Raw genomic sequence first — 70,966 nt, 5'->3', positions numbered from 1 at the left:
GTAAGTCACCGGCTTTTCAATATGGAGATCATTCAATAAAGCACCAATGTATAAAGGTCGTTTTGGATTGTATCTTTCTTGGCCATGACCATTTGATCAATGGATCAAAATGAATAGAATGGAGGTGCCCCCCAGCCTGGATAGACAAAGGGACTATAAATGTACCATGAATTCATCGTCGTGCCATTCCACATTTGAGTAGGACAATATACCGATGATGAATAAACGGATGGAAAGTACCCTGGTCTCATAGGATGAACAGGCGATGCTTATCGTGTCGCCTTTTGGGCCATTTTGTTCGGCCGTTTCGTTTTAGCATGTGACCGGGGTTTCTTCGTTGACCGATCACATGGAACAGTCTTTTTGCTAGCATTTTTGGAGAGCAACTGATCAAAAGTAGAGTCGGCTTTGATCAGCCGACTATATGTGCTTTGCCCTTGCGTCTCTTTCCTTGCTTCGTGTAGAGGATGACGCCTTCGGTCATAGGTGGACTGTCCGGCTGAGTTAGTCGGACCGTTTGTCTGAGCACCGGACCGTTCGCACGTAAGTGCCGGACCATCTGCGATGCTCGGGCCAAGCTGATGTGTTTGGTTCATTAATTGTGCCTGCCCCCCGGCGCCTTCGAACTTTTTAGCCCTCTCGTCCAAAGCCTTTCGAGCAATCTCCTTTTGTGATATAATTGACATGTGAGGGTCGCCAATGACGATCCCCTTGCCTTTGCCTTTATCGGCAATTTCGGGCCGAACCAAGACCCTTTTGCATGTGAGTTCTATTGTATTAACAGGAAAGCCAATCGGCCCTCATTTATGGTTGATTGTATCTGTCGACGAAAAACATTACAATCATTGGTGGCATGAGAAAAAGAATTATGCCACTTACAATAAGCACGCCTTTTTAATTCATCAGGAGGAGGAATAATATGAGTTAATTTAATGTTGTCGTTTTTTAATAACTCGTCAAATATTTTATCGCATTTGGCAACATTAAAAGTAAATTTAACTTCTTCTGGTCGATTCTTTCGAATCGACTGTAAAGCAGAACATGCTGAAGGTTTAGCCTGTCCTGGCCAAACCAGTTCGGCGGTGTATACATCCGTGGATTCATCGTTCGAATTATCGTATCCCACCAGATGCATCTTATGGCTAGCCGATTTTGATGTTTCCTTACTTCGGCTTTCACAAGTCATAGCCCGTTGGTGCAAGTGCACTAGCGAAAATAATTGGGTGCCATCTAATTTTTCTTTTAAGTAAGGTCGCAACCCGTTGAAAACCAGCCCTGTTAGTTGTTTTTCTGCGACATGGATCTGAAAGCATCGGTTTCTAGTGTCCCGGAACCTCCGGATGTAGTCATTAACTGATTCATCAGGCCCCTGTCGGACTGAAGCTAAATCGACCAATTCTAATTCATGTTCTCCTGAGAAGAAGTGTTCATGAAATTTCCGCTCTAATTCTTCACAAGAGTTAATAGAGTTTGGTGGCAAAGCTGCGTACCACGTGAATGCAGTATCTGTAAGGGACAACGAGAATAAATGAACGCGGTAGGCTTCCCCATCAGCCAATTCTCCCAAGTGTGCTATGAATTGGCTTATATGTTCGTGTGTGCTTTTCCCACCTTCACCAGAAAATTTAGAGAAGTCTGGTATTCTAGTTCCCTATGGATATGGCACGGTGTCGAATCGGTGGCTATAAGGCTTCCGATACGATTGCCATGTACCTAACACACTAACATCGAGTTTGTCCCTAAATATCCTGGCTACCTCGTCTCTGATCCTCTCCGCCATGTCTGGAGACCATCCACTGAGTTTGTGGGTGGAAATCTCAGGTTGCCTGACATCACTCTGTCGGTTTTCCTCCCAAGAGTGTTTGAGGTGTGTGTTAGGTGTCCTATTAATGTCACCAGGTTCTGCCCTATACCTCTTAGGCTCTCTTGTGGCCGAACAGTATTCAGCCCTATGTCCATGAGGTGGTATGGCATGATTATAATGTATTGCTGGTGGGGCACCATAATGTTGTTGCGATGAATGTGGGAAATGTGTGTATCGCGCAGCTCTCGGCTCTGCGTACGCATACCCGGACGGTCCGGCGTAAGAGGTCGGATGGTCCGCGACCGGGCCAAATGGTCCGAAGGTATATCCTGATTGTCCAGCCGTATAAGGTGCTGCCTGGGTAGTCTCGTACCCAGACCATCTGTCGTAAAGAACTGGATGGTCCGCGATCGGGCCGAATGGTCCAGGGCTGTACCCGGACGGTTCGGTCATATATGGCGCGACTTGGGCGGTCTGTGCGTGGACTCGTGTAGAGTCGGACGGTCCGGCGTAATACGTCGGCCGGTTCATGCCATATCCGGACGGTCCGACGTTAGATAGCGGACGGTCCGCAACATATCCGGACGGTCCGGCATGAGGTACCGGACGGTCCGCGACATATCCAGACGGTCCGTCGTAATGTACAGGACGGTCCGTGATGGGACCGAATTGTTTAGGGTTGTGCCCTGATGGTCCGGCCATGCACGGTGCAACCTGAGTGTTTTGTGTGCGAGTCTGTGCTGGGTCGGACGGTCCGGCGAAATACGTCGGACGGTCCGTGATATAACCGGACTGTCTGAGATGATGCTCGGACGGTTCGGCCGCATCCAGTACCTGCCGTGTGCCTAGTGTTTGCGGTTGCGATGGTGACACGAAAGCGTGCATCGGCATACCATATGATGGATGGGTCAAGGGTGACCCGTTTATAGCCGATGTGCTTGGCGCGGGTGGCTCTGTATTAGACTCTCGCGATGGAAAGCTAGGAGCAGCTGATTTATCGTATGAACGTAGATGCATTTTAATAGATTCATCTACATATTGCTTGAACTGATCTCCTCGTTGATCCATGAAAGTCGTAAGAGATAGATCTGGAGCACTTATAGCGGGACCCTAAAGTGGAGGTAGGAGAGATTCCATATCGATCTCCCCCTGACGGATGATCTTCTGGTGGTGATCCACCATGAAGTGTGACAAGTACTTTTCCGCCGCCTCCTTGCGGCGTTCGAAGAGTTTATGCAGCAGTTCCGCCTCCTCTTTGTCGCGTTGTTCGTTCCATTGCCGCATCACCTCCTTCTCATCACGCATCACGAGGTCCTCAAAGGGACTTTGGTCATCAGCCGGGAGCGCTTCCATGGCTGGCTTGATGATGTTGGTGGTGGAGATCTTGGTGTGATCTTTAGAACCGGCCATCTATGGGCCAATTTTTAGCAGATCTAGACACCTAGTCCCCAGTGGAGTCGCCAAAAGTATGTTGACGCCTTTTCCGGGCGCCAAACACTCAACAAGAACTGTGGCGGTGCTCTCTGCATAGGGGCGGACGGTCCACAGCTAGGGACCGAACGGTCCGCGACCTGGTGCAGGGGTAGGGTTCCCTTCCTGACGGTCGGACGGTCTGCGCGTGCGCAGGGGCGGCGAAGGTCGCCGACAGTGCCTGGATCTCGCTCCCGGGAGGGACCCCGTCAGGGAGGAGAGATCCTATGAGACATCTAGGCTCGGGCAGACCGACCTAGACTCCTCTAATCGACGTAGAGTCGAAGAGAAGCGAAGAATTTGGGGATTGAGAGGCTAAACTAGAACTAGACTAGAACTACTCCTAATGCATAAGGTAAAAACGAGAAATAGACTTGATTTGATCGATTGTTGGGGGGTTCAATCGGCCGTAGCCCTGCATATATATAAAGGGGGAGGTCTGGATCCGCTTCAAACTGTTTCCTGAGTTAATCCCGCGGTTTTAGGTAACAAATCTCACGAGAAACTAGGAACCCTAACTGTCTCTGCGCACGCGCGGACCGTCCGCACCACCACCACGGACTGTTCGGACCGCGAACCGTCCGGCCTCAGGGTCGGACCGTCCGCTAGGCATTTTTGGTGTCCAACACCTCTCTAGTACTTTTTTGTCTAAAACCGATATTAAAGATCAACCTTTAGTACCGATTTTTGGTTAGAACCGGTACTAAAGAGAGACTTTTAGTACCGGTTCTAGCAGTGCCGGAAACAACTTCTTTGTCGAGTGTTTGAAGCACTCGGTAAAACCTAGAAAACACTAGGCGAAGGCTTTGCCAAGTGTGACACTCGGCAAAAAAAGGCACGGTGAAATGTATATCGACAATGCCTTCTTTATTGAATACTTTTTATCGGACATCCGACAAAGACTTTGTCGAGTGTCACTCGGTATTTTGCAAAAAAAAGTCACTGTCACGACACCAGGTGACGGCGACGGAGCCTGTGCCGAGTGCCCACCGCGTGACACTCGGCAAAGGCTCCCTCTTTGCCAAGTGTCCGTTGTACTGACGCTCGGCAGAGATAACGACCGTCAGCTATAAACAGCTGATGAAGGTCCTTTGTCGTGCGTCGTCGTTCGCCGAGTGTTTGGCTCTTGGCAAAGAGGTCTTTGCTGAGCCTGTGCTGAGCGTCCAGCTCTCGGTAAATGTGGTCGTTACCGAGAGTAGGACTTTGCCGAGTGCGGCGTTCGACAAAGCGTCGAGCACTCGGCAAAGAGCCGGATTCTAGTAGTGTAGCCAAGAACCGGTACTAAAGTGGATTTTTATTTTTCCGCTTTGATATTGATGAATAGTAAATTAAATAATGTGTGCATATACAAATGTATAAGTTTTTTCCAATATGTCATGTATCCAAATGTACATGCTGTTTCTTTTTCCTCTTTAAAAGTTGACACACTTTATTAAATCCAAAGAGATTATTACAAATTTTCTGTACAAATAGACAAGATAAATTTTTTGTCTTATTTCTTTCTTCAAACCTATTTTTATCATCATAGTTCCTTCTTATTTCATCTTTGTCCCTCTTCCACCTGAAAGGGAAATATTCTTTAAACATTTTCCTAAATAATTTTGGTGGTTGAATTGCCCAACACAAACAATTGTACTAACTAGTTTGCTCTAGATTATAAGTTCTACAGGTGCCAAAGGTTCAACACAAACCAATAAAAAGTCCAAGAAAGGGTTCAAATTAAAAGAGCAAAAGACAACTGAAGGCATCCCTAGTCTGGCGCACCGGACTGTCCGGTGTGCCACCGGACAGTGTCTGGTGCACCAGGGTGATCGACTCCGAACTTGCCACCTTCGGGAATTTGGGGTGCCACTCCGCTATAATTCACCGGACTATCCGGTGTAGCACCGGACTGTCCGGTGTGCCAGTGGAGTAACGGCTAACTGCGCCAACGGTCGTCTGCAGAAAGTGAACAGTGAAGCTACAGTGCGCGGCCAGCGCGCGCAGAGTCAGAGCAGGCGCCAGAAGACGCACCGGACAGTGAACAGTAGCTGTCCGGTGCACCACCGGACTGTCCGATGGCCCCACAAGTCAGAGCTCCAACGGTCGAACCCTAACGGTTGGGTGACGTGGCTGGCGCACCGGACAGTGTCCGGTGGCGCACCGGACTGTCCGGTGCGCCCGTCGACAGCAGAGTTCCCCAACGGCCGTTTTGGTGGTTAAGGCTATAAATACACCCCAACCACCACACTTCAAGGCACCCAAGCATTCACTACTCCTCATTCAATACAAGATCAATACACAACACTCCAAGACACAAATCAAAACCTCCGATCAAATCAAAGTCCACAATTCAACTCTAGTTTTTAGGACTTTTGAGAAGATCGACTTGTGTTCTTTTGTTGTTCTTGTTGCTTGGTTGGCTTTCTTCTTTCTCTCATTCTTACTCTCAAAGCCTTGTAAGCAAAGCAAGAGACACCAATTGTGTGGTGGTCCTTGCGGGGTCTAAGTGACCCGGGAAATCAAGGAAGGAAGCTCACTCGGTCTAAGTGACCGTTTGAGAGAGGGAAAGGGTTGCAAGAGACCCGGTCTTTGTGACCACCTCAACGGGGAGTAGGTTTGCAAGAACCGAACCTCGTTAAAACAAATCACCGTGTCATCCGCCCTACTTCTTTGGTTGATTTGTTTTCGCCCTCTCTTTCGAACTTGACTTTATTTCTAACGCTAACCCCGGCTCGTAGTTGTGCTTAAAATTTATAAATTTCAGATTTGCCTATTCACCCCCCCCCCCCCCTCTAGGCGACTTTCAATTGGTATCAGAGCCTGGTGCTTCATTAGAGCCTAACCGCTCGAAGTGATGTCGGGGACAAGCCTATAAGCCCCACGAAGGCTACAAGCCACGGGAAGGCTCCATCAAGGGAGTCCGGCAACAAAAAGAAGGAAGGATCCCCTTCACGCAACAAGACACACAAGAGTGGCGAGAAGAAGAAAAGAATGAAGAAAGTGGTCTACTACGAGACCGACTCTTCATCGCCCTCTACATCCGGATCCGACGCCGCGTCCGTCACTTCTAAGCACCATGAGCGCAAGAAGTTTAGTAAGATTCCCCTACGCTACCCTCGCATTTCTAAACGTACTCCATTACTTTCTATCCCATTAGGCAAACCACCGGTTTTTTATGATGAAGATTATTCTATGTGGAGTGATAAAATGAGACACCATCTAACCTCACTCCACTCTAGTATTTGGGATATTGTTGAGTTTGGAGCACAGGTACCATACGTAGGAGATGAAGACTATGACTCGGACGAGGTTGCCCAAATCCGGCACTTCGATTCCCAAGCAACTACTATACTCCTCGCCTCTCTAAGTCGAGAGGAGTATAATAAGGTGCAAGGGTTGAAGAGTGCCAAAGAGATTTGGGACGTGCTCAAGACCGCGCACGAAGGAGACGAGGTGACCAAGATCACCAAGCGGGAGACGATCGAGGGGGGGCTCGGTCGGTTCATGCTTAACCAAGGAGAAGACCTACAAGCCATGTACAACCGACTAAAGACCTTGGTGAACCAAGTGCGCAACCTCGGGAGCACAAAATGGGATGACCATGAGATGGTCAAGGTTATTCTAAGATCACTTGTTTTTCTTAACCCTACGCAAGTTCAATTAATTTGTGGTGATCCTAGATATAAACTAATGTCTCCCGAGGAAGTTATAGGAAAATTTGTGAGCTTTGAATTGATGATCAAAGGCTCCAAGAAAATCATCGAGCAAGGCGCCACCTCAACATCTGAGGTGCAACCCGTCGCCTTCAAAGCGACGGAGGAGAAGAAGCAAGAGTCTACGTCGAGTAGGCTTCCCATCGACGCCTCCAAGTTCGACAATGAGGAAATGGCGCTCATCATCAAGAGCTTTCGCCAAATCCTCAAGCAAAGGAAGGGGAAAGATTACAAGCCCCGTTCCAGGAAGGTGTGCTACAAATGTGGTAAGCCCGGTCATTTATCGCTAAATGTCCTTTGTCTAGTGATAGTGACAGGGATAACGACAAGAAGGGAAAGAGGAGAGAAAAGAAGAGGTACTATAAGAAGAAGGGTGACGATGCCCATGTTTACCAGGAGTGGGACTCCGATGAGAGCTCCACCGACTCCTCCTCCGACGAGGACGCCGCCAACATCGTCGTCACCAAAGGCCTCCTCTTCCCCAACGTCGGCCACAAGTGCCTCATGGCAAAGGACGGCAACAAGAAGAAGGTAAAATCTAGATCCTCCACTAAGTATGCAACATCTAGTGATGAGGCTAGCTCTAGTGATGATGAGGATGATCTATTTGCACTTTTTGCCAACCTAAACATGCAACAAAAATAAAAATTAAATGAATTGATTAGTGCTATTCATGAGAAGGATGAACTTTTGGATAGCCAAGAGGACTTCCTTATTAAGGAAAATAAGAAGCATGTTAAGGTTAAAAATGCTTATGCTCAGGAAGTAGAAAATGTGAAAAATTAACTAGTGAGCTAAGCACTTGCCATGATACAATTGCCAACCTTAGAGCCGAGAATGCTAGTTTTATTGCTAAGGTTGATAAGCTAAATGTTTGTGATGATTCAATTGTTAGTCTTAGAAATGACAATGCTAGTTTGATTGCTAAGATTGACAAATTGAATGAATCTCTTGCTAGCCTTAGGAATGAGAATGAAAAATTAATTGCTAAGGATTTAAATGTTTGCAATGATGTTATTTCCAATCTTAGAAATGAGAATGCCATGTTACATGCTAAGATTGATGAATTAAATGTTTGCAAACCCTCTACATCTAGTGTTGATCATGTTACCATTTGTTCTAGATGTAGAGACATTAATGTTGATGCTATCCATGATCACCTAGCTTTAATTAAACAACAAAATGATCACATAGCTCAACTTAGTGCTAAGATTAATGAGCATGACTTAGAAAATGAGAAATTTAAATTTGCTAGAAGCATGCTCTATAGTGGGAGACACCCTGGCATTAAGGATGGCATTGGCTTCTAAAAGGGAGACAATGTCAAGCTCAATGCCCCTAAGAAATTGTATAACTTTGTTAAGGGCAAAGCTCCCATGGTTCAGGATAACGAGGGTTATATTTTATACCCTGCCGGTTATCCCGAACACAAAATTAGGAGAATTCACTCTAGGAAGTCTCACTCTAGCTCTCATCATGCTTTTATGTATAAGAGTGAGGCATCTAGCTCTAGGCAATCCACTCGTGCTAAATTGCCTAAGAAGAAAACTCCTATTGCACCAAATGAACCTATCATTTGATTTAAGACTTTTGATGCATCATATGTTTTAACTAACAAATCAGGCAAGGTAGTTGCCAAATATACTGGGGGCAAACACAAGGGCTCTAAGACTTGTGTTTGGGTACCCAAGGTGCTTGTTTCTAATGTCAAAGGACCCAAGACCGTTTGGGTACCTAAGAACAAGGCCTAAATTTGTTTTGTAGGTTTATGCATCCGGGGCTCAAGTTGGATCATTGATAGCGGGTGCACAAACCACATGACAGGGGAGAAAAGGATGTTCTCCTCCTATGAGAAAAACCAAGATCCCCAAAGAGCTATCACATTCGGGGATGGAAACCAAGGTTTGGTCAAAGGGCTAGGTAAAATTGCTATATCACCTGACCATTCTATTTCCAATGTTTTTCTTGTAGACTCTTTAGATTACAATTTGCTTTCTGTTTCTCAATTATGTAAAATGGGTTACATCTGTATTTTTACGGATATAGGTGTTACTGTCTTTAGAAGAAGTGATGATTCAGTAGCATTTAAGGGAGTGTTAGAGGGTTAGCAATACTTAGTTGATTTTAGTAGAGCTGAACTCGACACTTGCTTAATTGCTAAGACTAACATGGGCTGGCTCTGGCATCACCGACTAGCACATGTTGGGATGAAGAATCTTCATAAGCTTCTAAAGGGAGAGCACATTTTGGGACTAACAAATGTTCGTTTTGAGAAAGACAGGATTTGTAGCGCATGTCAAGCAGGGAAGCAAATTGGTGCCCATCATCCACACAAGAACATCATGACGACCGACAGGCCGCTTGAGCTACTCCACATGGATTTATTCGGCCCGATATCTTACATGAGCATCGGCGGGAGTAAGTATTGTCTTGTAATTGTGGATGACTATTCTCGCTTCACTTGGGTGTTCTTTTTGCACGAAAAATCTCAAACCCAAGAGACCTTGAAGGGATTCTTGAGACGGGCTCAAAATGAGTTCGGCTTAAGGATCAAGAAGATTAGAAGCGACAATGGGACGGAGTTCAAGAACTCTCAAATTGAAGGCTTCCTTGAGGAGGAGTGCATCAAGCATGAGTTCTCTTCTCCCTACACACCACAACAAAATGGTGTAGTGGAGAGGAAGAATAGAACTCTACTTGACATGGCGAGGACCATGCTTGATGAGTACAAAACTTCGGATCGGTTTTGGGCGGAAGCAATCAACACCGCTTTCTACGCCATCAACCAACTCTACCTACACCGAATCCTCAAGAAGACATCATATGAACTCCTCACCGGTAAAAAGCCCAATGTTTCATATTTTAGAGTCTTTGGTAGCAAATGTTTTATTCTTGTTAAGAAAGGTAGAAAATCTAAATTTGCTCCCAAGGCTGTAGAAGGCTTTTTACTTGGTTATGATTCAAACACAAGGGCATATAGAGTCTTTAACAAGTCCACTGGACTAGTTGAAGTTTCTTGTGACATTGTGTTTGATGAGACTAATGGCTCTCAAGTAGAGCAAGTTGATCTTGATGAGCTAGATGATGAAGAGGCCCCGTGCGTCGCGCTAAGGAACATGTCCATTGGGGATGTGTGCCCCAAGGAACCCGAGGAGCCTTCACAAGCACAAGATCAACCTTCATCTTCCAATCAAGCATCTCCACCAACCCAAGATGAGGAACATGCTCAAGTCGATGAAGAAGAAGATCAAGAAGATGAGCCACCTCAAGATGAGGTCAATGATCAAGGGGGAGATGATGAAGATAATGACAAGGAAGATGAACAAGAAGTACAAGGACAAAGACCGCCTCACCCAAGAGTCCACCAAGCAATACAACGAGATCACCCCATGAACTCCATCCTCGGCGATATTCATAAGGGGGTAACCACTCGATCTCGTGTTGCTCATTTTTGTGAACATTACTCTTTTGTGTCTTCTATTGAGCCATACAGGGTGGAAGACGCATTAAGAGATTTGGATTGGGTGTTGACAATGCAAGAGGAGCTCAACAACTTCACAAGGAATGAGGTATGGCATCTTGTTCCATGTCCTAACCAAAATGTTATAGGAACCAAGTGGGTTTTCCGCAACAAGCAAGATGAGCATGGTGTGGTGACAAGGATCAAAGCCCGACTTGTGGCCAAGGGGTACTTCCAAGTCGAAGGTTTGGATTTCGGTGAAACCTATGCACCCGTAGCTAGACTTGAGTCAATTCGTATATTACTTGCCTATGCTACTTACCATGGCTTTAAGCTTATCAAATGGACGTAAAAAGTGCCTTCCTCAATGGACCAATCAAGTAAGAGGTCTATGTTGAGCAACCTCCCGGATTTGAAGATAGTGAGTACCCTAACCATGTCTATAAACTCTCTAAGGCGCTTTATGGGCTCAAGCAGGCCCCAAGAGCATGGTATGAATGCCTAAGAGATTTTCTTATCGCTAATGGCTTCAAAGTCGGCAAAGCCGATCCTACTCTCTTTACTAAAACTATTGCAAATGATTTGTTTGTATGCCAAATTTATGTTGATGATATCATATTTGGTGTTGGGCCTATGCTTCGTCGCTGAAGGTCTTCTAGGAAGAAGCGGCTTTCGGCTGAAGCTGTTTGTATAAGATGGCCGAAGGTTCCTCTTCATGAAGCTTCGGCATTACAAACCGACTTAAAGATAGAATGACCTTTTAGTCCATAAAGGTCTGAGTCAATGTTGTAAACTTTTATAAGGGGCATACTTGTAATTCCTCACAGGCTGCGCCCTGTGCCTATAAATAGTGAACAGTATTCCTTTACTGTTCACGCATTCTGGTAATTGCAATCGCATCTTTCGGAATCCAACCTTTGCCAAGGCAGAGGTATTATTGTATTTAATGATTCAATATATTAAGTAAATATAATGTAATTCGTCTATGATTTATTCACCCTTCTTATACTTTTTATTTTATGTTATCTTACAATATCTATTGAAATTTTATTACGAAGATTTAAGCTTCGTAATTATACTCTCATCAGCCTTCGTCCAAGACCCATTATCCTCAAGGGAATAATGTTTCATGGACGAAGGACGTTAACATTTAACACTTTATGTTGCCTTGTTCTTAATTCATAGCATTTGAGAACAAGTCCCCAACATTGGCGCCCACCTCCGGTGAACTCACTTCCACTTTTTGAGCTGATGGCTTCGTTCAACGACCAAGCTGGAGCTGCTTCGGACCCGAAGCTGGTGCTCCCGATCACAGGTGGTTCGTCCTCAGAGCCAGCTAACAAGAAACAAAAGAAGGAAGCACAGAGAAGGGTACAACATGTTGGGGTGCAAGGACCATTCATCAAGTCAAGATGGTCTCACATTCCTATTACCTTCTCCCAAGAGGACCTTCAGCTCAAAGATTACCCACACAACGATGCCATGGTTATCTCTTGTGTTATCAAAGGATTTCTGGTCCACAATGTCTTGGTTGACACAGGCAGTGCAGCTGATATCATATTTGCTAAAGCCTTCAGACAAATGCAAGAGCCAGAAGATAAGATTCATGATGCTACACATCCTCTCTGTGGCTTCGGAGGAAGACAGATTGTAGCACTGGGCAAGATCACCATGTCAGTGACCTTCGGGTTCATCAACAACACTAGAACTGAGCAAGTTGTGTTTGACATTGTTGACATGGAATACCCTTACAATGCAATTATTGGTCGTGGCACCCTCAATGCTTTTGAAGCAATTCTTCACCCTGCCTATCTTTGCATGAAGATACCTTCGGATCAAGGACCCATCGCTATTCATGGAAGTCAGGAAGCTGCCAGAAGGGCCGAAGGAAACTGGACTGACTCAAAAGCAATCCATAACATAGATGGAGCTGAAGCTTGTGAACAATACAAATTCAGAAGGGAGAAAGCAGCTTCAGCAGATCAGCCGAAGCCCATGCTCTTATGTGAGGATATAGCAGAGCAGAGGGTGCTGTTGGGCTCTCAGTTATCCGAAGAACAAGAGAAAACCTTGATAAGGTTTTTGTTCAACAACAAAGATGTTTTTGCATGGTCAGCCAATGATCTCTGCGGAGTTAATAGGGATGTTATTGAGCACTCGCTCAATGTCGATCCATCCTTCAGACCCAGAAAGCAAAGGCTTCGGAAAATGTCAGATGATAAGGCCGAAGGTGCTCGCAACGAAGTCAAAAGACTCCTCAGTGCAGGAGTTATCAGAGAAGTAAAGTACCCAGAATGGCTAGCTAACACTGTTATGGTAAAAAAGGCCAATGGCAAGTGGCGAATGTGTATCGATTTTACAGACCTTAACAAGGCTTGTCCGAAGGATGAATTCCCATTGCCAAGGATAGACTCTTTAGTTGATGCAGCAGCTTCTTCAGAGCTCATGAGTCTGTTAGACTGTTATTCAGGCTATCATCAAATCTGGATGAAGAAGGAAGATGAGCCGAAGACTAGCTTCATAACTCCAAGCGGCACATATTGTTATCTTCGGATGCCTGAGGGGCTCAAAAACGCTGGAGGAAGTTTCAGCAGAATGACTGCGAAGGTTCTCCAGTCTCAGATAGGCAGAAATGTGCTAACTTATGTTGATGACATCATTGTAAAAAGCACGAAGCAGGAGAATCATATTGCTGACCTGCAAGAGACCTTCGCCAGTTTCAGACAAGCTGGCTTAAAGTTGAATCCAGAAAAATGCGTCTTCGGAGTAAAGAAGGGGAAATTTTTAGGATGCTTGGTTTCAACAAAGGGAATTGAAGCTAATCCAAGTAAGATTGAAGCTATACTTCGGATGGAGCCACCAACTGCAAAAAAGGGGGCTCAAAGATTGACAGGAAGGCTGACATCCCTCAATAGATTCATATCCAGATCAGCAGAGAGAAACTTACCATTCTTCGAAGTGCTGAAGTCAGCCGAAGTCTTTCAATGGGGACCAATCCAGCAAAAGGCCTTCGAAGAGCTGAAGCAGTATTTGATAGATCTAACAGCACTAACTCCACCTACGCCAGGGGCTCCTTTATTATTATATGTGGCAGCTTCGCACTCAGCGGTAAGTGCAGCACTTGTCCAGGAGAAGCTTGATGGCCAACTCAGGAAGCAGGTCCCAGTATATTTTGTATCTGAAGTTCTTAGTATATCAAAGAAAAACTACACAGAATTAGAGAAGGTGTTATATGTTGTTTTGATGGCATCCAGGAAGCTTCGGCACTATTTTCAAGCTTACAACATAATTGTTCCTTCTTCACAACCTCTGAAGGATATTATGAGGAACCGAGAAGCTACTGGAAGGATTGGAAAATGGGCTGCAGAGCTCAATGAATTTTGTATTGAATATGTTCATAGATCTTCGATTCAGTCCCAGGCGTTAGCAGACTTCATTGCTGACTGGACGCCAGGGGCTCAGGAGGAAGAAACAAATAAAGACGCCGAAGCATGGACAGTGTTTTGCGATGGGTCTTGGGGAACCTTCGGAGCGGGAGCGGCTGCTGTGTTGGTTTCACCTTCCAAAGTTAAAACTTGTTATGCGGCAAAGCTTGATTTTAGTTGCACAAACAACATTGCCGAGTACGAAGCCCTGCTTCTGGGTCTTCGGAAGTTAAAAGCAATGGGAATCAGAAGGGCCATTCTTAAAACTGATTCCCAAGTTGTTTCGGGTCATATCGACAAGAGTTGCAAGGCTAAAGATCCGAAGCTTGAAAAGTATCTGGATATGGTTCGAAGAGTTGAAGCTTCCTTCGAGGGATTTTCTGTCAAAAATTTCCTCGAGGACAAAATGAGCATGCTGATTTGCTAGCTAAGTCAGCAGCACAGGGGCTGCCCTTGCCTTCGGATGTGTTCTTCGAAACAATAAAGGCACCTTCGGTGGAACTTCTTGAAAAAGCAGTCCTCAATATATCTCATGTTTATAGCGAAGATTGGAGAACTGAGATCATCTCTTATCTTCAGGGTAAATTCCTTTCAGATGACGAAGCTTATAACAGGAGGATAGAGGCAAGAGCTCGTCCATATGTCATGATAGAAGGGGAGTTGTACAAGCATGGAGTTTGTGCTCCGCTACTCAAGTGTTTATCTAGAACCGAAGGTATAGAGTTAATGAAAGAAATACATGCAGGCCTGTGTGGATCTCACATTGGATCTAGGCCGTTACTTGGAAAAAAATTTCGCCAAGGGTTTTATTGGCCGAAGGCAGCTTCGGATGCAGCGGAATTAGTTCAAAAGTGCGAAGGTTGTCAGAAATGTGCAAGAGATCAAAAACAACCTTCGTCCTTAACACAGCTCATACAACCCACTTGGCCATTGCAAAGGTGGGGCCTTGACTTGTTAGGTCCGTTACCACCGGCCCAAGGGAACCTGAGATATGTTGTAGTAGCTGTGGAATATTTTTCTAAATGGATTGAGGCAAAGCCTTTAGCCACAATAACTTCGGCCACCGTCCAAAAGTTTTTCTGGCAGAATATTGTTTGTCGTTTCGGGGTGCCAAAGGCTATCACTGTGGATAATGGAACACAGTTTGACTCCGAAGCTTTCAGGGATTTCTGTGACCAAATTGGTACGAAGATCCATTTTGCATCAGTCAGGCATCCGGAGTCAAACGGACTCGTTGAAAGAGCCAACGGCATTATAATGACAGGAATAATGAAGTTAATCTTCAATCAACCCAGGGGAAAGTGGCCAGATCAGTTAACCAAAGTGGTGTGGAGCCACAACACAACAACATCAAGGTCTACAGGCTTTACTCCATTCAAGTTGTTATTCAGTGACGAAGCAATAACTCCGGAGGAAGCTAAAACCGGATCAATAAGGGTAGTAGCTTCGGCCGAATCAGATTCCGAAGCTGCTTATTCTGTAGAAAAAGATGCTTTAGAAGGGATCAGGCTGCAAGCCGTGGAGAACATCAATAAATATCAAGCCGAAACAATCAAATGGCGAGATAGAAAGGTTCGGCTAAAAAATATTGAGCCAGGACACTTGGTGCTTCGGAGAGTGGCCAACCCAGAAACAGTGGGCAAGTTGCAGTTGAAATGGGACGGACCTTTCTTAGTAGCATCTTCGTCAAGACCCGGTTCATACAGATTGAAGGATATGGACGGCAACGACATTCCTAGATCTTGGAATGCGGATGAGCTTCGGCGATATTATGTGTAACTTGATGTAATTTTTTATGTTTTTTCTTTTTCATGGCACCCTTTTCCTTTCTAAAGGGGGAGAAAGGTTTTTAATGGGGCCATCACATGTAATTTTCTTTTTTGGTTCTATAAGAGCAAAATCCCCCAAGGAATGTAAATGTAAAAGCTGAGAGTGCACCATCGAGTGCCAAAAAGTAAAAAGCGAAGAAGCTCCAAAGTCGTTCCTAAGGGAATGCAGAGCTTACAGCGAAAAGTCAACGCTGATACCGCCAAAAGTAAAGGCGAAGAAGCTCCAAAGTCGTTCCAAAAGGAATGCAGAGCTTACAGCGAAAAGTCAACGCTGATTCCGCCAAAAGTAAAGGCGAAGAAGCTCCAAAGACGTTCCTAAGGGAATGCAGAGCTGAGGTGATTGTTTTTAAGAAAATAATGGCTATGAGTATGGCTTCGGATACGTGTTTGGCCATTCATTTGCACATCACATTACATCATAGCATTTGCATTCATAAACATTCATCCAGGCATATGTAGGATAATCATCTACATGGCATAAGTGGTTGCTTCGGCAAAAAGAAAAAAAAGAGAAGGGGAAGAAAGAGCTTCGTGTACAAAAAGGAGAGCTTCGGAAAGGAGGAAAATGTTGTTTTCTATGCTTCGCTGCGTACGAAAAGAAGGGAAGGTGTTTTTTCGCCGTCGGCTCAAAAAAAAAGAAAGAAAATTTCGTCCACATCAAAGCATTTCTCATACATCAATGGAAGGATAAGGATATATCACAAGGTATGAACAGAATTCATTAAAGACAAGTTTTAGTTACATTTACAAAAGTTATCTCAAAAGTTTCTCAAGTACTGTCTACAGTCTACTATCTAATCTCCAAGGAGCTTCAGCTTCGGCGTCATTTTTAATCATCGGCTTCGGCTTCGTCATCCTACATGAATAAGGTCATTGTAAGTCAAAATCGAGCTTGCAGGAAAAGGTAAGCACAAGGTATGGTTTCTTACTGGCTCAAGGTGGCTACGAGCTTCGTCTCCAGCCTTTTCTCGCCCACCTTTTGCCCATATCATTTTTACAAATCTATTAGAGATACTTCGGGCGAGATCAGGAATGTCATCTAGGATTGATGGTGATAAAGTGAAATTTGGCCTATTGACAATCTTTCCATGATCGCAGCCAGCTTTCAGGAAAGCTGCAGCAGTGCCCCGAGAAGCCACCCAGGCACAGAAGTCACTGTGCCCAGCTATGACTTCGTCGAGCTCGTCAATCTCACCCTCAATATGTTCGAAGGTTTTCGGTAGATCTTCAGCTGAGGGGGTGAATTTTTCACTGCTGGCTCCAACTGAGTGAAAAATCTTTCTTAATCGTTGAATGCATTTGTTGCTAAATTCCAAACATTTTTCTTGAAGGCTCGTCAATAGCTTTCTCAAATCTGAATTTTGTTGAGCTTCGGCTTCAAGTTTTGCATTAAGATCTTGTTTTTCTCGTTCGAACTGCTCAGACTGGCGGAGAAGCTTCGTGTTCAGTTCTGTTATTTTTGCTTCAGCTTCCACCAATAAACCTTCGGTTGCCTGGAGTTCAAAGTTCTTTTTCTCGAAAGCATCTGATTGCTCCTTTATTCTGCTTTCCAAATTTTCAATTATAACTTCGTGCTTCTTATCTTCAAAATCTTGCTGCATTTGCAAGGCTTTGCTCAACAGCATACTCTGCACGAAAACAACCTTCGTCAGACATGTTTTCATTATTAGAAACAATAAAAGTTAAGGGAAAAGTAGTTCACCTTAAAGTTGGAATAAAATAAACTACCAACGATATGTTGTCGTCGGTAGCGGCTGATGTCTGTTTCTAGCTTCGGAAAGCCGATACTCTTGGACAGAGTATCGATAACTTTGGCTCCGGTTTGATCTCGAATACAATCTAATTTTTCATCATCAACGCCTCCGAAGAGGAGCACCCCGGGTTTGTATCCGCAGGATTTGGCGTACTCTCTAAGCTCTTCTATTTCAGCTTTTGATAGTTGTTCTCCAACTAAATTCTGGAACATGAAGGTTTCGTTCTCCGAAGCTTCGTCAGCAATTTCTTTCCCTTTCTCCGACGCTACGGTCGCGACCTCTTCGGCGGCGGTGGTAGCTTCTTCTGCAGCCATGTCTAGCAGTATTTTATCAATATGTTCGATTGTGCTCTCCAGGTTCAAATCTTCAGCCGAGGCAGCTTCGGCAGCTGCGACCTCCGAAGGTGTAATTTCAATATCCGTCCCTTCCGCAACCGCTGGTGTTTTCTGAGCTGAAGCTCTTGGCGGTGTTTTGTCAATTACTTCTGTCACAGTGATAATTCTTTGTCTCTTTGCTTTGATTATTTTCTTCGATTTTTCGGGCTCCTTGTCCTTCTGAAAAAACTTTGTCAGTTGGGGCCCCAATGGACTTAGCTTCGCAGGTAAGGATTCAGTCATTACCTTCAGAATTTCGTCAACGTCAGCGGCAGAGGGTGATGCGGGGGTTTCTTCTTCGTCGGATATTTTACGCTTTGGAGAAGACGCTTTCTTCCTCTTCGGAATTTTCTTCTTTGGTAGTTCTTTTTCATCTTCATTTAAGGCTTCAGTTATCCTTTTCCTTTTTTGGCCTCCGACACCTTTGTTCAGATTTTCGTAATCAGGGTATTCGAAACCCAGGGCGTCCAGCACTCGGTTTAGTCTTCGCTTCGGACGGGTGCCGAAGGCTGCGGTCATCAACTGATCTTCTTTTTTAGAATAATTGCCAAGTATTTCATTGCACATCACTTCAATTGTATCCAGCCACTCTTGGCAAGGTGTTTTAAAGTATTTCTTAAACTTGAAGTAGTAAGGTAAGCGCACGAGTTCACCTTCTTTTTTCTCCCCCTTCAGCTTCGGCATTTCCCACTCTTTTACACTAGGAAAAACCTTGAAAGCCAAAAACTCCTGGACCAGGTCCCTTGTACTGATATGCTCTGCAATTATTTTGAATTCATACATTGCTTTTTGAGTTGGACCCTCTGGTGTCATGTTGAAGTGGGGGCGGGTTTCTCCGAAGATTAGTTCAAGTGGACTTTGCACAAGCTTTTCCTTATCGTCATCAACCTTGACATAGAACCACTCCGATTTCCACCCTGCTACCCATTTGCTTCGGTAGCTGATCACAGGAAACTTCGTAGTTTTTCGATAAGCAAAATTGTAGCAACCAAAATTGTCATGTAATCCATCCTTTCTAGCCTTCGTCTGATAGTGCAGTTCGTGAACTCGGCAAAAGCTGTCCGCAAACGGTTCCACCGCTTGGCTTCGGAGCGCCCAGATATAAACACTAAGCCTAACGATAGCGTTAGGGGTCAGCTGGTGAAAATAGATTCCGAACCTCTTCAGCACCTCTGCAATAATCCCATGTAGGGGGAATCTTAATCCAGCCTTTAGGAAGCTCTTAAAAATAACAATTTCATCCTTCTCCGGCTTTGGGGTAGTCTCCTCTCCCCCGAAGCGTAGTAGCTTCTTCTGATTTTCAGTAAAAAAGCCTGACTTTACCATCTTGGACAGATCAGCCTTCGAAACAGTAGATTTCCCGAAGTCCAAATGGCTGGGCTTGCTTGGCATGGCAATGCGATAATCATCTTCGGAATCAGTTTCCTCAATATCTTCTTCTTCTGCTTCAGCGATTGCTTGTTCTGCTTGTTCTGCATCATCACTAGGGATCTTTTCCGAAGTCACCAGCCCGGATCGTTGCATGGCTTCGGAGATGGGAACAGTCTCCGAAGCTTCAGTTTCGCCCCCCTCACGCTCAACCCTGGCGGTAGAACGCACTCTGGCCATTTAATTATGAATATGTGGAAATTTAACACTTTCTTCTTCCGAAGTTTTTTCTGACGAAGCAGGCTTCAAACTGGAGCTTCGTTTGATTCCGACAGACAAGCTTCGGCGATGGTTAAAAATTTTGGCAGCAGAACAGTGCAAATAGCAATGAATGCTGTGGTAACTTCACACCTACTCATCTGTTTATATAGTGCTGCAGGAAAGAAGGCGAAGCGCCAGGATTTTTACACCAGGCGGACACCCGCTTGCACTCGCTGTGCGGTGGACCGCAGAAACCAAACAGTAACTCTGCAAGGTGGGACCGCTACGCGCTGGGAAATTGAATCGTTTCTCGACAACGAGCTCAGGGAAGGTGTTTTTTGGACCTTCGGCTCCCCGAAGCCTAAGAGACTTTTTTCACGGATCAAGCTCGTTACGAAAAACGATCTAGCACCGCGAAAGGGGCTACTGTTGGGCCTATGCTTCGTCGCCGAAGGTCTTCTAGGAAGAAGCGGCTTTCGGCTGAAGCTGTTTGTATAAGATGGCCGAAGGTTCCTCTTCATGAAGCTTCGGCATTACAAACCGACTTAAAGATAGAATGACCTTTTAGTCCATAAAGGTCTGAGTCAATGTTGTAAACTTTTATAAGGGGCATACTTGTAATTCCTCACAGGCTGCGCCCTGTGCCTATAAATAGTGAACAGTATTCCTTTACTGTTCACGCATTCTGGTAATTGCAATCGCATCTTTCGGAATCCAACCTTTGCCAAGGCAGAGGTATTATTGTATTTAATGATTCAATATATTAAGTAAATATAATGTAATTCGTCTATGATTTATTCACCCTTCTTATACTTTTTATTTTATGTTATCTTACAATATCTATTGAAATTTTATTACGAAGATTTAAGCTTCGTAATTATACTCTCATCAGCCTTCGTCCAAGACCCATTATCCTCAAGGGAATAATGTTTCATGGACGAAGGACGTTAACATTTAACACTTTATGTTGCCTTGTTCTTAATTCATAGCATTTGAGAACAAGTCCCCAACATTTGGGTCTACTAACAAATCCACTTGTGAAGAGTTTAGTAGGATAATAGTACAAAAATTCGAGATGTCTATGATGGGGGAGTTGAAGTATTTCCTAGGATTTCAAGTCAAGCAACTCCAAGAAGGCACCTTCATCAGCCAAACGAAGTACATTCAAGACATTCTAACTAAGTTTGGAATGAAGGATGCCAAGCCCATCAAGACACCCATGGGAACCAATGGACATCTCGACCTCGACACGGGAGGTAAATTCGTAGATCAAAAGGTATATCGGTCGATGATAGGATCTTTACTCTATTTATGTGCATCTCGACCGGACATTATGCTTTCCGTATGCATGTGTGCAAGATTCCAAGCCGATCCTAAGGAAGTTCACCTTAGGGTCGTGAAACGAATCTTGAGATATTTAGTTCATACTCCTAAGTTTGGTCTTTGGTACCCCAAGGGACCACATTTGATTTGATAGGATATTCAGATGCTGATTGGGCAGGGTGTAAAATTGATAGAAAGAGCACATCAGGGACTTGTCAGTTCTTGGGAAGATCCTTGGTGTCTTGGGCTTCAAAGAAACAAAATTTCGTAGCTCTTTCAACCGCCGAAGCCGAGTACATTGTCGTAGGCCATTGTTGCGTGCAATTACTTTGGATGAGGCAAACCCTTAGGGTATATGGCTACAAATTTAGCAATGTCCCTCTCCTATGTGATAATGAGAGTGCAATCCGCATGGCGGATAATCCCGTTGAGCACAGCCGCACTAAGCACATAGCCATTCGGTATCACTTTTTGATGGATCACCAACAAAGGGGGATATCGAGATTTCATATGTTAGCACCAAAGAACAATTAGCCGATATCTTTACCAAGCCATTAGATGAGAAAACATTTACCAAACTTAGGCATGAGCTAAACATTCTTGATTCTAGGAATTTTGATTGATATTTTGCACACATAGATCATTTATATACCTTTGATCAAGTCTCTTTTATGACTATGACTAATGTGTTTTCAAGTATTTTTCATACTTAGTCATAGAATTGAAAGGGAAATGGAGTATTCGGCAAAGACGACGCTTCCACTCAACTCCATCGTATTAACTTCTGTTTGCCGGTATTCCGCATCGCTCTCCACTTTGGTATAATCTTCACTCATATTTATTTGCTTACCATTGGGGAGAAAGTGTAAAGGGCTCTCAATTCTCCATTTTTGGCGATTAATGCCAAAGGGGGGGAAAGTATTAGCCCAAAGAAAAAGGACCGCGCCACCACCAATTTCAAAAAATTTAAAGAAGTTTTCATTAGTATTTGTATTTCATATTTGGTATAACCTTTTCAAAAATTAGTATCTAAAACCCTCTTGAACACTAAGAGGAGGATTTCACTGAGGGGGAGTTTTGTTTAAGTCAATGGAAAAGCATTAGAAACAGGGGGAGAAAATTTCAAATCTTGAAAATGCTTCTTTCACTCTTACTCATATACCTTTGACTATTTGCAAAAGGTTTTTTGAAAAGAATTTCACAAAGAATTTGCAAAAACAAAACTTGTGGTGCAAGCGTGGTCCAAAATGTTAAATAAGAAGAAAGTTATCCATGCATATCTAGTAGAAATTATACATTGGTTTAATTCCAAGCAACCTTTGCACTTACCTTATGTAAACTAGTTCAATTCTGCACTTTTATATTTGCTTTGGTTTGTGTTGGCATCAATCACCAAAAAGGGGGAGATTGAAAGGGAAATATGCTTTAAACCTTTTCCTAAATAATTTTGGTGGTTGAATTGCCCAACACAAACAATTGTACTAACTAGTTTGCTCTAGATTATAAGTTCTACAGGTGTCAAAGGTTCAACACAAACCAATAAAAAGTCCAAGAAAGGGTTCAAATCAAAAGAGCAAAAGACAACCGAAGGCAGCCCTGGTTTGGCGCACTAGACTGTCTGGTGTGCCACCGGACAGTGTCCGGTGCACCAGCGTGATCGACTTCGAACTTGCCACCTTCGGGAATTTGGGGAGCCACTCCGCTATAATTCACCGGACTGTCCGGTGTGCCACTGGAGTAACGACTAAATGCGCCAACGATCGTCTGCGGAAAGTGAACAATGAAGCTACAGTGCGCGGACAGCGCGCGCAGAGTCAGAGCAGGCGCTAGAAGGCGCACCAGACAGTGAACAGTAACTGTTCGGTGCACCACCAGACTGCCCGGTGGCCCCACAAGTCAGAGCTCCAACGGTCGAACCCTAACGGTTGGGTGACATGGCTGGCGCACCGGACAGTGTCCGGTGGCACACCGGACTGTCCGGTGCACCCGTCGACAGCAGAGTTCCCCAACGGCCATTTTGTTGGTTGGGGCTATAAATACACCCCAACCACCACACTTCAAGGCACCCAAGCATTCACTACTCCTCATTCAATACAAGAGCAATACACAACACTCCAAGACACAAATCAAAGCCTCTGATCAAATCAAAATCGACAATTCAACTCTAGTTTTTAGGACTTGTGAGAAGATCGACTTGTGTTCTTTTGTTGTTCTTGTTGCTTGGTTGGCTTTCTTCTTTCTCTCATTCTTACTCTCAAAGCCTTGTAAGCAAAGCAAGAGACACCAATTGTTTGGTGGTCCTTATGGGGTCTAAGTGACCCAGGAAATCAAGGAAGGAAGCTCACTCGGTCTAAGTGACCGTTTGAGAGAGGGAAAGGGTTGAAAGAGACCCGGTCTTTTGAAAGCACCTAGAGGGGGGTGAATAGGTGATTCTGTAAAACTTGAAACTTGATCCAACAAAACTTGATTAGGTGTTAGCACAATGGAATCAAGTGAGTAGATAGGAGAGCTCTCGTGAACCACAATAGACACAGTAAGGACAAGCACAAGAGACACGAGGATTTATCCCGTGGTTCGGCCAAGTACAAAACTTGCCTACTCCACGTTGTGGCGTCCCAACGGACGAGAGTTGCACTCAACTCCTATCAAGTGATTCAATGATCAACTTGAATACCACAGTGATCTTCTTTGCTTTACTCTTTCCCGTTTGCGAGGAATCTCCACAACTTGGAGTCTCTCGCCCTTACAATAAAAATCAATATGAAGCACAAGAGTAAGGGAGGGAAGCAACACACTCAAAACCACAGCAAATACGCACACACAAGATCAAGACTTGAGCTCAACACAATATCTCAAGGTTCTCACTAGAACGGAGCTCAAATCACTAAGAATGTCGAACAAGTGCGCAAGAATGAAGTGTGAGTGATCAACAATGCTCAAGGAATGCTTGGTATTCTCCTCCATGCGCCTAGGGGTCCCTTTTATAGCCCAAAGGCAGCTAGGAGCCGTTGAGAGCATTCCAGGAAGGCAATTCTTGCCTTCTGTCGCCTGGCGCACCGGACAGTCCGGTGCGGATTTCTTTCCTTCTTTGGCGAAGCCGACCGTTGGCGCTTTGGAGCCGTTGGCGCACCGGACACTGTCCGGTGCACACCGGATAGTCCGGTGCCCCTTCTGACCGTTGGCTCTTGCCACGCGTCGCGCGCGGATTATGCGGCCGACCGTTGGCCCGACCGACTATTGGTTCACCGGACAGTCCGGTGCACCACCGGACAGTCCGGTGAATTTTAGCCGTATGCCGCCGACGAAGTCCCGAGAGCGGCCTTTTCACCAGAGCCAGCCTGGCGTACCGGACACTGTCCGGTGCACCACCGGACAGTCCGGTGCACCCAGACCGAGCAGCCTTTTGGCTGTACACAGCCAACTTCTCCAAAATTGTTTCTCCTGTTTCTAGCACTTGGACACAATACATTAGTCTTCAAAACAATGTACTAAGTCTAGAAACATACCTCTAATCTTGATTTGCACTTCTTGAGTCCTTGGCACACTTTAACACTTAAGCACTTGTGTTGGACACTTAATCACCAAAATACTTAGAAATGGCCCAAGGGCACATTTCCCTTTCAATCTCCCCCTTTTTGGTGATTTATGCCAACACAATAAAAAGCAACTAAAAGAATTGCAACATCAGTGCAAATGAAAACTCAAATTTGTTTTGATTCAATTTTGGCATATTTGGATCATTCTTTGCCACCACTTGGTTTGTTTTTACAAATCAACCTCAATTTCCTATCTCTAAGTCAAACACACTTGTTGAGTCATAAAGAGAGTTGTTCCAAGAGAAATTGATCAAAGATTTCAAAAACTCCCCCTTTTCCCATAATCAACCATTCTCCCCACAAGAGACCAAATTTTGACAATAAGAGACAAACAAGAGTATTTTGACAAACAAAAAACTCTAACTCTACTTTTTCAAAATTCTCAAGTGGTAGCTGATCCATTTCTTGCTTTGGCCTTATTTTCTCCCCCTTTGGCATCAAGCACCAAAACGGGATCAATTTTGGCCCTTTAACCCCATTGCCTCACCAAAATCTTCAACTAAGAGTAAAAAGGCAATAAGAGTATAGAGATGAACTCGGAATAAGTTACTCTTTCATCGGAGTGCAGTGGAAGTCTTGCATGGTCCAAGTCCACCTTTTCCCTTTCAAACCTTCTTTGAGACTAAATTAAGCAAACTCAAGCACACAGTTAGCCTCAAAGGGTCAAGTTGTAGCACATCTCCCCCTAAATATGTGCATCACTTGCAAATGGACTTGTGAGGTCCGGGGAGTGCTTGTACAACTTGAGCACCATAAATAAACAACAAGATGCATTAAGGAACATGATCAAGGCATAAAAACATGTATGCTATCAATCCAAGTTCCACGAATCTAAGACATTTAGCTCACTACGCAGCCTGCAAAAGGTCGACTCATCTAGAGGCTTGGTAAAGATATCGGCTAGTTGGTTCTCGGTGCTAACATGAAACACTTCGATATCTCCCTTTTGCTGGTGGTCTCTCAGAAAGTGATGCCGGATGTCAATGTGCTTTCTGCGGCTGTGCTCAACAGGATTATCCGCCATGCGGATAGCACTCTCATTATCACATAGGAGTGGGACTTTGCTCAGATTGTAGCCAAAGACCCGGAGGGTTTGCCTCATCCAAAGTAGTTGCGCGCAACACTGTCCTGCGGCAACGTACTCGGCCTCAGCCGTGGATAGGGCAACGGAGGTTTATTTCTTAGAACTCCATGACACCAGGGACCTTCCTAAGAATTGGCACGTCCCCGATGTACTCTTTCTATCGACCTTACATCCAGCATAGTCGGAGTCTGAATATCCAATTAAGTCAAAGGTAGACCCCTTTGGATACCAGATCCCAAAGCAAGGCGTAGCGACTAAATATCTAAGAATTCGCTTCACGGCCACTAAGTGACACTCCCTTGGATCAGATTGTAATCTAGCACACATGCATACGCTAAACATAATATCCGGTCTACTAGCACATAAATAAAGTAAAGACCCTATCATAGACCGGTATGCCTTTTGATCAACGGACTTACCTCCTTTGTTGAGGTCGGTGTGTCCGTCGGTTCCCATTGGAGTTTTTGCGGGCTTGGCGTCCTTCATCCCAAACCGCTTGATCAAGTCTTGTGTGTACTTTGTTTGGGAGATGAAGGTCCCATCCTTGAGTTGCTTCACTTGGAACCCAAGGAAATAGCTTAACTCGCCCATCATCGACATCTCAAACTTTTGAGTCATCACCCTGCTAAACTCTTCACAAGACTTTTGGTTAGTAGAACCAAATATTATGCCATCGACATAAATTTGGCACACAAAAAGATCACCATCACAAGTCTTAGTGAACAACGTTGGATCGGCTTTCCCAACCTTGAAGGCATTAGCAATTAAAAAGTCTCTAAGGCATTCATACCATGCTCTTGGGGCTTGCTTAAGTCCATAGAGCGCCTTAGATAGCTTACACACGTGGTCGGGGTACCGTTCATCCTCAAATCCAGGGGGTTGCTCCACGTACACCTCCTCCTTGATTGGCCCGTTGAGAAAGGCGCTCTTCACATCCATTTGGAACAACCTGAAAGAATGGTTAGTAGCATAAGCTAACAATATGCGAATTGACTCTAGCCTAGCCACAGGAGCAAAAGTCTCCTCAAAGTCCAAACCTGCGACTTGGGCATAACCTTTTGCCACAAGTCGTGCCTTGTTCCTTGTCACCACCCTGTGCTCGTCTTGTTTGTTGCGGAACACCCACTTGGTTCCCACAACGTTTTGCTTGGGACGAGGCACCAGTGTCCAAACTTCATTTCTCTTGAAGTTGTTGAGCTCTTCCTGCATGGCCAACACCCAGTCCGGATCTAGCAAGGCCTGTTCTACCCTGAAAGGCTCAATAGAAGAGACAAAAGAGTAATGCTCACAAAAATTAACTAATCTAGAGCGAGTAGTTACTCCCTTGCTGATATCAACCAAAATTTGGTCGACGGGATGATTCCTTTGAATCGTCGCTCGAACTTGAGTTGGAGGTGCCGGTTGAGCTTCTTCCTCCATTACATGATCATCTTGTGCTCCCCCTTGATCACATGCCTCCTCTTGATGAACCTATTCATCGTCTTGAGTTGGGGGATGCACCATTATTGAGGAAGAAGGTTGATCTTGCTCCTTTTGTTCCTGTGGCCGTACATCTCCAATCGCCATGGTACGTATTTCGGCCGTCGGAACATCTTCTTCATCTACATCATCCAGATCAACAACTTGCTCTCTTGGAGAGCCATTAGTCTCATCAAATACAACGTCGCTAGAGACTTCAACCAAACCCGATGATTTGTTGAAGACCCTATACGCCTTTGTATTTGAGTCATAACCTAACAAAAACCCTTCTACAGCCTTGGGAGCAAACTTAGAATTTCTACCTTTCTTCACTAGAATATAACATTTGCTCCCAAATACACGAAAGTAAGACACATTGGGTTTGTTACCGGTTAGAAGCTCATACGAAGTCTTCTTGAGGAGGCGATGAAGGTACACCCGGTTTATGGCGTGGCAAGCCGTGCTCACGGCTTCCGTCCAAAACCGTTCGGGCGTCTTGAATTCACCAAGCATCGTCCTCGCCATGTCTAGTAGCGTCCTGTTCTTCCTCTCTACCACACCATTTTGCTGTGGTGTGTAGGGAGCGGAGAACTCGTGCTTGATTCCTTCCTCCTCAAGGTACTCCTCCACTTGAAGGTTCTTGAACTCGGACCCGTTGTCGCTCCTTATCTTCTTCACTTTAAGCTCAAACTCGTTTTGGGCTCTCCTTAGGAAGCGCTTGAGGGTCCCTTGGGTTTCAGATTTATCCTGCAAAAAGAATACCCAAGTGAAGCGGGAAAAATCATCAACTATAACAAGACCATACTTACTTCATCCTATACTTAGATAGGCGACGGGTCCGAAAAGGTCCATATGAAGTAACTCCAGGGGTCTTGATTTTGTCATCACATTTTTGGCATGATGAGAGCTTCCCACTTGTTTACCTGCTTGACAAGCTGCACAAGGTCTATCTTTTTCGAAAGTTACATTAGTTAGACCTATCACGTGTTCTCCCTTTAGAAGCTTGTGAAGGTTCTTCATCCCCACATGTGCTAAACGGCGATGCCACAGCCAGCCCATGCTAGTCTTAGCAATTAAGCATGCATCTAGACCGGCCTCCTCTTTTACAAAATCAACTAGATAAAGTTTGCCGTATAGTACACCTTTAAAAGCTAATGAACCATCACTTCTTCTAAAGACAGACACATCTACATTTGTGAATAAACAATTATATCCCATATTACAAAGTTGACTTACAGACAACATGTTATATCCAAGCGACTCAACTAAGAACACATTAGAAATAGAGTGCTCGGATGAAATAGCAATTTTTCCTAACCCTTTCACCTTGCCTTGGTTCCCATCACCGAATATGATTGAATCTTGGGGATCCTTGTTCTTGACGTAGGAAGAGAACATCCTCTTTTCCCCTGTCATGTGGTTTGTGCATCCGCTGTCGATAATCCAGCTTGAGCCCCCGAATGCATAAACCTGCAAGGCAAATTTAGGCTTGGGTCTTAGGTACCCAACTCTTGTTGGGTCCTACAAGGTTAGTACAAATAGCCTTAGGGACCCAAATGCAAGTTTTATCTCCTTTGCATTTTGCCCCTAATTTTCTAGCAACCACCTTCTTATCCTTTCTACAAATAGCAAAGGAAGCATTTAAAGCATGATAGATTGTAGAAGGTTCATTCATTACTTTCCTAGGAACATCAACATTTCTTCTAGGCATATAATGAGTAACATTTTTCCTAGTCAAATTTCTATCATGCATAATAGAAGAACTAGAAGCAATCATGGCATTAGAATCAAAAGCATCATAACTTCTATAAACATTCCTAAAATGTCTCCTATCATGATACATGAAGGCATGGTTCTTTTGAGCACTACTAGCCATAGGGGCCTTCCCTTTCTCCTTGGCGGAGATGGAAGCCTTATGGCTTGTTAAGTTCTTGACTTCCCTCTTGAAGCCAAGACCATCCTTAATTGAGGGGTTTCTACCAATCGTGTAGGCATCCCTTGCAAATTTTAGCTTGTCAGATTCACTCTTGCTAGTCTTAAGTTGGGCATTAAGACTAGCCACTTCATCATTTAATTTAGAAATGCAAACTAGGTGTTCACTACAAGCATCAACATTCAAATCTTTGCACCTATTGCAAATCATAACATGTTCTACACAAGAGTTAGATTTATTTGCTACTTTTAGTTTAGCATTTAAATCATCATTAACACCTTTTAAAGTAGAAATGGTTTTATGACAAGTAGATAGTTCACAAGAAAGCATTTCATTCCTTTTAACTTCTAGAGCAAGAGAATTTTGTGCACTAACAAATTTATCATGCTCTTCATATAAAAGGTCCTCTTGTTTTTCTAGTAATCTATTCTTATCATTCAAAGCATCAATCAATTCATTAATCTTATCAATCTTAGTTCTATCTAAGCCCTTGAATAATCATGAATAGTCTATTTCATCCTCATCACTAGACTCATCCTCGCTTGAAGAAGCATAAGTAGTATTGTTTCGAGTACATACCCTCTTCTCCTTTGCCATGAGGCATGTGTGATGCTCGTTGGGGAAGAGGGATGACTTGTTGAAGGCGGTGGCGGCGAGTCCTTCGTTGTCGGAGTCGGACGAGGAGCAATCCGAATCCCACTCCTTTCCAAGATGTGCCTCGCCCTTCGCCTTCTTATAGTTCTTCTTCTTTTCCCACTTTCCACTCTTCTTTTTCTGGTCACTATCATTATCGGGACAATTAGCGATAAAATGACCAATCTTACCACATTTGAAGCAGGAGCGCTTCCCCTTCGTCTTGTTCTTGTTGGGGTGCTCCTTGCGACCCTTTAGTGCCGTCTTGAACCGCTTGATGATAAGGGCCATTTCTTCCTCATTAAGCCCGGCCGCCTCAACTTGCGCCACCTTGCTAGGTAGTGCCTCCTTGCTCCTTGTCGCTTTGAGAGCAACAGTTTGAGGCTCGTGGATTGGGCCATTTAATGCATCATCCACGTATCTCGCCTCCTTGATCATCATCCGCCCGCTTACAAATTTCCCACGAATTTCTTTGGGCGGCATCTTGGTGTACCTAGGATTTTCACGAATATTGTTTACCAAATGTGGATCAAGTACAGTAAAGGACCTTAGCATTAGGCGGACGACGTCGTGGTCCGTCCATCGCGTGCTTCCATAGCTCCTTATTTTGTTGACGAGGGTCTTGAGCCTGTTGTACGTTTGGGTTGGCTCCTCCCCCCTTATCATCGCGAATCTCCCGAGTTCGCCCTCCACCAACTCCATCTTGGTGAGCATGGTGACGTCGTTCCCCTCATGTGAGATCTTGAGGGTGTCCTAGATCTGCTTAGCATTGTCCAAGCCGCTCACCTTATGGTACTCGTCCCTGCACAATGAGGCTAACAACACAGTAGTAGCTTGTGCATTTTTATGAATCTGTTCATTGATAAACAAAGGACTATCCGAGCTATCAAATTTCATTCCACTCTCTACTATTTCCCATATACTAGGATGGAGAGAGAACAAGTGACTACGCATTTTGTGACTCCAAAATCCGTAGTCCTCTCCATCAAAATGAGGAGGTTTACCAAGTGGAATGGATAGTAAATGAGCATTGGTACTTTGAGGAATACGAGAATAATCAAAAGAGAAGTTTGAATTAACCGTCTTCTTATTCTCGTAGACGTTGTCGTCGTCCTTTTGGGAAGAAGAGGATTCGTCGCTGTCGTAGTAGACTATCTCTTTGATGCGCCTTGTTTTCTTCTTCCTCCCATCTTTTCTTTTGTGGCTCGAGCCCGAGTCAGTAGGCTTGTCCTCCTTTGGATCATTGACGAAGGACTCCTTCTCCTTATCATTGACAACCATCCCCTTACCCTTAGGATCCATCTCTTCGGGCGATTAGTCCCTTTCTTGAAGAGAATGGCTCTGATACCAATTGAAAGCACCTAGAGGGGGGTGAATAGGTGATTCTGTAAAACTTGAAACTTGATCCAACAAAACTTGATTAGGTGTTAGCACATTGGAATCAAGTGAGTAGATAGGAGAGCTCTTGTGAACCACAATAGACACAGTAAGGACAAGCACAAGAGACACGAGGATTTATCCCGTGGTTCGGCCAAGTACAAAACTTGCCTACTCCACGTTGTGGCGTCCCAACGGACGAGAGTTGCACTCAACTCCTCTCAAGTGATCCAATGATCAACTTGAATACCACGGTGATCTTCTTTGCTTTACTCTTTCCCGTTTGCGAGGAATCTCCACAACTTGGAGTCTCTCGCCCTTACAATAAGAATCAATATGAAGCACAAGAGTAAGGGAGGGAAGCAACACACTCAAAACCACAACAAATACGCACACACAAGATCAAGACTTGAGCTCAACACAATATCTCAAGGTTCTCACTAGAACGGAGCTCAAATCACTAAGAATGTCGAACAAGTGCGCAAGAATGAAGTGTGAGTGATCAACAATGCTCAAGGAATGCTTGGTATTCTCCTCCATGCGCCTAGGGGTCCCTTTTATAGCCCAAGGCAGCTAGGAGCCGTTGAGAGCATTCCAGGAAGGCAATTCTTGCCTTCTGTCGCCTGGCGCACCGGACAATCCGGTGCACCACGGGACACTGTCCGGTGCGGATTTCTTTCCTTCTTTGGCGAAGCTGACCGTTGGCGCTTTGGAGCCGTTGGCGCACCGGACACTGTCCGGTGCACACCGGACAGTCCAGTGCCCCTTCTGACCGTTGGCTCTTGCCATGCGTCGCGCGCGGATTATGCGGCCGACCGTTGGCCCGACCGACTGTTGGTTCACCGGACAGTCCGGTGCAACACCGGACAGTCCGGTGAATTTTAGCCGTATGCCGCCGACGAAGTCCCGAGAGCGGCCTTTTCACCAGAGCTAGCCTGGCGCACCGGACACTGTCCGGTGTACCACCGGACAGTCCAGTGCACCCAGACCGAGCAGCCTTTTGGCTGTACACAGCCAACTTCTCCAAAATTGTTTCTCCTGTTTCTAGCACTTAGACACAATACATTAGTCTTCAAAACAATGTACTAAGTCTAGAAACATACCTCTAATCTTGATTTGCACTTCTTGAGTCCTTGGCACACTTTAACACTTAGGCACTTGTGTTGGACACTTAATCACCAAAATACTTAGAAAAATGGCCCAAGGGAACATTTCCCTTTCATCTTTGTGACCACCTCAACGGGGAGTAGGTTTGCAAGAACCGAACCTCGGTAAAACAAATCACCATGTCATCCGCCCTATTTCTTTGGTTGATTTGTTTTCGCCCTTTTTCTGACTTGACTTTATTTCTAACGCTAACCCTGGCTTGTAGTTGTGCTTAAAATTTATAAATTTCAGATTTACCTATTCACCCCCCTATAGACGACTTTCACCACCCTACTTTCTTTTTAATAAAAAAATAGAGTCCTATGTTTGATCCTCGTTCTTCTCCATTTCACCAATATCAATGTTAACACAATTCCTATGAAAATATATAAAAGAAAAATAGACTTTTAAATAAATGTAAGCATTATTAGCAATAAAAAAGGAAAAAATATAGACAAACATTATTTTGCGAGTGTGTAAAAATAAAACTCCATAACAAAGATACATAAGAATATGCATAAAACTCAGTAGGGGACGTGGCATCACTGCTCATGCTATGTCTAACTCAATGGTGGTGGTCACCAATAAGAAAGGCTTACGGAAGGTCATATTTATAATGGAAAACTTTAGTACATGTTCTATCTAAGAACCGGTACTCACTACCGGAATCCGTGGCTTTGCCGAGTGCTCGACACTTTGTCGAGTGCTTTTTGTCGGGCACTCGGCAAAAAAGCCAAGTCCTGCTCTCGGTAACGACCACGTTTGCCGAGAGTAGGACTCTCGGCACAGAAATACACTCGGTAAAAATATCTTTGTCGAGCGCCAAACACTCGGCGAATGCGACGCTCGGCAAAGGGCTGTCAGCAGCCGTCTATAGCTGACGACCGTTAGATTTTGCCGAGCGCCGAACTTTGGCACTCGGCAAGCTAACACTCGGCAGAGGATGTTTTGCCGGGTGTTATGTCTGGACACTCGGCAAAGTACATTTTTATTTTTTTCTTTTTTGCCAACCAAACTTTTTGTAGTATGTTCCTACACTATGTAGACCTACAAGTACCATTTTGGGACAATTATAAAAGTGTTTTCTATAACTATTAGATTTAGCTCGTTTATTTGAATTTTTTTGGAAAATTCACATTTGAACTGCAAGTCACTCAAAACTTGGAAAACTGTGCATGCAAAAATGATATCCATGCTATTTAGCACAAGTTATGACCGATTTCAGGAGCGGACCGGAAACTTCGAGCACTATGCTCACTAAACATGGCCCTGAACTTGCCATCCAACTGTTTAAAAATTGTATAAAACACAAACAAAGTCAAAAAATCATGAAACTTATCCACATGTTATGATATCATATGTAGAGACTGTGATAAAAGGTTGAGAATGTTTCGAGAAAGTTGTGATGCACTAGTGTAGAAACCTAGCCGGTCTATATTGAAATTTTATGATTTCATGTTTCAAGAAAGTCTTTATCGAGTGCCCGATAAAAAGTACTCGGCAAAGAAGTCTTTGTCGATGTACTGTTCGCCGAGCCCTCTTTGCCGAGTGTGACACTCGGCAAAGCCTTTGCCGAGTGCTTCAGTCACTCGGTAAAGCCACGGATTCCGGTAGTGACTTAAGACATTTGGGCGGGAAAGCGAATGTTTCATGGGCGCGGGAATGGAAAATAGCCTTTAGTACTGGTTCTTTATAAGACCGATACTAAAGTAATTTGGGCGGGAATCCAAAACTTCTAGCGGGAATGGAAAATAGACTTTAGTACTGGTTCTTTGCTCGAAACGGTACTAAGGCCTTCTTTGGAACATAAGAATTTCACAGGAACAATACATGAATTTCACATGAATCAGTTCATTTTCACGGGGAAAACACAGGAAACGGGGAATTTTCCGCAGTCCAAAGAAGGCCTAAAGTTCCCCTCTTTAGTTTTGGTTCTCGTATTTAGTACCGGTTCTTGGCTCAAATCAGTACTAAAGTTCCCCTCTTTAGTATTGATTCTTGTCTAGAACCGGTATTAAAGGCACCTCTATTTTTTTGCTCTAACTTGAGAATCTCAAGTACCGGTTGTTTTCAACCGGTCTTAAAGAGTTGAAATGTAGTAATGGTTCATTGGTAGAACCAGTATTAATGATATATGTGGACATTAGTTTCGGTTGGTGCCTTCAAACGGTACTAAAGATTTAATCTTAGGGGCGTTTGGATCCCTTCATTTTAAAGGAATTGGAATTCACTCAATAAAGTAACTTATTTAGTTTGGAATTTGGCATTCCACCGCTTTCTAAAGTTCAGATATAAGCCTATCTCAAATTCATAGGGTGGAGGATAGGAAATGATTTTATGCATGAGTAGAATTTGTTTCTACACAGTAACTTACATGACACTTTTCGTTCCACTTCTCTATAGTAAAAATGTGGCATATAAATATCTAGGACATCTTGCTAATAATAGTATACAAATATATTTTATATAAAAACGAATTAGCTTAATTAATATATGCCTAAATTACTATTATTAGAATGGAATTCAATTCCAGTGTTCCAAACGGGGCGTTAGTATATAAGGGATATGCAAATGGAGAATAACTAAGGGTTTTGTGGCTAGCTTTCAATTCTTTCATCGGTATCAGTTTTTTTCACTTCTGACACGTATTTGGTAGTTGCATCACTAGTGGTAAGAAGATCGTTAATTACTTATAGAGGTAGAAAGAAAGAAAAAACTTGATGCGGATTTGCTGAACTGAGGTCCTTTCACGGTATTGAAGATAGAGATGGCAATGGGTACCCGAAACCCGAATACCCGACGGGTTTTACCCGATATGAAGGCGGGTACAACATGATTTCTCTACCCGCGGGTATGTTAATGGGTAAAAACATCTACCCGTTGGGTAGACGGGTACGGGTTGGTACTACCCATACCCGTCTACCCGTGGGTAAAATATACCCGCATCAATAGCACTATAAACATCTAATAGAGTCCAACTTAGCTAGAATAAAACCCTTCTCTAGTTACCATTTGTCTAGATACCAAGTTATGTAATCATATAATTTGTTATATGTTAAATTGAAGTTGTTTTTATATGTTTATTTAATATTTTGAGTGATTGGTATATTGGAATTTAATTCTTTCCTAGCGGGTACGGGTTATCCGACGGGTAAAAATACCCGCGCGGGTACGGGTATGGGTAAGATTTTATACTCGCGAGTATATATGGGTAACCCGACGGGTAGAATTTTTTTTGATGGGTACGGGTATGGAATGGTACTACCCGACGGGTATGTACACGTTGCCATCCCTAATTGAAGATGAGAAGCCAACTTGAAGCACATCGGGGCCACAAAAGATGGCGCTTCTGGCCTTATATAAGTACTGACCTTGAACTTGAACCTTAACAAGATTTACACAGCTGATGGGTCAACTATGTTACCGGCGAAGTAGATCAACCAATAAATTATATAGAGCACGACACACAGATTCATATGAAAAACTCTTCCATACGAAGGAAAAAAACCACAGACACTAGTCAGACACTATATGTAGAGTGATCAGACACTATATGTGGAGTGTTTACATAACACCGTCCGTAGACGATGGCTTACAAGAGAAGGAATAAAAAATGATGATGCGCAACAAACCCTAATTAGGATCACTAATATATACCGCGGGGACGGGCCTCCGCTTCGCTGGCCAACACGATCTCTATATACAGAATTTAGATCATAAACTTAACAACCGGTTGTTTTTTTTGGACGTTGCATGCGTGCAGGTGTTACACTGAAATGTGTGGGTCCGTCAATGGGTGAAAGGCAACCACTGACGAAGAAACTGCCTGCTGCAACAACTGTGAGGACTTGTGTTGGTTAATTCTACATAGCCGTGCTTATCTATCGGGTCGTTGTTTGCATTCTCTTGGGAGGCTCTAGATGTATATAAGTATATTGCAACAATTGATACTATGTTGGCTGGGAAGTAGTGAAACTTGTGCTGCCTAGTAATCAAAAGACCCTTAGGCCCGTTTGTTTCTCTTTATTTTGACGAATTAGAATCTAACTATTGAAATAGGCTACTTTCTAAGATCGTGACATTCCACAACTTCCCAAAGTTTATATATAAGCCTATCTTAAATTTATAGAGTAAGATGAAAATTGATTTGTATAAATTTACATGCTATTTTTCTAATTACAACTTATAGTATACTTTTCTGTTTGCTTCTCTATAGCATAAGTAGCATAAGTATAGTGTATAACTATTTGTCTCATATGATTTATAATAATATATAAATATATTAACTTAATTAGTTTGTGTCTAAATTATGATTATTAGAATGGAATTCAATTCCAACGAAACGGACGGGATCATAATTTAGACACAAACTAATTAAATTAATATATTTGTATAATATCATAAATCATATGAGAGAGATAGTTATACACTATACTTATACCGTAAAGAATACATTAGAAAAATAGCATGTGAATTTATATAATTAATTTGTAGTATGAGCTCATGAATTTAAGATATGCTTATATATAAACTTTGGAAAGTTATAGAATATTAGAGCAACTCCAAGAGACTAGGTATATGGTTTGTAAAGGTAAATTTAGTTAATATTAGAAGAAAAGTGTATTCAATAAACTCTATAAACAACTCTTCAAATTTAGTGGCTCTCTATACTTCCACCTTCGCTCTCTATTTTTTGATAGTCTGCTTCACTCTGTATTCAGTCCATAGGTTTACCGAGTCTGTTGGATTAGTCTACACTTTTTCTGTAAAATCTATTTTAAAGAGTAGCTAAATCAGTAAATTTAGCTAGTCTTTTTAGCTAATCTCTTGAAGTTGCTTCTAAAAAAATAGACTACTCTATTAGTTAGATTTCAGAACAAACGGGCATTAGACTCTATGTGTTACAGGTTGGGAGGTCGAAATCTTTGCGCGAAAGATTATTTAAACTGGAGGACATGAAAGTGAGACTGTTTGTTCAAGAAGAGGTATGGATAGTACTGTATCGTGTACGATGATTGCCTCCTCCTACCACCTATCGAAAAGATCTGGAGCTGTACCTTTCATGCATTAAGTCGTGTATGATGACTACTGCATTTACTGGAACAGGGACGCCCTCTACGGCTGACAACAACTTCTGGAGGAGGAGGGAGGACACGGCGTCTCTGATGGAGCTTGGAATTGGCTCGGGCGGCGCAACCATTGCTGTGGACTAAAAGAGCTCGCCAGTCGTCTTCACTCTTCAGAGAAGTCGGCAACTTTAAGGCCCTGTTTGATTGCAAAGTATTTAAATACTATAGTTTTAGAATACTATGGTTATGGTTTGAAGTTGTACGTGACAAAAATACTATGATTTTGCTATACTCTGTTCTTAGTCTTTGAAGAGAAGAGAGCTGATGACGCTCTTCCTTGTCCTGCATATTTCTTTCCATGGAAATATATGCATGTAATGATGTTGGCATGCAAAAACTTCTTTCAATTCTTTCTAAGTTAAGATATGTTTATTATAAATTTACAAAGATTGGTTCAGATTTAATTTTTTACTGAAAAAATTATCAAAATTGTTAACAAATAAATACGATAATTTTCAGAAACGGTCGAAACATACCTAAACCGTTTTTGTTTTCTGAATTTTTCTACCGATTTTGTCTCGTAATTTTTTTTTGTTTAGCATTCACTTTTAGTAAAATTTCGAAAACAATAGAAAAGGTGCGTTTGGTATCATTTTTGAACCTGCTTCTGCTTTAAAAGGTAGAAACTAAACTAAAGAGGTTTTCTGTATTATAAATCTAAAAACCGCTTGGACCTTGCTTTAACTGCTTGTCTAATTCGTTATATTAATAAGCAGATGCAATAAATATAAACTAAAATAGAATTAAAAATAATTAAGTGTTACAATAAATAAAACAAAATATTTTTAATAAAAAACATTAAAAATAGAATTGCAAAATCGATTTATTTATAAAAATATAAGGAAAACAAATGTGAAATATGTTTTTAATTAGATATGCTGATATGCTTTTAAATATGTGAGATATAGTTAAATAAATTGTATACACTCAATATACAGTTTGTTTTACTTGTACAACCGTTTGAATCAAATGTTTTTTTAAAACTTTTTCCTTAACTTTTTACAGCAATTTTTTCACATCTCAAACTAAATCAAACGCACACAAAGTCGCCATCGTACGAAGACTGTTTGAAAAGTTACACTTACACGTGTCGCCCGTCGGTTGTCGAAGCAAGCAAAAAGGATGGCCGGTGGTGGCGTCCAAAGTCCAAAGCCAGTTTTTTATTTATTTCTTTCTTTTTTTTACTAACCAGAGAGGGAATCAGTTTGGCTGCAGCTGCACGGATTTGGCGGTTTGCACCCCACCCGACGTTGCTTTGCCCGCAACCTCTGCTTGCCACGACCACGACCCACGATGCAGTGCAGTGGGGCAGCCAGATCCAGTTCCTGGGCGTCCTCCTCCTCCTCCATTCCGGCCCTCTCGCCCGTCCGTCTCCTGCCCCCGTCCCTGGTCGGACCACGAGAGCCCCGGACTGCGTTCACCTCTGCCTTTTGTTCACCCCTCTTGTCTCGTGCGTGCGACAACAACTGGGCGACCGCCGCCGCCGCCCTACGCCAGGTGCGCAGGTCTTCGTCGGATCCTTCGCCGGCGAGGCGACGAGCACCCACCAGGCATGCGCACCCCCTTCTCTCTCTCTCTCTCTCTCTCTCTTCCTTTTCTGCTATTTGGCTATCTGTATTCGGATCCGAGAGCCGATTTTATTACTAATTAACTTTTTTTTTTGCAAAAAAATATATTGGTTGTGCATGTGTACTGTACACCCATGTCCTTCAACTCCACCAACAGGTGATGCCCCCGGCTTAATTGAATGGGCTCTCTTCTCACCAGGACTGGCATCCTGCCATGGCTCCAGGCCAAGATCGTTGATCCCGTGCTGCAGGTCATCAGAAGGTAGGTACCCCGACTCTTTTCCCCACCTGCTGCACTTCTTCTCCCAATTGCTTCGTTTCAGTCCATCTGCTTCCTTTTTCTTTCTTACAAGTAATAACACGGTGTATCTGCTACTAGCACCCGTCCAGTTTTACATAGCTCATTCAATTGAGGTCGTAAAGAATCTGTTGATTTTGGCATTCAGCTCGGCAGTGCCCCTGATTTTGCATGCACGTCTCCTCCATGGCTCCACCTGCTCCTTGAATGAGGTTGTTGACAACCTTCTGTTGGAATGCTGTGCAGGGGAGCAGAACCCAAGCAACTGGCCTTCTCTGCTGCCCTCGGTGTCACGATTGGGATCTTTCCGATATGTGGTAAGGAGCTCCCTAGTATGCATTTCATCGCCTCCACTTTATTGTGCAACTAAAGCGTGACCCATCTTTTCTATTCTCCCCATCATTCATTCTTACTCTGTCAAGTTTCTAGTGGTTCAGTGTTGGTATTCTGTCTAATGTCTTCTGGTTCTTGATTCATCCCAGCTATCATGTTATTGGCTCTATGGGAGGCCAAAAAGAAACCCCCTTTTTAGCTTGGGCACACTTAAAAGTATGACATAAGTTAAAGGAACAATTGGATCTATACCATTAAAAGATCCAAACTTTAGATATATACTATGGATCCCACATGTCATTGACTCATGTGGACCCACATGTAAGTGAGATAGTAATGGTATGGATCCAAAGTGGTGATCTTTTAATGGTATGGATCCAAATTTCCCGAAGTTAAATTGACTAAGGCCTCCTTTGGAATGCGGGAACTTTTCCCCTTTTCTGTGTTTTTTCTGTGAAAATGAATCGATTTCTGTGAAATTTCTGTACGATTCTTGTGAAATTCCTGTATTCCAAAGGAGGCCTAAACTTTTTTAGAACTTCAACAACAGCAGTCATGCTCAATCATGCCTGCAAAGTGCAAACCAATCCGGCAGTCATACTTAATCGCCAATCCTACATTATGTCTATGTCGCTGTGTAATGGGAAACAGTAGCCATTATATCAATTGGCGATCCAGCCATTTGTTCCTCAAAGCAGCATCACTTAACCTTGAGCATTTTGTGATTCCAGGGACCACTGTTATTCTTGGTGCTGTTGTTGTAGCAATGTTGGGAAGTCGTTGCAATGCTGTTACTCTTATGGTTCTAAATTTGGCCGCCACTCCAATTGAACTAAGGTACACACAATCAATCTCCTGGTGGCCAAAGCCCATATCTGATCACCTAGACACCTACCAATGTCTCAAGTCTCTGTGAGGTCATTGCATAAGCTTCAGGGGTGAAGCCAAACATATGGGTCTAAGGATTTTGCAGGCTCTACTAAATCTAACTGAATATATCATCAAATTCTTCCCAGCACCAATAATCTCCTTGATTTTGCTTTACAATTTCTTTTGCCCCTTCCTTTCAAAAAATTTTGCTTTACAATTCAACTGAGACATGCTTTTGAGTTTTGACATGAATAACTGACTGTACATCAGTGGTGTAGGCTTGTAATCCATCATGTTTTTAATTCTTTGGCAGCTCCATGACAAGTTTCTCATTTCACCAGATTCTTTTTTTCTGGTTTCGATATGTTTGGCTCTGCTAATTGATGACCCCCTGTTCTGCAGCTTGATCGTCCCTTTCTTGCGTTTGGGTGAAGCCGTCACTGGCAGCGGGCACTTCCCCTTGACAGCCGACGCATTGAAGAATGTTCTCACCGGTCATGCCTCAAAGGATGTGCTAATGAGCATCGTCCATGCGGTGAGTGAACATCCTTTCCACAAATCAGTCCTGCTCATTCATATGATAGGAGCTCTGTTCTACTCTTGCTTTGCTGGGACATTGACATAAGACTACTGCTATTGTCGACAACAGATGCTGGGTTGGCTTATTGCTGCACCAATTGTACTGGTCGTGCTGTACGCCGTTTCGTTCCCTTGTTTCAAGGTCCTGGTCAACAGGTTTGGTGGTATTCCTTCGAGCCCCAGGACCCCAATCAAAGCGGTGTAGCCAGTGCCTGGCCGGATCCTCTGCAGTTACATCCGTGGACATAGCTGCAGATGTGTCGCTGACATCCGGGGCCGGCCGTGGCGTGGCCCCAAACGTCAGTGACTCGACGTAATTGCAGAGGAAACGGTTTCAGCCAGTGAGGCATGCTGAATGCCCCTGGAATTGTGTGCACCAAGTTCTTTGTGATGCCGTCGGATTGAGATGGGTTCCGGCATCATGTTGCTCGGCCATCCCAGGCACTGGCGAATAAATATGATGACTTGAGAGGCATGTGTCCTCTGTGATTGTGTATGCTGGTTTCACAACCATATATAGCGAGATGCGTATTTATGAATTTATGAAGTCTTGATAAATAAAGCTAGGAAGCACAGGGGTCACGGACCATTGTGCCATTCTTCCCGATGTAGGCGTGGGTTGTGTTCAGCTAAATTTTCTGTGGGCGTTGTACATGCTTGCAGGAATTCAGTGCCAGCTGTTTGAAATTTGAATCATAGGTTCAGTGGCAAGGCAACTTGGTGCTTAAGAATCCTACTAAAATGCACTCACTACGTTTCAATTATAAGATTTTTCTAGATGTATGCCAATATATCGGTGATATTAGATGTTTTCATCTTATTCCCATCGAGGAATGTTGTCTTTACAACCATCCGATGTAACTCTAAGTTGTAATGAGCAGTAAGCGTCATATTATTCTAGAGGAATTTTTTGTTGAAACAGGTGAGGAAGTTTTTATTATAACCAATTCCTTCTCTGAAGTTTTTGGCCACAAGACTTGCTTTAGATCTGTCTAAATTCTCTTTAGTCATATTTTGTCTTGTAGACTCATTTGCAGCTTGTTATTTTGATGCCTTTAGGATGTCTCTACCGGTCTTTCGTAGCACGCTCTCTATTTCAAATCCTACTCTGTAAACAATGTATTCTATAATGCAAACCAGTGTTTTGTATATACATATGCACGCTCTGTTGGAGATGTCTTTAGAAAATTCTACTAATTCCTAAACTTGGTTGATATTCATTGACTTTATTTTATCCCTCATGGTTTTGATCCATTTGAACGGGTCAATATTTCTTATGACTTCCTCAAAAGAGGTGGGATCACCCTAGGTGCCTATATCCCCACTCATGTAAAGTACATCTTGACTTCCATAAACCTCATAATCATCGAAAATCTAATATTTTCTTTTGTTTTAAGATCTTCTAAGCTTTTCAAAACATGTTTATTGCTTTCTATACTAGGCTGTTTTGGCTCCTCTATAAGGACAATGACCTAGGGCACAATAACTAAAGACGCATGGACATTGACATATGTATCTGACGGACTAACAACAGGTGTCGCGGTAACTTACATGTGTTGCGACTATAACAGGTTTACAGGTACTGAGAAGAAGGGCTAAAAAACAATTAGAGTTGGAGCACAAACCCTCTTCTCATCATGGCTAATCTCTAAGGATATCTTGCTCCCCCTAATCATATCATCTTTTAAAATAGTGTGTCTCATTCTGACAAACTTCATATCTTTGGCAGCGCAATAGAAACAATTTTCATTTGATCTTGTAGGATAGCCAATGAAATTTCAACTTACTATCTTATAATTTATTTTTTAAATATTTAGGTTAAATAACTTACTATAAATTAGCCTTCCACACACCCTTCCATTCACTCGGGTCATCTTTCTGCACACAGCCTCACCTGCTCAGCCCATGCTCCCATCGAGCGTTAAGTAATATGGTTTATTTTGAAGCTTTAGGTATCAAGTAGGAAAAATACACTCATATAATATATTGTATAAAGAGATATAGATAGAGGTAGAGAAGCAAAGAAGAGATAGAGATAAGTAGTAGAGATAGATATAGATAGAGGTAGAGAAGCAAAGAAGAGATAGAGATAGCTAGAGAGATACATAGAGATAGATATATAGATAGAAAAGATGAGATCGAGGTAGAAATAGAGAGATAGAGTGAACAACATAAAATTTATTTGATATAGTTCAGAAAGTACAAAGCTGCTGATACATTTGATATAGCTGACAGAGTATCCAAAAGGGATTTGCATATCCACGCATTTTCTCAGATGCTTTAGAAACGTTAGTTGCTGATGGATGCACTCTGGACTATATATAGGTAGACAAGACACCAGTGCTCTTTGCTTCCTCCTCGCACAACAAAGCAGCTCACTTGAGTTCAATTCAGCCATGAGGAGCCAGGTCGCAGCAGTAGCCATGTTTTTGCTCCTCCTGGCCTTGGGTGAGTGACTTCATCCAAACATGAATAGTATCTTTCGTAGATCGATGAGTTAGATGCACTTGTGTCTGATTGGCTGTGTAATTGTATTGGCAATTGGATTTGATTGCGCATGCATCCAATCCAGGTGCTGAGGCCGACCTCTGCGTCACGCGTAGCAGGACCTTCAAAGGGTGGTGCCACCAGAGCGAGAACTGCATCACCGTCTGCAAGAGCGAGGGCAATACCGGCGGGTTCTGCAAGCTCGGGGCTTGCATGTGCACCAAAGAGTGTGTCCGAAGTACTGACGCTGCTGGTGCTAATAAAGCCCCACAGCACCATTTGAGTTGATGAGTAGTAATGAAGAACGCTTTTGTTATGCCAGCGCAAGCTCTAGAATTCGAGGCCGAGATGACCAAAAATAAATGATTTTGTTACTCTACTATATGAGCGAATATCGGTTGTGGTTGTTCTCAACCTAGTGACAGTTTTTCAGAACCGCCAATGTTAAGTACAAGTAATAGAAATCAATTTTCACTGACGGTCGAGGTAATTAAACCGATAGCGAAAATCTTTTACATAAAGCGTAAAAATGGGTTTAATAGTAAAACATTTATTAGGGAGACCTCACGTTTTTTCGCGCAAAATGCACATGCTACATGTTGCCTAAGAATTGAACCCATAACCTCACCCTCATGTAAAGCCTCTTTTATCACTCCTCTTATGACATGCCTTGTGCTTAAACTACAGTTTTGTTGCTCACATATTATAACTAACTTGAGTGCAAATTGACTATTTGAGGACGTAAATTAACTCAAATAAAATACTTAACTATAAAGTTGAATAACTTTTGAAGTTCTACAACTTTTTTTGATACTTTTTCTTCTATCCGAGGTTGTTTGCAAAATTTGCATTTTGAATTTGACAAACTCGGATGCGATTTTTGAGAGCTGAGATGATTTTAAATAAAAAAGTTGTCTGCTACAATAATGAATGCACATCCATTTTGCTGGATACAAGTAGTAAATGCCGAGACGTCCTATGGACATCAATAAATCTGTTGTAAGAACTTGACTTGAGAGTATACAGATATATATATCCAGAACCAAGATTTGCATACGGATTTGCAGACCCATGGTGCTGACGAAGAATGCACTCCGCATTCTCTACAAATAGCTTGGCACCTTGACCTAGCTTCACCTCCCTCCTCCTGGCCCAGTCGTCCTAGCCAACAAAATTCAGTTGAGGGTTCTTCAGTTCAGCCATTGTTGGGGCGAAGGCAAAGACGCCACCCTTCGCTCGAGGCCTTCGCTGCAGCCGCTGGTCCGACAGAGACAAAGCGGACAGGGACACCCTTCGCAGGACTCGGCACTTTGACGAAGGCCTGCGGCGACGTCCTCCCACGGCGCGTCCTCGTTCAGTCCCAAGGCCCACGTGTGATCAGACCCATTGTAACGGGCCCCGCGTGGCCGCCTCTGTATTACGGGCCTAACTTGTAAAGGAATACTTGTAATTACAGCTTGTAACCCTGCTTTATGGGAATATTCTGGGGATAAACTAGGTGTCTGAGGGCACATGCGTCCTTAACACAAGACGCTGGGCACTCAGATACCTATAAATACCCCCGCACAGTGCCCGTGAGAGGCTAGATCAACAGAGCTATTGCCCCCGTGCACGTAACCCTGTTGTCACCACTGTTCACCCTTGTTGGCCTACTTGCTGAGCAAGTTCCAACATTTGGCGCCCACCGTTCGTGCTACGACAACACCACCCGCGATGGCACCCAAGAGAGCTAACCCCAAGGCTGACGAGGCTGCGAAGGCAGCACTGCTGGCCGCAAGAAAGGGCAAGGCCCTCGTCCTCACCCAGTCCACCCACCAAGAGCCCATCGAAGACAATGTTCCCCACACCGGCGAAGACGACACCTTCCGCACCTGCGGAACCGAAGGACAGTCGCAGCCGCCCCCAGGCTTCGCCCCACTGGAAGGCGCGGACCTCGCCGAGGACGGTGAGGTCCTCGGCGTCTCGACAGAAGAACAGCTGCAGCTGCGCGCCCTGCGCCTCAGGAACCGCAATCTCCAGAGGCAGAAAGAGATACTGGAGGCCAAGCGCCAGCGTGTGTCCGCATTAGCCAAAGTGCGGCAAATGATACGCGAGGAAGAGCAGAAAGCCCAAGACCTCGAGCGCGAGATCGCACTGATGCAGCGCGAAGGCCACCTCGGTCTACAGCAAGAGCCACCCCTCCAGCAGCGCACACAACCGGAGGACATGCGCGAAGGCTACTTCGGCCGACAGCATGGACAACCCCTGCAGCACCGGGCGCAGCCGGAGAACCCGCGTTTCCCCCAGCATGACTACGCCCCCCAGCACGGCGCGCCATTCCACGGGGTCAACTACCTCGACGAGCGAAGTCCCCTGGCGCCACATCTGCAAGTGACGCCTTGGCCAGCCAACTTTCGAGTGGGGGCATACCCCAAGTACAACGGCAGCACCGACCCGGCGCAATACATCATGAGTTACCAAGTCGTCGTTGCATCAGCCGGAGGGGACGAGGCCACAATGGCGAAGTCTTTCATCATCGCCCTAGAGGGCCCAGCACTCACCTGGTTCACCAGATTGCCTCCGCTGTCCATTGATTCGTGGCGAAGTCTCAGGGACAAGTTCCTCCTCAACTTTCAAGGGTACCGTCCAGACACCGACGCTTTGGCCGAGCTCTCGCTTTGCAAACAGCTGGAAAAGGAGACTCTGCGGGAGTATTACCGCAAGTTCTTAACACTCAAGTCGCAGCTGCCCTCTGTCGACGATCAGATCGCTATCCACTACGCCATCAGTGGCCTTCGGGCCGGCGTCCTCTACAGCCATTGCATCAGAGATCCACCCAAGAGCTTGCAGGAGCTATATCAGCTCTTCGAAAAATATGCCAAATCCGAAGAGCTCCACCAGCGCAAGGTCGAGTCACAACGGAAACCCAACAGTCAGACTCCGCAGTCCAGCCGCACGTGGACAAGGACTCCGCAGCCAGACTCCAGTCGAGACGGCCGCAGTCAGCAGCAAGTCCACAACATCGTCAACCAACAGCCTGCTGCTGACCCCCCTCGCCGCCAGGAATATCCCCCCCAGGGCCGCGGAAACGGAACTCGCGGCAGGGGTCGAGGGCGGGCGCAGCAGCCGCCGCGCCGGTTCTATTGCCTTTTCCACGGCGAAGACTGCGCCCACCAGACCAAAGACTGCCCCGAGACGAAGGCCACCAGAGACAGAATGGCGAGGGCGCAGCCAGCCGACAATCCCAGAATTGTCGCGCATAATTACCAGCCACCCCCTCCACCATATGTCCACGCTCCCGCTCCGCATCCACCGCACCACGCTTACCAACACCATCAGGAAGTACAAATCGTACCTCCTCCACAACCACCACCACACCAGCAACACCAAAACATCCCCCATGCCCCAAAGCAAGAAGACTTTGCCGATCAACCATATCGCGGAGTCATTCACATGATAACAGGGGGGTCGAGCACCGACTTCGACACCAAGCGGCAGAAACGGGACCACTACCGCAGCATCAACCATGTCGCCGTCACTGGCCCAGTCGTGCAGACGAAGTGGTCCCACATACCGCTAACCTTCGACGCGCGAGACGTCGACCTGCGCAGCGCCCCCCACATCGACGCAATGGTCATCAATTGCAGCGTGGCAGGCTGGGACTTGCACAAAGTCCTAGTCGACAACGGCAGTCAGGCGGACATCATCTTCCTCCACGCCTTCGACCGCATGGGTATAAGCCACAGCTTGCTGACGCCTTCGGACAACCCGTTGTATGGTTTCGGCGGCAAGGGCACCTTTCCAGTTGGCAAGATAGAGTTGCCCCTCTCCTTCGGTGTAGCACCCAATGCCCGAAGTGAGCAAGTAACCTTCGACATTGTCGACATGGTATATCCATACAACGCCATCATGGGCCGGGGCTCCATCAACAAATTCGAAGCTGCCATCCACGGGTTGTACCTATGTATGAAGATACCAGGCCCGCTAGGCGCCATCACAATCTACGGCAACCAGCAGACGGCGCGCAACATAGAGCGGGACTTCGTGCCCGGTCAGAGAAATGTACACTGCCTCACGACCCAGCGCGAAGCCCCTACGCCGGCCAGCCCAACCAACAAGCAGCACGACAAGGCACAGTTGCAGTGCCAAGACGGGACCAAGACTGTCCCCCTCGATCAGGCCACGCCCAAGCAGACAGTAACTATCAGCGAGGACCTCACCTCATTTGAAGAAGAGAAACTTCTCTGCTGCCTGGCCAAGAATAAAGATGTCTTCGCCTGGTCTGCCCTCGATCTGGTCGGAGTCAGCCGGGCCATAATTGAGCACAGCTTGGGGATTGACCCTTCGGTGCGACCCAAAAAGCAGAAGCTTCGCAAGATGTCAGACGAAAAGACAGAAGCCGCCAAGGCGGAGGTGCATCGCCTCCTGGAGGCTAAATTCATCGAGCCAGTGGCTTACCCCACGTGGCTCTCCAATGTTGTGATGGTGCAGAAGAAAAGCGGAAAATGGCGCATGTGCATAGACTTCACCAGTCTCAATAAGTCCTGCCCAAAGGACAATTTCCCGTTACCACGCATCGACAAAATAGTCGATAGCGCGGCCGGATGCGAGGTCATGTCCCTCCTCGACTGCTTCTCCGGCTATCACCAGATATACATGAAGGAGGAAGACAAGGCTAGCACCAGCTTTATAACACCCTTCGGCACTTATTGCTTTGTCAGAATGCCGGAGGGTCTCAAGAATGCCGGATCCACCTTCTCCAGACTCACCAAAACAGTGCTCGAGGGGCAGGTCGGCAGAAATATATTCACATATGTGGACGACATCATCGTAGCCAGCAAGAATAAGGAGGACCACCTCGCCGACCTGGCGGAGACATTCGCGAACATGCGAGATGCACGACTCCGCCTAAACCCGGAAAAGTATGTTTTCGGTGTTCGCCAGGGAAAGATATTGGGCTACCTGGTGTCCCGCCGCGGCATCGAGGCCAACCCAACCAAGATCCAGGCCATTGTCGATATGTCGCCTCCGCAGTCCGCCAGGGACGTCCAGCGCCTGACAGGCAGGATGGCCGCCCTCAATAGATTCATCTCCAGGTCCGCCGAGCGAAGTCTCCCCTTCCTTAAAACACTCCGCGGCGCGAAGGACTTCGCTTGGGGACCAGAGCAAGCAGCGGCCTTCGCCTCATTAAAACAGTACCTGGCGGAGCTGGCCATCCTCACAAGCCCAGACTCCTCGCTCCCCTTATTGCTCTATGTCGCGGCTTCGCCGCACGCGGTCAGCGCGGCACTGGTACAGGAGCAGACAGTCGAGGGCGCAGTCAGACAGTGCCATGTCTACTATGTCTCCGAAGTCCTGACACCATCCAAATGCAACATGACAGAGCTGGAGAAGATTGCTTACGCAGTTGTTATGTCCTCGCGCAAGCTGCGCCACTATTTTGAAGCATTCAAGGTCCGAGTCACCTCAGACAGGGGACTCGGCGAACTATTCAGGAACCCGGAGGCATCAGTAAGGATTGCCAAGTGGGCAGCCGAGCTCTCCGGCTACCACATCAGCTTCGAGCACAGGACAGCCATCAAATCGCAAGTCCTGGCAGACTTCGTCGTCGACTGGACTGGGCCAGTAACACAGCCGGACCCATCCGCAGAAAAGGTCTGGACTATCCATTGCGACGGTGCATGGTGTCATGCGGGGGCCGGCGTCGCTGCAGTCATCACCTCACCAGCCGGAGTCAAACACAGATATGCAGCACGCCTCAGCTTCGCTCTGGAATCCGACAAGTGTACAAACAACATAGCAGAGTACGAAGCAGTCATCCTCGGCCTCCGCAAGCTAAGGGCCCTCGGAGTCACCACATGTATCATCAAAACAGACTCCAAGATAGTCGCCGGTCAGGTCGAAAAAGACTATGCAGCAAAAGACCCCGCGCTCATGCAATACCTCGCGGCTATCCGAAGCCTCGAGAGGCAGTTCAAGGGATTCACCCTACAGCATGTGGACAGGGCCAAGAATGAGGAGGCCGATGCATTAGCCAAGGCAGCCGCCAGGGGCGAGCCCCTGCCCTCCGACGTATTCTTTCACACCATCGGCACGCCAGCCGTCCGGAGCCCCGAAGGGCTCCAAATAACTAATGATAGCGAGGGCCACCGTATAGTCAACCTAATCATGACCGAAGACTGGCGGGCCCCAATAACCCTGTTCCTACAGGGATACTATCACCCAACCGACGTCAGTGAGGCGAAGCGCCTCGGACATCGAAGCCGGGACTTCGCACTGATCGAGGGCCAATTATACAAGAAAGGGGTCAGTCAGCCAATGCTTAAATGTGTCACCGAGACCGAAGGCATCCAAATCTTGCGCGAGGTCCACAGTGGCACGTGCGGCTCGCACGCGGGGCCAAGGGCCCTGGCTGCTAAGGTGATCCGACAAGGATTTTACTGGCCTGCAATGATCTGCGCCGCAAATCGAGTCACAAGGTCCTGCGAAGCCTGCCAGAAGTTCTCTCCTCGGTCAGGCAACCCCTCGCAATATACAAAGCTGATCGCCCATACATGGCCTCTTCAGCGCTGGGGCCTGGACATTGTCGGGCCCCTGCCCACCGCTCAGGGGAACCTTAAGTTCGCCTTCGTAGCCGTCGAATACTTCACCAAGTGGATTGAAGCGAGGGCCGTGTCCACAATCACATCAAAGACTGCCCAAAAATTCTTTTGGCAGAACATTGTTTGCCGCTTCGGAGTACCGTCCGAGCTAACAGTTGACAACGGCAAGCAGTTTGACAATCAAGATTTCAAGGATTTTTGTTTTTCCATCGGCACCAAGCTTGCCTTCGCTTCAGTCTATCATCCACAGTCCAACGGAGTCGTGGAGCGTGCCAATGGGAAAATCTTCACAGCTGTCAAGAAGATGCTCCTCGATGAGAAAAAAGGCAGATGGACCGACTTGTTACCGGAGGCAGTCTGGGCACTAAACACAACCGAGTGCAGGGCGACCGGGTTCACTCCTTTCCGCCTTCTATACGGATCGGAGGCAATGACCCCGCAAGAAATAAAGCATGGGTCTCCGCGCACAGCTCCGTCAGCCACCCCTGACGTGGATGAGCCAACCTCCAAAGATCTCATTGACGGAGACCGGGTCTTCGCCCTGCAGGCCTTAAACAAATACCAAGCCCAGACCAAAGCATGGCGCGACCGCGCAGTCATCCCAAAGGAGTTCAACGCGGGGGACCTCGTACTCATCCGAACAGCTCGGACGGAGTCCAAGGGCAAGTTGGAGCCCAAGTGGGAGGGCCCCTTCATAGTCAAAACAAAAGCTTCCCCCAGCGCTTACAGGCTCACAACGCCAGATGGCGAGGACCTGGAGCACTCCTGGAACATCGACAACCTTCGTAAATTTTTTGTTTAATCCTTAGGGCTGAGTTCGCCCTTGTAATTCACCGCAAACAATCTTGTACCGCCCCGCACTCTTTTCCTCCCGGGGGGTGAGGTTTTTAACGAGGCGGAGCCATGTAATATATGTGAGAAAAATCCCCCGCAAAAGCATGTGTCGAAAAAAGACCGCAACAACGGTCTTCGGCATTCGACCAATTCGAAGTCACCGCGAGGCTAAGCGCTAGACACCCTCGCGTGCGACCAATCCGCGCAGAAGTCGCCTAAGGGTGCAGCCGGACTTAGCACAACAAGTGCGCAAAAACCAAAGTCTATCGCGAAGACTATCCGCGCAGAAGTCGCCTAAGGGTGCAGCCGGACTTAGCACAACAAGTGCGCAAAAACCAAAGTCTATCGCGAAGACTATCCGCGCAGAAGTCGCCTAAGGGTGCAGCCGGACTTAGCACAACAAGTGCGCAAAAACCAAAGTCTATCGCGAAGACTATCCGCGCAGAAGTCGCCTAAGGGTGCAGCCGGACTTAGCACAACAAGTGCGCAAAAACCAAAGTCTATCGCGAAGACTATCCGCGCAGAAGTCGCCTAAGGGTGCAGCCGGTCTTAGCACAACAAGTGCGCAAAAACCGAAGTCTATCGCGAAGACTATCCGCGCAGAAGTCGCCTAAGGGTGCAGCCGGTCTTAGTACAACAAGTGCGCAAAAACCGAAGTCTATCGCGAAGACTATCCGCGCAGAAGTCGCCTAAAAGGTGCAGCCGGACTAAGCACAAGCGCGCAAAAAACCGAAGTCTATCGCAAGAACCGCCTAAGGGCGCAGCCGACCCAGCATAACAAAAGCAGAAACGACAGCAAGACCAATTATAATCACACTGCCACAGCACAATCAATCACACCAGTCAAAGTACACAGCGCCCTCGCAGGCACAGGCACGCGAGGGCACACTACTCCATTTTACAAGCCCTTACACATACACAAGCGAGGGCACCACGCCCTACATCGGCTCAACCTTAGGAATAATCCCCATCTCTCTATAATTAAATAACATTATCCTAAGCTCCTCACCCGCAAAAAGGCTTCGCAGCTCCCCTTCCCCTACAGCCGAGACGGCCGGCAAAGACAGCAGCTCCTGCCGACCAACCCTACTAACGCGAAGCCGAGCCCCTTCCTCCGCACTAATCCTACGCTTCGCAACCGCCCTTCGTCGTCGGTGCCCGGTGCTAGGACCGGGCACGCCTGGCGCGTCCGCAGCATGTGGCGCAGCCTCCGCCGCAGCCACGTCCAAGGCCGCAAAATAGTCCAAGTCCTCCTCCGACGACTCCTCGGTCCACTCAACCGAGCTCCCAGAGTCAGTAAAATCAAAAAACTCAGAAACAGACCCACCACATTCATTTCCATCTTCCGCGGTCGAAGCCGCCAAAAACTCAGTAGTAGCGGTTGCGTGCGCAGGCCCAAAATCTTGAACCTGCGCAGCAACCAAAATTCAGTACAACATCCAAAAATCCCTCAACCCTAAACACCACCTATGCCACCTGCGAAGGCCCTGCCGCTGCGGGAGCCTCCGCCGCCGCCTCCGTCGCTGCCTCCGCCCCCACCTCCGCTGGATCTTCAGCGCTCGGCACAGCAGCAGCGGGGGCATCAGGTGCGCCTTCGGCCACCTTTGGGGCAAGGCCTTCGCCGGCCGCAGCAGGAGCAGGGGCGCCTGGTGCATCTTCCGCAGTCACCGGGATCAGTCCCGGGGCGACTCCAGTCGCGGCCTCCGCAGGGGTCGTCTCCGGCTCAGGCAGCGCGCTGTTCAGCGCCCCAAGGTCGTCCACCCGCTCGCCGCGCTCCGCCTAAGACAAAACGCACAAAAATTCAGCAAACACACGCACAGACCGCATCCAGCAAACGCCGAGTAAACGACAACGTTACCTGAGCCCTCGCAGCCTCGGCCCGCGCCCGGACCACCTCACGACCGTATGAACCCCACATCCGGTCATAGAGGGCCCCGGCGGACTCCTTCACCACGGGGTCTTCGACCTCAAAGATATCTCGCCCAAAATCCTCATCCACCTGGTCGAGGGCCTCATAGTGCCGGCAGCCTTCGCGAGAGAGCGCGTTCATCGCTGCCTCGCAGGTAACCAGGGAGGTGAACGACATCAACCCCGCCAAGACAGTGGGGAGCTCCTGCAGTTCCTCCTGCACCCACTCCAGACAGCGAAGTCCGGCCTCCCGCTCCGGCACCTCGAAGTCACCCGTCCGCACACCTAGCTCACGATATGAAGTCATGAGCTGCGTGCGCGTCCGTTCGGCCTCCGCTCGCGCCGCGGCCTCGGCCCCCTCCGCGCGGCTCTCAAAGGCAGCAAGCCGCCGCTGCAGCTCTCCGGCGAGCTCCTTAGCGATATTGCCTTCCGCCCGCGCCAGCCTGGCCTCCGCCTGCGCAGCCTGCTCCTTAGCGATGGCTTCGTTGGCCTCCCTCCTCTCCTCCGTCAGCTGGCGCCGGAGATCTGCCTTCTCCTTCTCAAGGGCGGCCACCTTCTCCGCCAGTTTGCGGCACTTGCTGTCGGAGGCCGACTTCTCACGGACAGCGTCCGCATGTTGCGTCCGAAGTCTCTCGACCTCGGCAGACAACGCTGCCGTAAGGGCCCCCGACGCAGTGCGGCTGGTGAAGTCGGCCACCTGCAAAACACACGTAAGGCCGGTGCGTAAAAAAAACGTATAGCTCGGCGGACCTGACTCAGCGCCTCCGTCGCTCCCTTCAGCCGGCGGGTCGCCACGCCCGCCTCGTCTCTGACCAGCGCGAGGGCAGACACCTCGCCTCCAGCGCCAAGGGTCTCTGCCCCCGCCTTCGTCGCCGGCGCAGCCGTCGCAATCGCCGCGCCAGGCACAACTAGAGCAAGCGGGCCCTCGTCCGACCCTGCAACGCGTCAACAAATCAAAAAAAAAACGTATACATATTTTTATAGACTCACCCCCAAGATAATCCTCCACATTAATCTCGGTGCCGAAGTCGGCAACGCGTTTGCCAGGCGGCGGTAGCGACCGGGCCGCCTTCGTGGCCTCCGCCACTCCGCTGACGGACGGCACCACCTTCGACAACTTGGGGCCTCCGGCGCCCACCGTCGCCTCCGGCGCCTTGCCAGGCGCGGAGGCGCCCACCTTCGCCGGCAGAGGCGGCTTGCCTCCGCCGGAGGCCTCAGCCTTCGCCGTTCCCCGCTGCCTTTTCGGCCGGGCTTCGTGAACCCTCACGGTCGCCTGGCGTTTTCGCGCCGCCCCTTGGCGATCCTTGTCCATCACTGCCCACACAACATGACCGATATTTCGCCCATAAGGAAAAACTTTCCACCGATGAACCATACGAGATGTAAAACAGTCTTTCTCATCCGCCCAGGGGATAGAAATGCCTTTAGGCCAACAACCCCCGGTAACCCTCAGCATCTGAGCCGAAGACTCCCGGAGCTCGGGCGAAGACATCCTCTCCCCCGGGGCCGCACACGTCCTCATTAACTCTCTAGCGAAACTATCAGACACCCCAAGCCTTCCCATCGCAGTACCTAATTTTCTCTTTTTCGAAGAGGTGGCGGCCGCCAGCGCAGGGTCGCCTCCAGTCTCCACCGCCGGTTTCTTCCCGCGGCGGTCCGCTTCGTCCTGACCAGGGTAGCCGTCGTACGGCAGTTGGTTTAATTCGAATACCCTGTTCAAACGATCGTTTGACCCGCGGATATCAAAACTGCGCTGGCCCTCCGTCCTCGGCACGTAGCGCCCCACGAGTCGCACCGCCAAGTCCTCTGCATCACGCACAAAGGCGGCCGGATCACGGTTCCGCAAACTCAGTGCGAAGGCAGGACTTCGCACCTCCCTTCCTCCGTGAAAGGGCATCTGGCGAGGGCATACTTCGCCCAGCGCCCAGCCGCGCGCCAGGGGCCAGACCCCGTACGCCACAAACTCTTCAACTAAATCCCGACCGCTGCTCTGACCGGCGGCGTACCGAAGAGCCCCTTCGTCTGCATCCTCTTCTGCCACTTCGAAAGGCGGATACGCAGAGTAATAGTGAGAGCACATTTCGGACACGGGGAGCCCTTGATAGCCTTCGACAGTAGCCTCAGCAACATAAAACCAAAATTCATTCCAATTACCCCACTTGTTGCGGGCGCACGGGACCAACTCCACCACTGGCATTGTGGTCTTGCCGGTCTTCGGCGTGAAAGTGCACGACCCGAACTGAGCAACTCCGCCCTCAACCACCCTTTTCTGCCAATGCAAGCAATAATTCTTCGCAAAAACTTCAACTGACGGCTGTCCGCCGTACGAAGTCGTCGCCCAGACATACTTCGCCAGCGCCACTATGGCGTTCGGTGTCAGCTGATGTATTTGAACGTTGAATCTGCGCAGGACTTCGCCGACAAACCGGTGCGCAGGCAAGCGGAGTCCGGCGGCGAAGAACGCCTCGAAAACAACCAACTCGCCCTTCGGCTCGGGGACTTCCTCCGTCCCCGGAGCACGAGCGACTCCGCCGCCAAAGTAGCCCAACCGCTGCATATCTTCAATACGGGCTGACGTCATCCGTGACACACCAAATTCAACAGAGTCGCCGGCGCGCAACTCCTCCACCATCGCGTTACTCAATGTCTCCTCAGACGAGGCGGCGGCCGGTGGCGTGGCGTTGGCGGAAGAAGAGGAGGATGGCATTGCTACGTACCGTCGGCGGCGGCGGGCGGTCTGCTTCACTCGAGCCAGAACGCCGGCGAGCAAAGGGAGCAGCGGAGGAAAAGGAGCAGCAAGACGGCGGGCGGCTAGGGTTTTACGGAGCGCGGAAAGCAGAATTCAAACAGCGCCGCCCCCGCCCCCTTTTATAGGCAGGGCGCGGCTCTTCGGGAAACCCGCAATCCGACAGGCCGCGGCGCTTCGGGAAACCCGCAATCCCACAGTACGCCGTCCATCAACGGTCACATCAAAAACCCCCGCGGAACCACTTCGAGCGAGGGCAGCGTCTCCGCCATCTAGCGACGTCTTCGGCACCAGGTGACTTTGTCGAACTGGTCCCTCGGAGGGCAAATGTTGGGGCGAAGGCAAAGACGCCACCCTTCGCTCGAGGCCTTCGCTGCAGCCGCTGGTCCGACAGAGACAAAGCGGACAGGGACACCCTTCGCAGGACTCGGCACTTTGACGAAGGCCTGCGGCGACGTCCTCCCACGGCGCGTCCTCGTTCAGTCCCAAGGCCCACGTGTGATCAGGCCCATTGTAACGGGCCCCGCGTGGCCGCCTCTGTATTACGGGCCTAACTTGTAAAGGAATACTTGTAATTACAGCTTGTAACCCTGCTTTATGGGAATATTCTGAGGATAAACTAGGTGTCTGAGGGCACATGCGTCCTTAACACAAGACGCTGGGCACTCAGATACCTATAAATACCCCCGCACAGTGCCCGTGAGAGGCTAGATCAACAGAGCTATTGCCCCCGTGCACGTAACCCTGTTGTCACCACTGTTCACCCTTGTTGGCCTACTTGCTGAGCAAGTTCCAACAGCCATGAAGCTTGAGATGACAGCAGCGGCCATGGTCTTGCTCCTGCTGACCTCGGGTGAGTGACTTCATCCAAATTAAACTCCAAGGCATGCAATGCAAGCGATGCTGCGTCGTTGTGGTTGCGTTGCGGCATGGATAATAGTCGAATCTGATCGTGGACTCGTGCGTGCAGGCGCCGAGGCCAAGGTCTGCTACTCGCGTAGCAGGACCTTCAAGGGGTGGTGCTACCACAGCATCAACTGCATCGCCATCTGCATCACCGAGGGCGACACCAGCGGGTTCTGCCAGGCCGGGGCCTGCATGTGCACTTATGAGTGTCTCAATGGTGTCGTCGCCGGTGGCGGCGGTGGCGGCGGACAGCATCCATCGGTTGGCTCATCGCGTGGTGGTGGTGCTGAGGCTAAAGCAGCCGTCCCGTCAGTGTAGAGCTTCTGATTCTGGCGGGGTGATGGCAGATGGTGCACTACTACTCTTCCGTGCACATGCTAACTCAAGGTTTCGAGTTGATGAATAACACAAATGGTTCTTTTACTTAATGTGTTATATATACCATAACAAATAACAAAACCGTGCTCAAGGAATTGTGAAACAAAAGTCAAATTAATTAAAATGCACGGTAGAAACCAATGCAACATCCTTTAGAACAAAAACTCTCGTTCGGGTGAACGAAGCTTGTACAAGAGACAATCTTACCTCTAGAGTTATCCTCCAAAGTGATATGTACTCATTTTCGATCACGGGGTCGAGGCTGGAGAACCGTTTAGAGTTTTTCGATCATGTGGCGCAAATAGACAAAATCCATGAGCCATAGGTTCTCCAACCTCCGCCCTATGTCAATAAAGAGACATAGGGTGAGCAAATGTCATAAAACCGACGTTAGTAACAATGAAGGGTCCTAGTGTTGCAACGTTTTCATGTGAAAACGATTAGAAAAATATGCCTTGGTTCCATAGGAGGTAGCGAGCTCCACGCGAAAGAAATCATGGTCTGTGCGAGACATGTAAAAACCAAAGTCACCGTCATGCCCATGACGACCAATGTCCGGTTGGCCATGAGCCATAGTCTTGCTACATGAGGCCTAACAACCACAGTCAATATATCTCTAGACCTAGCTAGTAGCATGTCTCTGAACGGAGGACTATGCACACCGTACCATGAGAGGCGGCCGGGTACATGCAGAAGCGGGCCTAGACATTTAAGATTGGGTATTCAAAAATTCAAAAGATCAAAAAAATTAGTGCTCTAACACTATTTTTTGTAATACATTATTGACAAATTAATATATATCACCAAAAATTTGGGTATTCAATGAATACCCATGAACCACCCCTGGGCCCGTCCCTGGGTACATGACCATCTGTAAAAAAAAAGAGTTCGACGGTCTAATTGTACAAAGAGGCACTTCATAACATGCATGATCTTGTAAGATTCATAGAAAAAAAAAACATTGTAGCCCTCCCTCCAAAAAGAAAAGTCCTTCCAAACTAAATAACTGAAGCATGCACCCCTAACTTGTCCACCCGCGGAAAGCCCGGTGGTTCAATCAGACAACCGAGGCTAATTAAGCAAAACAAACATACATGTGCAGCTAAGTACAAATAGCTTATGTCCTTGCCAAACGGCCTGAAGCCTATCCTAAGATTAGAGATGTCGATAGGGAATTTCTTACCGGGTTTTGACACCTCCATATCCATTCCCATGAACCTATACTCATCCCTATCATCATCTCCATACCCGTCATGGCTATAAGATTCATACCATATCCATCTTCGTTCAGGTATCAGGTCCCCATCCCGTACCAGAAAAACATTATTACATTATATTTTATATAATATTAACAGTCACACATCATCCAACACCAATACGTCAACAATAATTTGTTATGTAACAAGAAAAACATTATTTAACCATACAAAACAACAAAAACAAAGTGACACATGGACCGGTGGGCGGGACTGCGGGTGGCTAACCTCCTAGGTTGGGTGGATGGATGTTCAAAAGGGGTTGGGCGATGTAGGGTTAGTTGTTGCACTTATTGCCTATTAGGTTGTGCACCTAATTTTACTGGGTAAATATTACCCATGGGTAATTAGGTTCGGATGATTGCTTCCCAAACTCACTTATCCAATGTGTGATGATTTTGTCCTATATTTGTATCCATAGGGATAATTTTTGTCCCGTATCTAATCTAATAGAGGAATTCCCCACGGGTTCATGAGTATCGGGTCCCCATTGACATCTCTACCCTAGATGGTTTGACACCTCCCAATAGTGCTATATCATACTAGGAAATTTATAAGAAAACTTTATAGACCTAACCCTTCCTATGTTGAGGCATGGCACATCAATCCTGTGTCCGTCAATGTTCTATCTTTCATCTTCTGCAAAATATAATTATCTTGCGTAACATCATTCTTCCTCCATCCCAAAATATAATTCTTTCTAACCTTCTTTTTCCATCCATATTCGAATTGAATGAATGATAATGAATATAGATATACATATAAACTATATTCATAGATTAATTAATTAATATATGTTTAGTCTAAAACAAATTATATTTTACATCATATGAAAACGATTAGGTACACAAGGTTAGAGAGACACCGAGCAATTCCCAAGGCCATTGCCCATTGGAGCTCGGCCCGTTCACTAGGTAGGCACCTGTGCATCCTTGACTCTTTTATAATAGCATGAACTTGACAAAGTGCTGTCTATATGCATATTTGCTTATGTACGGCCATGTCCTAGATGCACATACTTGTAGCCTCCACCTATACCTTGAAGTCTTGTTTGTTTCATTCTTAGACCATAATACTTTCTTAAATTAGTTTGCTTGGCCTGGTAGAAGTTGAGCGTGTGTTGTGATAAATTTGCATATCATTTGGGTTCGATTAAATAATTGGGAATTAATGTGTAACTTGTGGATATGAGTATGAATGGCCCACTATCTCTAGGGGAGGGGGCACAAAATTAAATGCACATCTATTTTGTTGGGTAGGTAGATAGAGACTTAGACACCGTTTGGTTTGGGGTAGTCACTTTTAGTCTCTAAAGAAGTAAATATGGTGGCTAAAGTGAAGTGACTAAACTTTAGTTCTTTAGTCATTAAGGGGTGACTAAAAGGGACTAAAATCGGATTTTTACCTCACTTGTCCTCTCCTCTTTCTACGTGTAGCAGACATCCACTAATTAATATGGGTATTGCAGTTACTATTCACACCAATTAATGCTCTTTAGTCAGGTTTAGTCACTCAAACTAAACGGGTTATTTTAGTAACTAAACTTTAGTCAATAAAGTTTAGTCATGTGACTAAAGAAACCAAACAGGACCCGATCTTAGATATCCAATCCACAACAGCCGATGTTGTTGCAATAAATTTACATATCTGTTTGCAGATGCATGGTGTTGATGAATACATTCTGGACTCTACAAATAGCAAGGCGCATTCCCTCTTCACCCATCAACAAAGTTCAGTTGAGTTCAATGCTCAGCCATGAAGAGAAATGAGATCGCAGCAGCAGCCATGGTTTTGCTCTTGTTGACGTTGGGTGAGTGACTTCATCGTCCAAACTATATTTAGATGTATAGATAGAAAAAATAAAGCATTTTATAATTTGGACCGAACAGAGCGAACCCGGCCTAACCCTGCGCTCTGGTCGATTGGTTTGCTCGCATGAACAATTGGATTTGGTTATGCACAGGCGCTGAGGCCCAGATCTGTTACTCGCGGAGCAAGACCTTCAAGGGGTGGTGCTACCACAGCACCAACTGCATCTCCGTTTGCATCACCGAGGGGGAGATTAGCGGGTTCTGCCAGCATGGAATTTGCATGTGCACCTATGAGTGTCTCACGGGTAACGAAGCTAGCCTGCCTGGTGGTGGTGGTGGTGGTGAAGACCCACAGTTATTACACGTCGCCACGCCAAACGGTGATGGGGCTAGACCACTGTCACTTGAGGATGACAAGAAAGAGACATCGACAGAGACGGCTATGAGGGGCGCCAAGAGCCATAGTCCGCGCTACATGAGGAGGTAGCTGACAGTAGAGCGGCTGGTTTCGTGGGATGGTGCTACTCTCTTCTACATGCTAATTGAGTTGATGAATAATAAATTGGTTGTGTTTACTTAATTATAGGGCGGCTGAGCAATGTTTGTGTTTGTTCTTATCCAAATCACTATCCGATGAAACGACATATGCGAATGCCCACGACTTTGGTTGGCTCTCAATCTCAGTTTTCATTCTTGCTGAAGTTTTGAGTCTGTTTGCTCTTGTGTTCTTCCCTCTCCTCTCTTTGTAATCTTATGAAGAACCATCGAGTTCTTGTGTGAGGATTTGGTTTGAGGATTGATCGGTGGTGAGTTACACTTCTTGAATCACTGTATACACCCTGTTGTTGCATATTTTGGTTGTGATTTGAGAAGAACTCAGTTTGAACTCGTTCAAAAAACCCCAACAAAACCCCAATTTTGACTGTATTTTCAAATCTGTGATTGATTTACAAATATGATTGAGCTCAAAATTTAAGGAGACCTTGAAAACACTTTTGTTAAGGTGTGTGTAAATTTTAATCTCAATCAGAATTTGTTTGGTTCTGTTTCGCATCCGAGAACTAAATTTCGTGCTGCTGAAATCAGCACTACTAGTTCGTGACACAGTTTTGGACCAATTTGAGCTTTTCGGTATCCGATTTACGATTCATTCATTTTGCTGGTCTTGTATAAGTATTAGGAATATTTTCAAATCATGGTATCACTGGTTTGCTGATATGATTTTGGTTTGAGTGCTTTTTTCATCTCAATTGAAGTAAAGTGCTCAATCCTCCCCTTTGGTTGCCTCACCGGTCCTTCAACATAACATACCTTTCCCTATAGCAAGTGCAACTACCACTAAAGCAGGAAAACACCAATGTTATGCCACGACCTAAGGCATGGCTCTACATATGACTGTGACTACATGACCAAGATAAGGTTTAGAGTTGTTGGGTCTCTAACCAGACCCGTGGTCCAATTGGTATGTAAACCTATCTCCCTCTTTGTCTATGGAAGGGGGAGCAGTGTAACAATAAGGAGGACATACATTCTAGGACTCGCTTGGTCTCTCATAGAAACACACCTTCTTAGGCTCTCTCTATGTGACCCTCGGTCAGGACTTTGAGTAAAGGACATATCATTTCATATGATATAAAAGAATGCAACATCTAAGGGCAGACATAAAGGTGAACTAGGACTGATAGTCTAGAACTCTCACCGAAATTAAGTTGGAAGGCAGAGCTATAAGGTCATGGCACTTAGATGGTTCTTGAGCTTGAAATCTTCTTAACCTTTATGTTCATCATTACATCAATCACAAGTGGACGTAGGGTATTACGCACACTATATCCTAAACCTCTCTAATACCCATATGCTAGTACACAGTGATGACCAGGTTTAACACACCACTCGCCTACATCCAAGCTCTCCCTAATCTCTCTTATCTTTTTGGTACTTTTCATACCTTGGTGTCATACCATGATAACATTTGGCACTCTAGATAGGGGCGATATTTTTCTCTTAGATTTGTTGTGCCTTTTCTTTTGGATTTGTCATCAACACGCTCGCCATCTAGAGCAGTTGCTTGTGACAATTGCTCTAACAACTATGATCGTAAGCCACGCCACAAGGAGTCGCATAATCTCATGTAGTCTTCCCCACCACCATCTCCTACTAGATGACATGCTTTAGTGCAGCCACATGGTGAGTTCCCACTAGCCTTGCTTCGGTCCATGCCCTAGCTAGGGGCATAATGCCCTTGCAGTGTAACATAGTATGCATCCACTGATCTTGGAGGAACATGACTATGTGCAATGTGACACTCCTCCAGCCACACGTTAGGACCATGGTGAGTCAACCTCAAGGCATGAATCTTCCTACCAACAATGGCAACCTAGTGGGCTCACCGGCGTCTTGAATTTGGCAGTGGTGACATCATCGGTCCTCTCAATGCTATGGAGTATCTTATCCATAATACACCATCACATGACATTCAAAGACGCGATTGTTAAATAATGGAGACAAGAAATCGTTAGGCTTATAGTGGCACTAAGATAACTGATTTGACTTTAGAGTTCCCTTCCTAATAGTATGGTTATACATCCTAAACCAGGTCACACTCTATTGTAACTTGACCAGCAAAACAAACAACCTATATAATATTTTTGCCTTCAAACCATAGGGTTTTGTTTTTCTCTTTCTTGTTTTTCAAATGGTGAACACTAATCACCTTTTGGCCTCCTTTATCACTCACAGGATGTCATCTTGCTCAACCATTGGTGTGGACATCACCTAACTTAATCAACACTTAAGAAAAAGGTCAGTCCACTAGTTACCACTCAATTACCAACCCAAATATATATAGGGCTTTCACTTAGCCATTTCTACAGGTCAAATACACACTTGGAGATCTCAAGCACACACTCAACTCACTTGCATGATTAGGGATTGATCTAAAGTGAGATTTGAGTGCATTGCTTAGTTGGATTGCATCTTGTGGAACTAGAGAAGAATGGTGATAGTGGTGTTTTGTTACACTTGTTGGTTGCCACCACCTAGATGGCTTGGAGCTGATTTGGATTGTTGAACACCATTTGGTGGTTATTTGGTGGCTCCAATCAAGTTGTTGTGAGATATTTTGTGCTGACCCGATGGGGGTTTCATAAGGGGAAACTCCAGTGGAATCAAGAGGGTAGTAACAAGCTTTAGAAACATGTTTATCTCATGAAGCAACAATCAAAGGAATTGCCTCAACGACGAGGGCATAAGCTGTCAGTAAGCAACTGAAACTTCAGGTATAAGTCATTACGCATCACTTTCCCCATTAGTTTGCCTGCTTTACATTGGATTCTTATGCTTGTGTAGTTGTAGATGCTTATGTAGTTCTAGTGGTAGCCTATCTAGTTGAGCAGAGTAGCTAGAATAGTAGTTTTTTCTTATGTAGATCAATTAGTTATAGTTGCTTGACCCTAGGTTTGTTTGAGTACTCTAGTATTAGTGTTAACCTTACTACTAGGATTATTTAGGAGGCTTGCTTTGTGAAATAAGCTATGCTAGCAATGAATATAGGATTGTCTCTTATACTAATCACTTGTATCATGTTGTGCCTCGAATGAGGTTTTTAAATAGGCTATTCACCTTTCTCTTTAATCATCACTAGATCCTTTCACTCACCCTTGTCGCCAATTAGCACTGTTCACCTCTCGTTGGTAGGACGCAGCGCGTGGAGAAGAAGACGGCCTCACCGATAATGCCTAAAAGAGATGGCGAGGAATGACATGTGACAGGGAATATTCTACTCTAGGGGCAGATCCATCATATTATCCTCCAAACCAAACTAACACTAGGAGAAAACTAGAATTGTCTTGTCGCATGTCTCTTGATCCCTCACATAGTTAACATGTATAACTCGGTTGCAATTGCAAACTGTTCGATATGTACAAGTGTTTCTGTGTTTGACTCTCAGTACTGCACCGCACGTCCACACCAACATTCACGTTTGTATCTATTTCTCTCCGATAAAGTGAGATACAACAAATTGCCAAAAAAAAAAGGAACTTATTCCACTGTTATCTGAAGCACGGTGGTGAGTCTGGGTTTCCTATACCTCCTCAGCAGCAGCGACGACGACACCACGCTGACGGACGAGAACGCCATGCACGCGCCGGCTAACCAAGGCGGCATCTGGACCCCGGTGAAGGGAAACAACGCGCCAGCAGCTACGGGGATGGCGATCACGTTGTAGGCCATGGCAAAGAAGTAGTTCCACCGGATCCGGATGAACGTCTTCCGTGAGAGGTCAATAGCCGTGATCACATCCTCCAGGTTGTTCCGGACGAGCACATAGTCAGCCGCCTCGATAGCGATGTCAGTGCCTGCGCCGATGGCCATGCCGACATCGGCGGCAGCAAGGGCGGGCGAGTCGTTGATGCCATCTCCGACCATCGCGACAACACTGCCATCCTTTTGCAGGGAGTGGATTACATCGGCTTTTCCAGCCGGCATAACCTCGGCTCTGACATCATCGATGCCAACCTGCAGAAACCCAGTAGTTTTAATACATGTTCTGGCATAGGCTGCTTAAACGACAGCTTGGCAACTAAAACTGACCTCCTTTGCAACTGCTCGTGCAGTCCTCCAGTTATCCCCAGTGACCATAACTGGATGAACACCCATCTTTTTTAGACCTTGTATGACCACAGCAGCCTCCCTTTTCAAAGGATCGGTTATCCCAACTAAGCCAATGAAGTCACCATCATACGCTACGAGAATACCAGTCTTTGCATTCAGCTCCATGTCTACCAGGAAACGTTCAGCTTCTTCAGGAATGTTTACCCCATTTTCAGTTATCAAAGCACGATTCCCTACCTGGGTACAAGTATTTAAGCGCCAACATATCACATTTAATCGGGCATGTAAGCATGTAACACACTATAAATCAGGTTTACCCTCCAATTATTTGAGGGGGGGTAAGTAAAGCAAAGCTATATTCTTCCAACTCACCAAAACTTTCTTCCCATTGATCCAACATTGAATCCCTTTGCCAGGCAAGGCAGCAAAGTCCACGACTTCCAGAAGCCACTGAGAAAGTATCTCTTCTTTTCTTCTCTTGATGCTGTCTTTTCCTGAGGGAAGATTGCCGAAGAAATGGAAATGGAATGCATAATCCAAGATAGCTTTTGCCAGTGGATGCTCACTGCTTGCCTAAATTACAAAATCCAAAATACGATTAGAAGATTCACACAAGTGTCCTGTTTTTTTTTTCTTTTTTGCTTTTTGTTCACCTCACCTCTGCAGACGCTACCAACGTGAGAAAGTCACCCAGATCCATTCCTGAAAAAATCTTTGTTGCAGTTACAGTAGCCTTTCCTTGGGTCAGTGTTCCGGTCTTGTCAAAAATAACATACTTCACATTCTGAGCTCTCTCCAGGGCATCTCCGCCCTTTACAAGTACTCCATGACTAGCCCCGACTCCAGTTGCTACCATAACAGCAGTTGGTGTTGCCAGACCAAGAGCACATGGACAAGCAATCACAACAACAGATATGGAGAACATTAGGGAGAAAACAAAGCAATTGCTACTTTCAGCAGACCATGAGTTTGGATATGCTCCCAACCATCCACATAGAAACCTGGAAAAACAATAATGCATGAGTCAGAAACGTAATGCATGAGTCAGAAAATACTTACACTCACAGTATTGAGTATTGACCACAGAGATGTTGAAACTTACCATGCAAGGAATGTCAAGAAGGACAGGGTGATGACAATAGGAACAAAAATGCTGGCTACCTGAAATGAGGTAGTGTCAATAAGAAGGTGCATGCAATTATAGGTGTTCATAATAGAGAAAAAGGTGCATGCAATTATTTCATGTGTACCCTGGCATATCCAAGATTTTTTAACAAAAAGATATTATGACTGTAAGAAAGGTGCTCTATAAGAATTTGAAAAAGGAAGAAAAAAATCAACCGGGTCATGCCAGGTAACCAGGAACGCAAACAAATGTACAAAATCTGCAATAAATGATTTAATTTTCTCTACAAGAAATGCTAAATAGAAAAGATAGAGTGAACGTTTTAACAATAATAGAAACATAGCAGATTTAAGTTGCCCAAATCTATGCTTTGCAGATTTAAGATTATACTACAGAGTTAAGAGATTATTTTTATAAGCTAAGGAATTGAGAAGTGTACTTACATAATCAGCAAACTTCTGAATAGGGGCCTTAGACATCTGGGCGGTTTCCACGAGAGAAATTATCTGGCTCAAAACTGTTCCAGATCCTACTTTCGTCGCTTGTATATGAAGAACACCATGCAAGTTCATTGTGCCTCCAATGACTAGACTGGATACTTCCTTGGAGATTGGTACAGATTCACCAGTTACCATACTCTCATTGACATGACTTGTACCCCAAATGACGATACCATCAGCAGGAACCTTTGAACCAGGAAGCACTTTTAACACATCACCAGGTTGTACTAACGACGCATCAATCTCCTTCTCTCCTGAATATTTTCCCTCTGTATTATTTTGAGGAAAATATTTTGAGTTTGTGTATGGCGAACGGAAAAAAGAAAGAAAGAGAAATGTCCAATTGACTATGTGCAGAAGGCTACAACTCTAAGGAACCAGTTAAGATGGAAGCCACCACCAATAAGAAGATTAATGTTTACCGTATGAAGACTACTTGTACGAGCTTAACTGCTAATCATACTATTGCAAGTGGTTGCACAGTTCAGATCAGATACCTTTGTCCTTCAGAAGTAGAATAGCTGTAGCAGGAGCAAGCTCTACAAGCTTCTTGATAGCATCTGATGTCTTTCCTTTCGCGAGCACCTCAAGATACTTCCCAAATAGCACAAATGTAATTATCATTGCGCTCGTCTCAAAATATATTGGAGGATGAAATCCAGTGAATGCCCCATAAAGTAGTGCACAAACAGAGTAGACATATGAAGCAGTAGTGCCAATAACAACTAAGACATCCATATTTGTAGAGCCATGTCTTAGGGCCCTATACGCTGCAACATAGAATCGTTTGCCAACAATAAACTGTACCATGGTCACCAGAATCCACCTCAGCAGATCTCCTATACGAAATGGCCCAAAGTGCATAAGTAGGAATGAACTAATCAGAGGTATGCGAGGGCATACCATGCGGATGAAAAATACAGGAATCTGGTGCAAGGAAACCAGTGGAGAGTCAGTATGCAAGTAACACAAAGTTTCCTGTCAAGCAGTATCTATAATATCGATTATCGAAATAAACATATCATCGAAGACACATAATTAAGTCTTTAGGATAGAAGGGGGGACTAAACTTACACTTAGGAATAAACTAAAACGAAGAAGATGAAGCGTCTTAGAGGCCTCTTGTGCATCATTTGATGCAGCTCGTATATATGGATCCTGTACATGAGCTTTCAGCCTATTGTTGCTCTCCGTCTCGATAGTATCTACAATCTGTCTCAAACCAACTACTTCAGGGTCAAATACAATGTCAACTTCTGAGTTTGCAAAATTTACACCGAACTGACGCAAGCCTTCCATTTTCTTCAGGATATCATGCAATACATCTACATCTTCCTCGAAATGTAACCCCTGGACATTTAATAGGACCTTGTCTTGGTCACTACTTTGCAACAGTGCAGCGTCAAAACCAGCATCCTCGATGGCCTGAACAATTTCATCTTTGCTAATGGCAGAAGGATCATATTCAACTTCACCCAATGAGGTCGCTAATGCAACAACTGCACCTTTTACACCTGGCAATTTTTTTAAGATCCCCTCAACCGAGTTCACACATGCAGCACAAGTCATCCCCCCTATCCTAAATTGTCCTGACAAAGTCTTATGCGGTTTTGGCTGAGAAACAGTAGAGTCAGGAAGAATTTCTGCTTCGAAGCCAGCATCTTCTATTGCTTCTACAATGTCGTCTTCCTGCATACAACAAGCTTTAAACATTAAAAAACGACAAATAAATATTGAGTAGAGAACTTCCTGTTGGGTCATTGCAGAGACTTAAAGTAAAAGGAAATTAGTTGCTAGATAATGGTTGGAGACTAGCAACGTGTCAAATTATGGTGCTATTTTAAATGACGAACGTGTATTTTAGCTGGAGATTGCTTGCAGCCTGCTATAATATTAGTTAATCACATTAAACTCTCCTAGGGAATTGTCAATCGAAATTTCAACAATCACTCAGCATCCTGTTAAGAGCGGCTGTGATTTACAAGGGCATGGATCCCAGTGATAAAGCTTCCAAACACAGGAAACATTTATCCAACAGCATCAACTATCTGCAGGTCCAACGAATTCAAACCACCAGCTTCAACCAGAAGAAAAGAGAGAAGAAATTCAAACGGTTACCGAGTTACGTGCTTCTGAACCTCCTCTAAGATGAAACGAAGCGAAGCAGACACGTACATCTCCTATCCACCAACAGGCCGGAGTTCGATTTCCCGCCACCAAACCCCTCAATTTCCCCAGCGCAACGCAACACAGCGCCACGACTCCACACAATTTGTAGCCCACAGCGCTAGGAAGAAAAAAAAACTATCCGTCGAGAGGGCGCGCGGGATGGACGGAGAAAGGAGAGCGGAGGGATCACGGGGCCAGCCGACGGACCTTGGCGAGCGCGGGGTCGAAAACGACGTGGGCGCGGTTCTGGAGCAGCGACACGGCGGCGCGGCGCACGCCGCGGCGGGCGGAGAGCGCGGCCTCCACGGCTCCCGTGCACGCGGAGCACGTCATGCCGGTTACGCGCACCTGCACCCGCCGCATGCCGGCCTCCGCCCGGTCCCCCTCCGCCTCCGGCCCCACCCCGGCCTCCTCGTCGTAGGATCCCAGCAGCGCGACCTCCTCCATCTCGTCGTCGGCGCCGCCGGCGAGCGCCGTGAGCTGGAGGTGGGCCATGGCCGTCGGCGACGGGTAGGCGGGGGAAATGCTCGTGAGGGGAGCGGAAATTGTGGGGACGGAAGGTGGGACGCGCAATGACGGAAGGGAGACCGGAGACGGGTGCCGAGGGGTTGTTTGAATACGATCGTTGGGTTTGGAGGGGGTTTCTGCAAATACTGCAGGATTGACTTGATCAGTTGATCCTGAAGGGTGAAGGGTTTGGTACTTTGGTAAGACGGTCACCAACCACTCCCACTTTACATCTTCTCTGCTATCCGCTATCTCCAGTAGCTCTCATGTCACATCTCTAACATTATTTTTTATTTCAAACTTTATTTTATAAGCAATGATATCTACAATGTAGAATTAGTATTTTATATTATCTGTTGAAAAAAAACCTTAGCCTCCTATATCTTTTATATTTTCTAATATATTTTACTATTTTTCTTAAAAGAATCTATCTGGTACGTATATAAAACATCTCAACCATTTTCTCTTTATATCTCTAATTATATATTGTAGCTTAGTGATTTAACATTTTTGAAATTTAAAAACTACAGTATTTATATTGTCGTAAAAACATTATTATCGTATCACGTGGCTTAAAATAATTAATTTCACAAAAAATGATATAATTAACATATATAGAGAGTATAGTGCTCCTCCTATATATACAGGAGATTTGTTCTCCACTATTCTCCTTCTATAGGTACAAATTATGGGCTTTTGACGAGGATCTCTTGGAGAGAGCCTAAGAGCAACTCTAATAGGAACACTAAACATAAACAAATTCAAATATAGGGTCATAATCTTATTTTAGTGAAATTTATCTAAACTTTTTGAGGTCCAACTTGAAGGATAGCATCTTTGCGACTCAGAGAGCGACGGCCCTATACGATTCGCGTTGTTCCAACCTCCACAGACATTTCATATGTATCTTCGTCGCCACCATCTCCCATCCAGTTGTCGCCAATATGCTCCCAATTCGCTGCCACATGTTTGTCCTGTTCTCAGATCAGATCGTGAGCGCTCTTGTTCCCATCTCGGCGTCGTAGAAGGCCCTCGGCTCTCTCCATCCTCCCGCCTCACAGGTTCGTCTTCCTTCTCTATCCCGGCGTCGTAGAAGGCCCTTGTCCCTCTCCATCCTCTTGCGCTCCCTAGTCCGTCTTCCTTCTCTCCACCTGGTTGTTGGTTGATTCAGTTGTTGTTTGTCCTATTCGTTGTCCACTACATAAACTTTGTCCTATTTGTGTTAACAATTGGGAGTACAATTGGGAGTACGTATTGTAGGAGCTACGCTCAAAGTGAGCAATAGGGTTTTGCTTTTTTCATCCCGTTATCAAGTGCAAGAAACATGTTGTCCATGTCATTATCAGCTTATTGTCCAGTAAATTGTCGAGACATTTAGCGCTATATGTGTTCAATAGGTTGTTGTTGCTTTGGTAAGCATACATTCAGTTTGTTCAATAGCCTATTATATGTGTTTAGGGATGGTAACGGGTATATACCCCGTCAGATAGTATCATTCCATATTTGTACCCATCAATAAAAAAGTATACTCGTCTCGTCGGGTGACTTATATCCGCGAGCGGGTATAAAATCTTACACATGCTCGTACCAGCACCGATAATTTTATCCCGCCGGATAACCCGTACCCACTATAAAGGTCTTAAATTCTAATATTTCAATAAATTAAAATGTCAAATAAACACACACAACAAAAGTTCAACTTAAAATATAACAAAGCATATGATTACATTACTTGGTATTTAAATAAATAATAGTCGGAGAAGGATTTTCTTTTAGCTTATATGTGTTTATTATTGATAATAGTGGTAATTATGCGGGTATATTTTACCCACATGTACACGGGTATAGGTAGTACCAACCCATGTCAGTACCCGTCTATCCAACGGGTAGAGATTCTTGCCCACTAACATACCATCGGGTAGAGAAATCATCTTATACCCGTCTTTACTGTCGGTTTTTTGGGTTTCGGGTACTCATTGTCATCTCTATCATTGTGATTGGTATGTTGCGCACATCCGTTCAGACTGAGCGCGTGCATTGACCAAGAAGCAGCTGTTGTTTGATTAACTGCATAGAGCCAGGCTGAGGCTGCATCCGCAAATGCAACATAGGTAAAAAAATATATCTCTTTGCTGCATGCGCGCATACGCTCCGGCGTTCAGTTTCTGGCGGGCCACGCTTACTAGAGTCTGGCGCTGCTTGTCTGCCCATCCAATCCGTCGGTATATGTGTTGAACTCGATACGGTGTTATCTATAGCTCATTGAAAGAATAGATACAATTACTCGTCAACTTGGGACCAAGTCGTTGTCTCTTTTTCACTTGGTGCTGCGCGAGGACTCGTGCTTAACTTCTTTGATGCAAAGTTTAAGGCTCAATG

At 45.7% G+C, this 70,966-nt stretch overlaps 5 protein-coding genes across 5 annotated transcripts; 4 read left to right on the top strand and 1 right to left on the bottom strand.

The window, feature by feature from the left end:
- The first annotated feature begins 38,453 nt into the window (after window positions 1-38,453).
- On the top strand, window positions 38,454-41,737 carry LOC100192698 (uncharacterized). The gene is made up of 6 exons (NM_001137901.1): window positions 38,454-38,669; window positions 38,845-38,949; window positions 39,232-39,302; window positions 40,050-40,155; window positions 40,591-40,723; window positions 40,838-41,737. Exons 2-6 carry the CDS (start codon window positions 38,867-38,869, stop codon window positions 40,970-40,972), a joined length of 528 nt encoding a protein of 175 aa, NP_001131373.1. The 5' UTR covers window positions 38,454-38,669; window positions 38,845-38,866; the 3' UTR covers window positions 40,973-41,737.
- Window positions 41,738-43,000: 1,263 nt separating this feature from the next.
- LOC100286296 (uncharacterized) lies at window positions 43,001-43,744 on the top strand. The gene is made up of 2 exons (NM_001159183.1): window positions 43,001-43,215; window positions 43,340-43,744. The coding sequence occupies exons 1-2, from the start codon at window positions 43,071-43,073 to the stop codon at window positions 43,540-43,542; spliced, it is 348 nt and encodes a 115-aa protein (NP_001152655.1). The 5' UTR covers window positions 43,001-43,070; the 3' UTR covers window positions 43,543-43,744.
- A 563-nt stretch (window positions 43,745-44,307) lies between these two features.
- On the top strand, window positions 44,308-56,651 carry LOC100280591 (gamma-thionins family protein). The gene is given in 3 exon segments (NM_001153510.1): window positions 44,308-44,450; window positions 56,120-56,176; window positions 56,294-56,651. Coding segments are annotated over 2 exon segments (306 nt in total). The 5' UTR covers window positions 44,308-44,450; window positions 56,120-56,124; the 3' UTR covers window positions 56,548-56,651.
- A 2,933-nt stretch (window positions 56,652-59,584) lies between these two features.
- LOC100280978 (gamma-thionins family protein) lies at window positions 59,585-60,472 on the top strand. The gene is made up of 2 exons (NM_001153898.1): window positions 59,585-59,673; window positions 59,827-60,472. Exons 1-2 carry the CDS (start codon window positions 59,619-59,621, stop codon window positions 60,159-60,161), a joined length of 390 nt encoding a protein of 129 aa, NP_001147370.1. The 5' UTR covers window positions 59,585-59,618; the 3' UTR covers window positions 60,162-60,472.
- A 3,033-nt stretch (window positions 60,473-63,505) lies between these two features.
- Window positions 63,506-68,636, bottom strand: LOC100501149 (Copper-transporting ATPase RAN1). The gene is made up of 9 exons (NM_001195948.1): window positions 68,288-68,636; window positions 66,986-67,600; window positions 66,409-66,838; window positions 65,855-66,180; window positions 65,388-65,446; window positions 64,944-65,286; window positions 64,658-64,858; window positions 64,265-64,522; window positions 63,506-64,189 (listed from the first exon to the last, which is right to left on the bottom strand). The coding sequence occupies exons 1-9, from the start codon at window positions 68,573-68,575 to the stop codon at window positions 63,713-63,715; spliced, it is 2,997 nt and encodes a 998-aa protein (NP_001182877.1). The 5' UTR covers window positions 68,576-68,636; the 3' UTR covers window positions 63,506-63,712.
- Between the last annotated feature and the right edge of the window lie 2,330 nt (window positions 68,637-70,966).

The sequence above is a fragment of the Zea mays genome, chromosome 4 (genome assembly GCF_902167145.1).
Source record: "Zea mays cultivar B73 chromosome 4, Zm-B73-REFERENCE-NAM-5.0, whole genome shotgun sequence".
Lineage (NCBI taxonomy): Eukaryota > Viridiplantae > Streptophyta > Magnoliopsida > Poales > Poaceae > Zea > Zea mays.
The sequence above is the reverse complement of the archived record's forward strand: the minus strand, read 5'-3'. Positions and strand labels throughout refer to the sequence as shown.

Bases quoted from the DNA above. Each gene is read 5' to 3' on its own strand.
- LOC100192698 (NM_001137901.1), top strand. From the start codon at position 38,867: ATGGGCTCTCTTCTCACCAGGACTGGCATCCTGCCATGGCTCCAGGCC. The intron at 39,303-40,049 runs GTAAGGAGCTCC...TTGTGATTCCAG, and splicing joins TGGGATCTTTCCGATATGTG to GGACCACTGTTATTCTTGGT. The intron at 40,724-40,837 runs GTGAGTGAACAT...TGTCGACAACAG, and splicing joins TAATGAGCATCGTCCATGCG to ATGCTGGGTTGGCTTATTGC.
- LOC100286296 (NM_001159183.1), top strand. From the start codon at position 43,071: ATGCACTCTGGACTATATATAGGTAGACAAGACACCAGTGCTCTTTGC. The intron at 43,216-43,339 runs GTGAGTGACTTC...CATCCAATCCAG, and splicing joins TTTGCTCCTCCTGGCCTTGG to GTGCTGAGGCCGACCTCTGC.
- LOC100280978 (NM_001153898.1), top strand. From the start codon at position 59,619: ATGAAGAGAAATGAGATCGCAGCAGCAGCCATGGTTTTGCTCTTGTTG. The intron at 59,674-59,826 runs GTGAGTGACTTC...GGTTATGCACAG, and splicing joins TTTGCTCTTGTTGACGTTGG to GCGCTGAGGCCCAGATCTGT.
- LOC100501149 (NM_001195948.1), bottom strand. From the start codon at position 68,575: ATGGCCCACCTCCAGCTCACGGCGCTCGCCGGCGGCGCCGACGACGAG. The intron at 67,601-68,287 runs GTCCGTCGGCTG...TGTTGTATGCAG, and splicing joins TCGACCCCGCGCTCGCCAAG to GAAGACGACATTGTAGAAGC. The intron at 65,287-65,387 runs GTAAGTTTCAAC...TTGTTTTTCCAG, and splicing joins TTCTTGACATTCCTTGCATG to GTTTCTATGTGGATGGTTGG.